Here is a 72,089-nt window from a genome sequence, read left to right on the forward strand (position 1 = left end):
GGTAACAGGTATCTGCTCACTTACCTTGACCGCGCACGTTGTCCTCTCACTTACCTGTAGAGTGATCATAGACGTCTTCAATGCGCCCGCGCAGCCATGCGCCACCACCGGCAACGTGGGACCCTGCACTATGACTTATGTCCCTTGATCACGAACTTGTTTATCTTTGTTGGATTTACCTATTTTCAAAAGACTTTATAATGTACGTTGTCAATTGAATTGCATTGTTTCTGCATGATACCCGATCATTGCTAATTCTAAAACGATAATAATTTTTCACGTTTCTTACATAATGTTTACCTTTTATGAAACAAAATATTTAATGAATTCTAAGCACTGTGTAAATTTATATAAATATATATTCACATATGTAGTTCTGAAAACAGATTGTATTTTATTGTATTTCAATTTTGATATGGGTTTGACGTGGATGTTATTTTTGACGTTTCATGATTTACTCATCTTTTAACGTTACTGAATCCTAAGCAAGGTCATGGCGCTGTTGGAAATTTTTCGTCTTCCAAACTGCGTGTTTGTATTTCGTAGGCAAACTCTAATTTAAATATATCTACTTTTTATGACCGTTGTGTTGTAACGTTAGTTTATTCAATTCATACTAATAGGTTGGTTCGGCGCTCTGTCATATGATTCATTGCCACTCAATCGCACTAGAGATTAAATGAATCGTCAATTATTGTCCTTCTTTCTGGATTTGTATGACTCGCGGGTCTTTCATATATATATTATCATTGGACATCAATATAATCCTTATTTTTGTACATTCGCGTATTAGATATCATCAAATTCATAAAAAAAATATATAGTAATCGGATTTTGAAGGGGTTCCGTGTTTTTGCTATTGTACGAGTATTTTTTGCTTTTTATTTTGTGGTACCGTAGGTAAATGGCTAAACTACAACGTACAAAGGTTCCGTTTGGTATTTTATCCTGCCCGTCTAGCCGACTGCTCGTATATTACAGCACAAGACGTCATAAATTTTCCAGATCTTGTAACTTTATAGGAGGATGTGGAATAAGGAACTGCGCAAACACAGGAAAACAGTTACCTCTTTTCTTATGGACATATAGAGTGCAGTGTACTATAGTAATATATATATACCATTACCTTTACAAATACTACAAATTGTTTTAAGTTACAGAAATAAATTAAGTTCTTAAAACATGCTATAGAAGCCCTTATCGGGTATCCTATTATGTAGTAACAATAAGTACATATTTTTATATTATATATATATATATTTTTATTTTAGTAGTACTAGTAATTATTCTTTACTTCTCGTATTCTATTGATGTAATGGATTTTCATTAATATTGCCATACTACATACATAATTTAAATTTGTTGGACATAAAAAGTGAAATGCTGTCTCTGTATCAGTTACTGTTGGTAGAATTGTCTATTGACGTTCGAGATAATTAGGTTACCAGCCTGCCCCATAAGTAGTTGACTCTCATCCTGTTATCACTGGAACGATAGCGTTGCACCGATAGCTCGCTCAACAAGTTTGTGTGTATCTCGGAATTCATTCGTCATTGTACTCTATTTGTTATCGGACGTGAAAAAATGGTCTGTTTGACCCGTTTCTAAATATTTTGTACTTACCGTGTAAGTTCTTGTAAGTTGTCTACTTACTCCCGTCTGCAACTAGTTGTGTTGAACGTCATAGTGCAGTGTGCGTCGTGGACGGCCGGTGTCTCTGGTCAGTGGCCTCACCTGGTGAGTTTCGCAAGTCCAGTTAACCGTATGAGTCGTTCACATTAATATTCTACTGTTGCTGTTATTTACGAACTCAGCGTATGTGTCCTCTATCTTTGTACCATTGGAATTTTGGTCTACGTTACGCTGTATGTATCAATTAACTTATCTGCACATTCTGTGGCGTCCTTACTCTACTTCACTAACTGTAACTTGCGATTTTGTGTATTGGGAGAGAAGATCGACCTCTGTACGAAATTGCTATATTCAAACATTTAAAAATATTCATCGCTGTTTACCGTTTTGTACTACGACAAATCCTTATAAGTAGAAGTTTATTCTATAAAATGATTTCTATTTATGTGTTTACTTAAGGTAAACATTATACTCGACCGGGACGTTGATAAAGTACGTAGGAACGATTCTATTCTCCTCTACCGGGTGTTAGGTTTTAGACACATCTGCACCCCAATCTGTACGCAGTAATGCACGTTATTAGAAAATATGGATAAAAATGAGCTTAAAAGCTTCCTGCGATAAACAAAGACATTCCGCTGTGTCGAGACGAGAGGGAATCTTTGGAGGGCGTGAGGGCGTCGCGCAGACGACTCTCGTCGTGTGTAAATGCGTGCCGCACAAAAAACGGACAGACGGCCAATAAAAACCCCGTGTGGGGAGAAGTCGAGGGGCGGGTGAAGCGGGTGCATCGCGCTGTGCCGGTAATTTCTCGTTGCAGTTTATCTTCGTGGCGCTGCATGTGCGCACGCAGCCTCCACACGAACCCCTTTGCAGGCTCGCCGGCCAGTGAACGACTCCATGCAAGAGTATGCGTACGAGTGTCCTCCTGCATACTGATATAGCTTTCTGTTTTCGTGATACATTACTATTTAAGTGGTTCCGTTATCCGGAAACGTTACAGTCATCAGCTTCGCGTGCGTATCCTTTCCGCTCGGGCGGCTGCAACTTGGACCGGGGGTTGTGAAGTAGATTACGATAGTTGCGGCTATAGATAATGACGTGAGTTGAGTAATAAAACCCAGAATTAGTAATATTGAAAATAATGTCATTATGTTTGTTTACATTATCGTTTTTCTATTGTCACAGGGCGAGTGTTGTCGCTACAGTCTCTGCGGGTGGGGAATTAGGCCCCGCGGGCCCTCCGGGCGAGGACACCGCCATGAAAGGCGTTGAGGCCACACCAGAAGAACAGGAACGACTAGCTACTGGCAATAACAATGGATCTCTTGACTGCAAGATTCCGGCAACACAGCCGGTCCGGCCTCGCTCTGTTTTCCACTCGACACGAGTTTTCATGCTCGTGTTTCTTTCCGGATGGGTGCTTCAGGGCATGTTTCTTACATATTTTGTAAGTGTGACTACAACTATTGAGAAGTTGTTTAAAGTGGAATCGAAGACTACTGGAGTGCTTTTAGCAGCAACAGAAATCGGTCAAATATGTACAGCGCTGTTTCTCACTTATCTGGCTGGGCGTGGACATCGACCGCGTTGGATTGCGTGCATGATGCTTGTGCTCGCGGTCGGCGTGATAGGTTGTGTGGTGCCACATATGTTGTATGGCACGAAATTGCTCGATGTGCATTTGGATGCTCATAGATCGGGTCCGGCGCCAGTCTGTTCGCACTATGGGAATGCCACTGACTGTGATGCTGCTCAGTATAAAAGTACAGAAACACGGTCCTCGATAACGGCTGTCGTGATTCCATGGCTCTTTATATGTTTATTGGTCGTCGGTGTGGGACAAACTGGAATCGCTACGCTCGGCATACCATACGTCGATGACAATGTTGGAAGCAGACAATCCCCGCTTTACATGGGTGAGTGAATATAAGAATTTATTACTTCGCATTTACGATTTTAATAGTTGTATTGTTCTAAATTGCGCAGCTCAATATCAGGGGGCGTAATTTCGAATCGAAACAAAAGCTCGATTACCTGTCCCGATTCATAAATTGTTATTTGTCGATTAAGATCGTTGGGTTCTGTTGTTATCGTTTCGCGAGCAATAAATTTGGCGCATAAAAGTGTATAAATCATACCCGCCGCCCACTGCGCCGCCTACGAGATATTCTGCCGGACGCCCTCTGATGAGTTGCGTAATTAACAATCGTCTTAAATGCGCTTTTGTTGCATACAATTTACATATATTTCTGTAATCGTTAATACAATTTATTATTTCGAATTAGTTGGAAGCTGATAATAATAGAATTCAGTGATTTATAAACATTTTGTGCTCACTAAGCCTAAACATGTATGAAGTGTTTTTAAAGAAATTGCTATTAGTGAAAATGCTTTTAAAGAAATTGCTATAAAAACTGAACAATGATTTATTTAGGCGGAAGTGAGGGTTAATGACATAATGTAATTGCTACGTGTTTATTATGTCTGCAAGCACTGCATATAAAACACCTTGTCTACTATGCTTTGGTGCTACAGATAGAGCAAGAAATAATTCCTGTAACACAGTATGAAATAGTTTACTAAGTAACTGATTTCGTAGGATAGTCGCAAATATTGTTTTATGTTCATTGCCAATTCCAAAAGCAATGCCGCAATTAAAAATATATGATAAATTACAATGAGATATGATTCTTTGTACAAGAGGATAATCCATACTATATCATATCATACATATACATCCATACTGCAACTACAGAACTAATTTTTAAATTCTTTTACTCAAAAAGACTTAATATGTTTGAATATATTTCTTATGAGATTAGTCGATAATATTATCACTCAGCGGTTTTCTAATTAATAATATTATTAAATATTACCACTTACTATTAATTACAATTTTCAAACATACTCCATTAGCATTGTAATGAGTAAGATGTTCAAGGTATTTCCTGTCTTTGATAAATGTTGCTATTGTTGCATTTACAACTGACAGAAAAGCCTTCATCATCGCAGCCTCGAAGACGTCCACTGTTGGACATAGGCCTCCCCCAAAGATCTCCACGACGATCGGTCATACGCTGCTCGCATCCAATGAATTCCGTGCGCTCTTGACCAGATCGTCGTTCCACCTGGAGGCCTTCAGAAAGTGGTGGCCACAGAAAAGCCTCACACCATATATAATATAGAATATTGAACTTAGGTTTGTTTATTCACCGCTATTGAGGTTTTGTTTTCTTTTTTAAGAAGCAACAGCCTATTGTTCAACTGGCCGTGGTAGTGATCGCGATTATTTTCGTATATTTATTTTCTTTAGTAAATGGGCGCTCTTTATATACTAATCAACAATCTTGAATCTTGGAAACCGATAATAATTTATATGATTTATAGGAGTATAGTAGAAGAATCTATAAACTACAGAGATTTTGTCTAGATTAAATTAAATTGAATGTTTCTCTCAAATATATGATTTAATAAGTATGTTAAGGACAATATGCATTAGCGCATGAAATCAACAATACTAGTATTGTGCTAACTTGTTTTCCAATTAGTATAATTTATAGTAACGATTATTGACCTATATTAGTCTATATCGTTGGCTGGGTACGTTTTACTGATTTGTCATTGCGGTGCGGACGTCCAACATAGTTTCGCAGCATACCTAATATTGTATGGTCCGTCTGCCTCTAAAATTATACCATTTGCACTGACGTCATGTTGGTAACATTTGCTCATTAAGGTATTCTCGAAGTTAGTAGTTCACTTGAAGAAATATTATAAGTTATAATCAATATCTAGACAGTTTGAATGGATATTCTGATAATAGTCCTGGGACTTACATAGACATGTTTCTTAAAGTTTCCGACCTTTTGCGAATTGCATTAAATTACTATGTTCGTGCACCTACTGGTATTGGATGTAAAATAAATTTTGAGGATAGGATAAAATAGACTTTGAGTCATTTTGTTTAGTTCACCTAAGTTGTTCACCTAATTGTAAGTATCTGATATAGATGGAGTATGACACCAAATGTGATTGATCAATATCGTCAGAGTAGCAAGTCTAATATAATAGGTTAGGATGCCGGAGATGGCGCCTTCAATTTGTTTCAAGTGCAATATGTGTAAATGTGGCACAAATTGTACTGCAAAGTTCAGTGCATTGGATGCAATTGCTATTTCAGTAGTTGTCGCATAAGTGTGCCAGTAGGGCAGTCTGTCTCTGCGACAATTTCAGCTCATTGATATTATCACGCAAACGGTCCTCTTATATTGCTCTAAATTCATCTTGCATCCACTGCATTGGCAAATTGAGAAGTTCATTTATGCAATTCTTTTAAGCTACTGTTATTTCTTCTTTACAATATTATTTCTTCGCAATTTTACGATGACCTGCGGTTTACCGAACAGCAATTGTATGTGCCTTTAGTCCTTCCGTAGGCACAATTGCGGTTTGTTTTTGAACTACATTTTAAAGAGACATGATGTGCTAATTTTCTAAAACAAACAAAACATTAAAAAAGCTAGTGAATTATTTAGATTAAGACGAATTATTAGATTAAGACGGTAAAAATTATTTGGAAACTTCATTGAAATTTGCAGTAAATATTTAAAAAAAAATTATACATGGATTTACGTATATGTAACATGATGTATGATTAACGTTTTAGTTCGTTATCACAATAACCATATTGTATTGGAAATTTTATAGATAACGCAGATGTTGTGATATTTTTGTGTGTTATGAAAACTCTAGAGGTTATAAACATTCATTCAAAAATGTTTAAATATGGCGTGTAATTATTATAGATTACCTGACTCACGCAACTTCGTCTGCATCACACATAATTGACAAATATCATTATATTTCGCCCAATTTACATAATATATTTTTAAATTATATCCTGTTTTATTCTGATGTATAAGCTACTCGTATATTAATAATTGTGATAATTAATAATGTAACTTTACATTAAAATACGTTTCGTAGTATTTGTGTGATAGACTAACATCATCACACATCCACCCTTTCATAGTCATAAATATCGCGTTTATAATATTAATAAGATTTCTATACTGAAACGACTAACCTCTTGCCGCTCTATTGAACTTTGTGCGTCTATTATTTATTTATACTTACAGTTCACGTAGTAACTAATCAATAGGTGATGCATTATCAAACGGAGTCTTACCCTCTGTTATACTCTTACTGGCTAGTTATTTTACGCTCCAGAATACATACTCTTTGGTTTCTTATAATACAAAGTTGCTGTGAGTCAAGCGTTAGCTGGATGTTATTTATCGTAAATCGGTCAGTGGGACGTATTTCTTAAATTGTAGCATGTTGCCACGTGGTTGTTGCGATATATCAATATTTTCCTTGTATAACTATTTCAACATATTAGTCGTCGTTGTCATTTTGATTATTTGTGATTACAACAATTTATATAATGTTACTAGCTGACCTGGCAAATGTGCCATATAAATTAATGTACTAGTATCGCTATAAAAATAATAGGGGTTGGTGATAGAACAGTGAAAATTTAAGAAGAAATGTGCTTTTAAATGATACATCTTAAAAGAATAAAAATTAAAAGTTGTGTCCAAAATATAAAAGAAAATTTTGGGGTTGCTCTCACTTATTATTTAGATGTATAAAAAATAGATAACAACCTATTCTTAGATCTACCGAGTGCATATATACTATTTCATGTAAATCGATTAATACATTTCGGAGAAGTATGGCAACTAACATTGTGACACGAGAATTTTATGTTGAAGATATACCTAAACTTAAAAACTTATTAAGTATAAAGAGTTAACTACATAAACAATTTTAAAAATCGTCTATAGAACGCTCATCATCATTAGCAAGTAATATGAGCCGCATTTTATTAAAAAAATGAACTTATAGATAAATATAAATCTAGATATATATCGCTGCTTCGCTTAGTATATTCATCGTTGACAGTTAAAGCTCAAACTTAGCTCGTGGTTAATATTGTCCCACACAGTGCTATATAATCCCAATCAAACTGCCATTTGTATCAAATGGCCACTTTGTGAATTAAATTTAATGTCTCCATTGAGGTTCGAATTTCATTTGCACCCACAGGATTTCATGTTGCGACCAAAGATTGAGTTTTTTTATAACAGATGATTTAATACGGCGCGAAATTAATTTTCCTATTTTTCAATTATTAAGATTGAGATTTTTTATTATGAGTATTAATGTACCTTGTGAAATATATATATATGTATATAGTATAATTAGCTATGGTTTTGAAACTGTCTCATAGTCGCTACCTCAGAATCATGCAGCCATTACTCCTTTGCTTTATAATCTCTCATTTAAAATGTATTAATACTGTTAATTAAATCAGTGAAGGTTATCTTAATTATAGTGAAATCTCGTTAATGAATAACAATTAAACAACTAGCAACAGTGTTCCATTTGTTTGTACCCGTCTTCTGTAGAGCGTATAGTTAAATAATGTAATGCATGATAGAGATAAAATGAATTGTCTTTACATTTCTGAGCATACAAAGATATTTATGATATGTGTTGTTTGTTAGCACTACTCTTCAATGTTATTATATTTGTATATAATTTATTATCGCAATCCACACTCTTATTCAAGTTATATAAGATATTATTGTTTAATAAATTCAATGATATACCTTTCATTTTAGTTGCACTATTTTCTCATATAATATAAAATCACGCATACCCTTAGATTGTGGAAGGGATCTACCTGTCGAGGTTTTTACGCGAGACTATAGTATGGGGTATTCATGAAGGGTCTTTTAAGATTTCTTAAGGGTCGACAAGGCGCACGTGATACCCCTGGTTTTACAGTATAGGTATAGGTTGTATAATATGGTAACCGTTTACCATCTGATAGGGCTAATTATTTTTACTTAAGAGGAGTATTCGTATTCGTTCAATCTCAATTTAATAAAAATAAGTTAATTTGCATTGTGTTTAACAACGGTTTTGTTCATTCAATCAGTTTCTGCATGATTGAGTATTTTATATCGAAACCTTTAAACTTCTTTATCAATTTTCACGTTCACCGTTAGTAGAATCTATAAACAAGTTTTATGAATTAGAATTCCTATAGGAAAAAAAATCTTTTGTATTTATTTTTTTGCTCGTGGAAATTAATCCAACAGAAAAGAATAGCACTATAAATGTCATAGATAGGGTACACTCAGACACACGGTATTATTATATATTGCTATTCGAGATAAATAAATTGAATGAAAATATTTTTCCTGTAACTCAGTCCGATACATATTATGTTAAGTCAAATGTATATGTATGCTTTGTAGATTGTATGCGCCAAATAAGTATAATAATATTACTCTTGGACAGTTCATACAACGCTATCTAGTCCCAAATAATAAGAGCTTGTGTTATGTAAATACATACATATATAATACACATAGATAACACACAGGCCAATACAAACAATCATACTCATGAATACGAATGTTTGTACCATATGAGGAACAGAAACTGCGACCATTGGAAGTAAAACAGCCAGACCAAAGAAGTCGTTAAATATATTTCTGTTTCTTCTTTCTTTCTTATGTCGAGTACTACTAAGCTACTGTAGATTTGAAAGAAAGAAAAATGCTTAATCCGGAAAGAATTGACAAAACTCCAAGATTTTTTATGGTTATAATAATACAGATTACTGTAATTTTACATAAATTGGTAATAATAAATTTAAAACATTTAAACTCATAGATATACGAGTATATTAATGTAAGGAAACCAGATGTTGTGTTCTCTATACTGTCTCGGTCTACATACCTCGTACCTATTGCACTTATGCAATATTTTTGCGAGCTATCAAATTACGTAGTAATCGCTCGCGGTTGACATAGGTCAGTTTCCAACACTATACGAGATTAGATTACGAATGCTAGATTAGATAAACAAGCATTGTATGCAATTTCTTTTACAATCGTATGATAGCATTCGAGGCTATAAAGCAACATATTACTTTCCAACTTTATTATTCAATATAATATACACCAATCAAAATCTTATAAATTCTATATGTAATCATATAAATTCTATATTAGTTTCTTTTGCCTTCCTTATATTCCGTACAGTACAGTTTTCTAATAGGCGTGGTTATAGCTATTCACAGGCCAGATATCGTAATGTCTAGTCCTATTAAATATAAAACACAATCACTTAAGTTTATTTGAAAACATGTAACCAAGTTATACGTGTTTGAACAGGTGTATATTTTTTATACATTTACATTTATTCGTAGAAGCAAGACTATCTGTTCATACTTCAAGACAAGGTGTTAGTCATCCTCTCAAAAACAATTCTACAATGAGTGCAATGACCATTGTGCTGAATTTATTTTCTTTTGTTTCTTCCAATATTATGGTTTTTAATAATTTGTTAGTTGTTGTACGAAGTATATGAAGCGACACTATGTTTGGTCTTGTCTTGTAATAATCTTATGCGTGTATCGTTATTGCCGTTTCACCAGAAATCCGCGTGTGGTCGTCCGTTAATTTTACTTGTAAAATTTTGGCTTGTTAATTTTTTAAAGGCATCCTTTCTTTATAAACTTCGCGTCGTACACAATGGTATGTACGGGTAATCGAGTGTAATAGTTTTTTTGCTTTATGAACGAATGCTGTACGGTGATTGGTAATTTACAATTATTTTTTATTCAACGAGGAGGACCGTTAGTTGCATCGGCAATGCAACGTATGATTGCTTGAAAATGTTTTATGTTTTATCATTATTTCTTGCGTACGGATTGCTAATTTCTTTCATTTCGAGTACTTCTGCTACATTTTCTTCTACTGGAATTGGGACAAATATACACTTAAAAAGATTTATGGCAGATTTTAGTATTTGTAATGTTTGTGCTTTGAATAGAGTAGAATTTTCTGTGTCAGGACATAAGCTGTTCTATTTTCCCAACAACAGCTAGTTCAGCCAGCCATCGGCCCAGTTTGCCAAACATTGGCACAAATATTCACGATTATAATATTAATAGGATTTCAATATTATAGAAATAGTGACTGTTTTGTTGGATGACCTTATTTATTGCGGCGGACGCAGCAAGGTTATCGCTTCCAGCCCTGATGCCTTTCATATCTATATGTTGGTATTTTAAAGTGTGTAATATGTATTTATAAATTATATCATCGATGTTTGTATTTTTCATTAATTTAAGTTTAAATACACCTATTTTATATTTCTATTGTAACTTAAAACGCATTTCGTGTATTTATTTTATGAATGCCTCATAACAAAACTATTTATATTTGTAGATCTTTAATAACGTGTATATGGGAAAAATTATACGAAAATGCACCAGTATACAAATCATAGATACCTGATTGTAGTAAAATGTCGTAACATATATTCCTTTTAAAAATATCTGTTACTACTTCCCGTTCAGCGATATGTCAGTTTAACTGCCAGTATCAGTTGCATAATAGTACTAGCTGAATGTTCTTGGCATAAAGTAATAACATTATGTATCTAGATTATAACACTTATTTGCTCGTCTTAGTCAGAAGCACCAAAAAATATACATAAAAGAGGAACATCTATAAGTATTATAAAAGTAGCAGTAGCTCAACTAGTTAAGTTACCAATAACACAATGACTAAGTGACGAAGATAGGATAAGAAGTACTGACGAATACAATGTTATCATTAATACGGTTGATTAAAAGCAGTAGTAATAGGTTGATCATAAATATAAATAAATTATTCTGGTAACATGTAACATGATATGTAATAATTAAGTAATTAATTGTAATGTAAATCGTGATACATTAAAATACTTAAAAGATTCAACTCATCCTCCTGTATCGAAGCGTACAATCTTGAAACGAGATCCGCATACCGAGAGAATTTAATGACGCAATTCCTCATTTTTTGACAATCATTGAGAGTTAATTCGTTGGAGCAGCACTTGAGAACAATGTTAATGATGCATCAGAACCAGTAAAGACGAGTGCGCCGGGACATTATAAAAACTTGTACTTACAGAGACGCGATCGATGCCTGTTTTCAAAAACGCAACACAGACGTGGTTATTATTTATTACAAAAGCGCATCATGATGATAATAGGAGCATGTATTTTATTTTCCTTTGTACACACGCAATCAGAACGCGCTGCTCGTTTTTTGGCAAGCGATGCGGTTGATTTCTGGGAAATATTACATTTGGGACCTAAGTACCCCGATTGTTTTTCGGTCACTAACCTTCACGAATTTATTTTATCAATACGTATACCTTCAATATTTGAAATAAAAAACATTTTTAGAATAAATATGTTTGAATTATCAACAGAAAACAAACCTTTAAAAGTTTTTTCAATTATAGACATAGATTAATAATTATGTCTATCTTTGTTTATAGTTGAAGCAAGATCATTTGCAGTTCGTGGAATTGTAATTTCTTGAGTAATTTCAAAACCTATTTCTATAATCGTGGTGTATTCCATTAGTTTTTTTGTTGAGTATTAAGCACGGGTCTAGTGGCGGTCGCAGTTTACAATCCCTTATAGGATAATTTGTCCTCTTTAGTTCAATGGCCCTCTATTAGCCTTTGAGCCCTATTCCTATTGAGATAAACGGCTGCGGTTCATTCAGCGTACGAGAGTCCATCTCAATTTGCATAATGACTATCTCCGCCTCTGTTATTACGTCCATTAATATTTACAAGATTAACCGTTCAAAAATTACACTGGTGTTTTCCTCTGATTTTTGATGGCATGAGATTTCGTGTAGGTACTTACATGTTGCATGCAACGTGCAATAGAACTACTAATTACAGTCACTTGCAGCTGATGGTTAGACAATTGGATATATGCGTGTGGTTGACGTACAATTTAATTGCCATATGAGCCTTACGTCAGAATAGCAACGGAGAAATTTGATGTTCATAAAAAGATTATGTTTATGGCAATACTATATGGCCGTTGTTGTTGTTTTCTCTTAGTTTCTTTTTAGTATTACACATGATTGTATTATAACAAATTGTCTTTTTAGTGAAGAAAATACGTTTAGGCCCCATGGACTCAGACCGATATAAGTGTAATTTCTCTCTGGCGACTACTCACAAAAACTTCATAAATTTAGAAAGGATGAGGTGAATAATAACGCTTTATCCTCAATTCATTTTACCGCTGGGTATTTTTTGTACATGTATAGACTTGCTACTATATTCATATTTGCTCTTCAGACTTTCACCAATAGAAATCTATGCATATTATCCTTGAGTAGACTACGAAACCATAAACTATATTTTATTTCTTAGTATAATATGTATCCTACGGAAACCGGTTTATACGTGCGAAGTCGCCGCAACAGGTAGCCGGTAATTTATACTACGATATTGTCAATCAAGCATATGGCCAATCTGATAGTAAACTGTTACCGTAGCTTATGATGCCTGAAACCAAGTGACACCAGGGGGTCACGTGCGTGCTGCCGATTCTTAAGAAACCTTAAAATACCCGTAAAACCTCATGCTGTTGCCTCTAGAGAATATCTTAGTAGGTAGTCCATTCCATAACTTAAGTGTACGCGGGGGGAAGCTCCCAGAAACCCGACTATTCGAGACCACTTTGGTTCTAGCGTTTCGGGATGAATTCCCTGGCTATGACGAGCGGTGCTGGTAAAGCGGTGCTGGTGATGGTAAAAACCATTATATTAATCAGGTCTAATGTCAATATGTTGTATTTTGATGTTATATGTTTCAATATGTTATAACCATTAAAATACCTAATAATTAAAATGTTTTCTTCTTCCACAGCGATTACCATCGGAATCAGAGTAATTGGTCCAGCTTTGGGATTTCTTCTCGGAGCGGTGTGCACAAGTGTGTATGTGAATCCACTATACGACCCTGGTTACGATTCCAATGATCCAAAATGGGTCGGCGCTTGGTGGCTGGGTAAGTGACTTAACTATTGCCAACTCCAAAATCAGATGTCAATCTGACAGTCTCATTTGTGTATGATTGAAAATCTTTGTTTTTAAAAGAACGTATTTGTACGATTATTTTTATAATTAGTTGATGCTATGTAACATACGAACTGATTTGTTGCCTGTTTATGTAACATTATAATATGTACTCCTACCTACTTATTATTTTTAACACTGATACTACTTCTTTTACGTGTGACTTCTACGCCACTTGCTATGTAACACGCTGGGACACATATTTGAATGTCTAATAAAGATTATTATATATTTATTAATACAGCTCATACAAATATGATTAGAGGTGTTATTGTATACTATTTAGTATAAATCAAATGTTAAATTAAAATCAAAAGTATGCTTCCATTGAAGTTGTAATTACTACAACATTATTTTTTATGGATACATCTGGAAGTAATTCATTCTATATTAATGGTAGAGTTTTTCATGACTCGCTTACGTCTGAGGTAGAGTTTTAGTGATTTGCTTACGTTTGAGTAAACAGTTTCATTTGATTTACATTGATCTGCACTGCGAAATTTGATCGTGCGATTTGTTAGCGCTTTTATTTACACGAATGATTACATATAGTAGCTGTATAAATGCTACAATAATTCAATAAAAAAGCTAACAAAAGTAAGCTATCACCATATATATAAGAAAAACTTCCAATACGACTAGGGTTAGAATATTTAGTATATTATACTTTATGTATTCATAATTTGTTTAACTATAGGCAGTTATTACTTTTCATCTTACAAACCGACAGTTTCTTTCATTGTTAGCCTCACCGAGTAGTATAAAAGTGCACATAAACTATAAGTCAATTGAAAACGTGGTGTTTTAACATCAATATACCCATTATCAAGGATAATAATCTGAAAAATACCATCTTAAAAGAAAATCCTATAATTTTGATAAAAGTCAATAACATTTGACCAAAGACTTGAGGATTTACAACAATCGACACAAAATTCTTTTTAACGTTTGTGAAATTCGAAAATATCGTTCAGTATTATTAAATGCAGTCGCAGGCCTGTACTAGTTTACCATTAAAAGCAATGAATACACAACTGGCTAGATATGATTTATACACCAAATAAACATTAATTTATTGATGTAACCACGCACATTATACGTTAGCAGTTGGCCTTATAGGAAATCTGTTATGCATATAAGTAGTCACTTGTTTGAGTCTTATTATTTAATTGTACCGTATTAGTGTAATTTATGCTAAGATCCTTTGTTGAAGCAAAATGTTATTTACTCTTTTGATTTCTTCATATTAATTTTAAAATGGGAGTCAGAGCGTCCAGACCTTACTGTTATTTTTAAACGGGTTTTTATTGTTGTTTATATTCACATCTTAGTCTTTTAATTGATTTCAACATTTTGCTCTTAATATCTTACAGTAAGGTTTATTATATTAAATCAAAGTTATGATATTGTTACGTTGAAAACCCTAAAACTTGGTCGAAGTAGTGTTTATTACTTTGAGGAGGGGCCACAGGCATCTCACGCAATCAATCAGTCATTTATGCCTATATGAATACGCTACACAAGTTCAGAATCTGTTACAGACGCTTGTGAATCATCATATGTTTTTATTCTCCCGTCTTTTTGGAAATCAATTACGGCGATGAAGAAGTCGCGCCTGTAATATTACTGTTCTTACTTTACTCTTAAAATTTTATAAAAAGCCCAAAGGATTGCTAAGACCATTAGGTATAGGAATATTATTTAATTACTTTCATAAACATTTTTATGTGGTTCCTACCTTAAATGAACTCTGCAATACTGATGTTAATCCAACATCCATGGTTGATTGAAATATTGAGTGTGGTTATAATTTCAATTGATGATTATTTATTAGTATCGCTGATTCATTAGTGGTAGTGTTATGTTCATCGTTTATTGCTTTAGTCGTCAAATTAAGTATTCAGTAGATACACTTTGACAGTATAGAGGAATCTACTAATACGACCTTTCATCATAATGTATTAGTCATATATATAAATAAATGACCATTAAGCGAATCCCGTCTAGATTTTAGAACTGAAGAACGTGGCATTCCATTGCGGAATCGACCTCTACCGTTATCGACGTGCTAGCGTAGATTTGCGTGCAAAATCCACGAAGAAAGCACGCGCGTGACCGAAGTACCAAACAATGCGTGCGTATTTACTCCGATGTAATACGACCTCACTGCAACTAATCACTTTTCACTAACACGTATTAAATAAAGGCCAAACTTCGCTAGCATTTAAAATACAAAGTCAAATGATATGTTGGTGCGCCGGTAGAAAACTGCTACAAACGTGTTTCGACTCATAATAAAGCGAATTCGCGAATCCTCTTTGAATGGTTTCTGCGTATTTCCTTATTGTTTGACTGCTGTAAGTTCATGAATGAAGTTCTGAATTTTAATAAGTTATTTAACGGATACCTCGCCAGTATTTGTATCTGTTATTACATTATTATCTCTTTTAAACGCTTAGTTTTGATTTGTTTTCTTCGTTTCCTTAATAGTTAATGTAAATTCTTCTAAAAATTATTTATAATTTTGATATTGAAAATAACAACTTAACTATTATTTATTACTTTTATTTTATTTATACATTTATCTGAATCGTCCGTAATTTTATTATGAAGTATAGTTTGTAATTCGTTTGTAATATGTATTGCATATTTTCTCTACTGTGCCAACCTAATTCAAATACTTCTGTGATTAAATTTAAATAATAGTGAATATTTATTCAGGCAGCCACCCAAGTGCATCTTGGAACATCGTTCATTTCTCTTCATTAGAAACAAAAATATTTAAGTTTCGGCTAAGTATTTTTTTACATAAAACATTTATTGAAGCTTTGAGTGCCACATAATTGTCTGCCAGCGGGACTTATTATTATTTAGCAAGTATAGGAAATTTAGATGCTTATCGTTATAGAATTCGAGAACGTTATCAAAGCGTAATATTTTTTTTCGATAACGTAAAGATTTTACTCTAATCTAAAGAATTGAAATAAAATCTAATTGCATTGATTATCTAAGTATAATTAAATTGGGCCATTTAGTAATTGATATCATTCATGTTTTTGATAAATCGTATACTACTTCACTTTAGTTTGATTACTAAAGATTTCAATAGACTTTAGTAGCAAAGCTTATATAGTAGTCTAATTAGGTTATATTAATAAACGAAAAAGATTGTAAACAGGAGATGATTTAAAATAAATAAATAGAAAATGCAGGAGTAACGTCTGTTTTGTGTAGAAATGACGAAGTAATTGTTATAAAGATTGCTTTACGTTATGTTGTACATGATTCAGTAATGGAAGATCTAATAAACTATCTTTCATTGATATCAACAGAATGAAAAATTTGGTTGTCTTTATTGTTATTTCATAATACGTTCGCTATTCGAGATGTTTACTATACATCAGCTGGTGTTTACAAGCACGCTTTTCTCTCGATCGTCATATGCTTGCGTTGCAATTTCCACTCTGCTTTCGCTTTTTTCTCGGCGTCACGCTGCGCCGGCGCACGCGCACATTACATAACACTTACATCACGGCGCGTCACCACAACTAAAATAAGCGCTCTATCGGCCGGTCACGGCCAAGGCTGCGCGCCTTGTTGTCGACAATTATGCCGTCGCTGTCAGTAATGAGGATTTAGTGGGTGGACACGCGACCGTGCCGTCTTGCTCACTTTTACTTTTAAACCGGTTCCCTGTTGACCTTGCGTATCTATGATACAAATGTCAAGCTCACCACCCGGGATAAGTTGCATAAAGGACTTGTTACGTCACGTGTTTCAATAGTAGATACCGTCAGTAGCCATCGTAAACAATTTTAAATCGCACTCAATACTGTCTAGTTGCAAACGCCCTTGACTGAACGCCGACCGGCCGACCTTGTTACTGCGCAAACGTTTCTGTTCTTGGGTCTAATGGAGTTAATATGTTATGACTTGCGCGCCATGATTCCGTATGTTTTCTATGTAGTTTGCGGCTACTGCCTCTGCTGTTGTGGAAACACAATAGACATTGTCAATGTGTATTGTAATAGATCAATATTTTGCACTGTCATCTGTTTGTATACTTATATCTATAAAAAAATATATCGTAAAAACGCACGTAGTGTTATCAGAAATGTTAAACATCTTATCTTGTGGTATGTAAGATATGTTAGTATATACATTAATAAAGTTTTAATATCATGGGTTAAAAAATGTAATAGCAACGGGTTATTATGCGATTAAGTAAACAAAAAGAAATTAAGTGCATGTAGGATATAAAGCGCAAACTATAAAGATATTTTTTCAGAATCGCCTTAGAGAGTCCTACTTGTATTTCTCTTGGAATAATCATCTTACCTTTTCTCCTCTACAACAGTTTCGGTATTACTATAAATTAAATATTTCACTGTCCAATTAAGACAGCTTATGAGTTTCATTAATCTAGAACCAGGCCTCATCTAGCTTGTATTTTGCTTTCAATTGTTGTAACAGGGTTTGTATAATTTATGGAATACCATAAGTTATGCCCGCGCAGTCAGAGGCGCGATAGCCATGTTTTAAGGTTTTGAATATAAAAGTGGATAATTCTAAAAGAGTGTGTACCAAAATGTGGGATAGACAACATGCACTAAAGTATTCTATGGGAAATAAATTTGCATGAAGCAGTGGAAAGGGATAACGGATACAATCCAGATACTAGTAAAGGTCTTTGCAATGACGATGAATAAGATATCTAGTGAAAACTGAACTTGTGCAAGTTTAAAGTAAAAACATGATGTGTTCACTCTACGTACTTGTTTAAATTATGTTTCGTGCAATTCGTCTCGGTTGGCGGCGCCACTCAGAGCGTGACGTTTCAGCTCTTACCCCGATGATAAGTTCAAACGGATTAGTATGCCTCTTGCCACGTTTCTTACTTGTGTCTGGATAATTTATATAATTAGAACATTTCATATATGCGATCGTGTTGATAGCTTGTACAAACAACACATCTCGTTCCTATGTTCGCTATTTGTTTGGCTTCATCGTTAGCAGTTTTTATGTTGCCCACGGATTTGCGGCTTTTTTGCCACTGTTTATGGGGATCATTGGTTTCCGATTTCGGTAAATCAAAATGGATTGTGTTTGTATTTTGTTTTATAGTTTCCATGATAATGGATGTAGAAATATTTGGCACATTATAACCGTTGTTGAGAATTGTTATAATATTCAAGGTACATAACGTCCGGTTGAACGATCAGCTTTTTGGGCAGGAAGTAGCTGAATAAATGTGGTAGTTGTTACGTGGTGTTGATGTTTAACATTCGTATCATTATTACATTATCATAAATGCCCCATGTTTGTGTGAGCGCAATTTTTATGGGAATTTTGCGAAGTATGTACATATTATTATTAGAACAGATAACGTCAAGGTTAGAATGTATTATAGCAGTAATATTTGTAATCTTATTAATATTATAAACGCGAAAGTTTGTGAATATGGATGGATAGATGGATGATGGACGAATGTTTATTATTCTTTTAGGCAAAACCTACTGAACGGATTTTGATGAAACTTTACAGCTAATAATATTTAATATCTTTAGCTTATACTGATGTATTATTCTGATGAATAATACATAGGTTATAAATTTAATTAATAGATAATAAGATAATATAGCATTGAGCTACATTTATAATAAATACATAGACCTTTAGTCGTTTGAAGTGTGACTTTTTAAAAGTGCCTAAAATTAGTGCTTTAATTTTAATTGGATAGAAATAAATCTTCTTGCACTACTAGTAAATTTTCTATATCAAGTTTTTAATTTCACTTGAGAAAACAATATCTTATTATAATGAAATAAATTTAATTAATGGTATTTAATTTCTAAAATATCTTTATGATAAAGATAGAGTAAAGAGTCGCACCTTCGTTTTATATTTTTAGTTCGGCATCCTAAAACAATAGACTGAGTAAATAGTTGATAAGCGGTATAGTATAGACTAATTATAAAATTATAAAAGTATTTTATCGTTTTCAGAATCTTGATTCGCCTAATTAGTTTAAAATGATTAGTTTTCTATGAACTATGATAATTTAATAATATATCAACAATATTGTGATATATATTGTGATTGATGATGACTTTGTGATGAACACAGAGACCGACATTGCTTGGGATTCTGGATAGCTAAATGTCAGATCTTTAGCTTTTTAGTTGAGTGTAGTTTGAGAGAAAAAAATGTAGAGGCACGATACGTCACTGTATTGTGTCAGAAAGATGTCAAATTAGGGAGTATTGTAATTTGTTTTTTTTTTATAAATTTTTACTTGCTACTTAACACTGATTGCTCTTTTTCTGGACGTTTCTTTTTTCATACATTTTAGGTCTTCCTCTACTTTTTTTTATGGAAATTCAGTTTTTAGAACATTATTTCTATGCTTCATGATATGTGTAACATTAATAAAGAATAATAATAAAAATCTACTAAATTTATATAAATAATGGAAAATTATTCGCGCTTCATATAGAAATCTATATGAATCCCGATTCTGAAGAAACCTTATATAGACTGCAGAAGTATATATCTCTTATTCATCTCAGATTATAAATGTCCAAAATATCCGAATTAGTCTGTCTGTCTGTTTGTCACCTTATAACCTTAGACTTCTGAACATATCCTATTTGATAGATTGTACCACGAGGTCACATAGAACAGAGGATCATATTAAACAGTACATGAATTCACGGTTTAACAGCTAGTTAATATCTACATGCAATAAAACGTTGTTTGTTGTTGCAGGTATGGTGTTCATCGCCAGCTTCATAGTGTTGCTATCATCATTCATGTTCTGCTTCCCGCGGCAGATCAAACAAGAACCACTGCCTCCACCGCCCAAGAAGAGCAAAGAGAAACGGGAACCATTCTTTAAAGGTGAATGTTCTACTAACGACGCATAATACTCTTTATTTTTTATGGATTTAGAATGGTAAAGAAGCTAACAGCCTGGGTGTTTCTATGTCTAATATCTATGTATTTGTGTTAATTGTTTAGTACCCATAACACAAGCTTTAGCTAGCTTAACTTGCGTCTAGATTGAGCTGTGTGAATTGTCCTGAGATTATTATTATTGTCTGATGTTAATCGGCAACCGTCGCCTATATATTTATTAATTTAATTAAGAATGTACATTGATGGAAATTAATACAATTTATAAAATAAAGTAGGTATGTAACTTAATATCACGATTTGAGAGCTTGTTCTCAAGTCACTATATAGTCTGCTGTAGCGTCTGCTGAGCTCCTGCTGCTCCTCCTAAATAATTATTATCAGCTCGTTTTATGCTTTCAGGGATTTTATTATTATTAAATTGATAGGTAGTAGGGTAGGGTAGTACCTGCTCTAAATATTTCTATGCATGAACATAGATATTTAGAGATATTTAGAGCAGGCAGCGTTATATCACATTATTTTGTGACACCCCTACGGACATCACGTTATCATAATATCAATGCACGGGGCATTGATATTATGCCCCTTATAATGTAATTTTAATACTAAGGAATCCATTACGCTTACATAATAATATTTATGTCTATATTTAAAGTACATTATTATAATCGGGAAATACTTTCCTCGTGATTACTTACCTTATATAATGCAGATGTGGATATTTTTACATCTCGTTAGTGTTGCAAACATATGGCCTGAAACTACTAAATAAACAACAAATTTTGAACGTAAATAAATTAAACCAAAATTTCAATATCGTACAAGATTTGTACGTAGTTTTTATTAAAAATATAAGGATATAATACTGAAATAAATCAGAAATTGTTTAGTCCAATTGTATAGGGATACGATGTTAATAAGCAAATCTGTTTTGTACAGAGGAAATCAATACAGCTACATTTAGTAAACATGTTTACTGTTCTACGTAGTAAAAACTTAAAATTTGTAATTTATAAAGTCTTTTTAAGACAACTAAAAATCCCCTAGCCAATACAAACAAATAAAACTCACCTAAGGGGTATCTACCAGTTATAGTGGTAAACCTACTATGGTGGCAACACTGTAATTATGTAAGAAATACCTGTGCGTAATTTAATATTTCAGTTGTGCAATCACGTCACACGTCAATCTCTGTTTTTATATATTTTTAGATAAGCAACAGTATTCATTAGTTATATTCGAAGATATTGATAATTAAAGCAAATTAACAAAATTAGTGTGAGTTCCTCTTGAAAGTAATATCTTTTGAATAATAAGATTTTGAATATATGCCAACATTTAGGATTTTTTAAATTCGGATTCGTATTTGTTGAGTTTTAAGATTAGTTCTGAAGAAAATAAAACGATCATTTTGAGATCTAGAACCTACAAAAACTTTATATTTATATAAAATGTTAATTCTGGACTTCTTTTAAATTTATCCTATATTTGATCTGGCTTATTCATGACGGAGAGAGAAAGCATAATAATACCACCTTAAAAACATTGAATAAATATTTACCCTAGTTGTACTTTAAAACAGTAAAGAAATAGAGAATCCTTATTTTTTCCCTAGAACCAAATTGTATTTTTCTGTTTGCCAATCTGCAAGCTAACGGTCTTTGCCTGGCTAAATGGAAAATGTGTCAAATTGATTGCAAAGATATATCGTACTATCAAGATTTATAAATGTTTAGAATGGATGATTTTAAGAATTGTTATCATTGTAAGGGCAAGGTCGAATACGTTGACTCTCGAAATATCAAACACGATGTCGATAAGATTATGTACGGCGCACGTGTCGGGCAAATGTGGACGGAATACTACGCAACTTCGTAACTTCTTATAGTACTTGGTACCATATTTAAAATAAGCCTAGGAAATAATAATAACAGTGCTGGACCTTACACACAACGCCATCTGGTCCCAAGCTAATCAGAGCTTGTGTTATAGGTACATAGACAACAACCCGGCTGATAAAAACAATCATACTCATAACAATAATCATACTCATGAATACAAATGATTGCACCGTTCGAAGAATCGAGCCCGTGACCATCGGAAATAAAGCGGTGCGCTAAACCACTAGTGGTCTAGTGGTTTATTTCTTGTACAACTTTGTATGGAGGCATGACATTTTAGTACTCTAGAATGGCAACGCATGAGTGGTAGCAGTCACATGATAACGTGATACAATAGTGATGTTCACGTATATAAAGGCGACATCCTTCTTTTGTGGCGACATCCTTTCGCCTTTTTTTTATTATCGTTTACCATTAGGTGAGCCGTCAACTTGTTTGTCATCAGTTATATAAAACACTGTTGTATTTAAATATGTATTATAATGACAGCCTGGCTGGCTTAGTAGTTATAACACGGCCTGTCCTCCGATGGTCGTGGGTTCAAGTCTTCGCAGGGCAAGCTTGATTGTTTGTTTGTATTGGTCTCCCACTCCGCTCCCCGCTAGCGTAAACCGTTAGAGCAGGCGGGTGCATTATTCCATTATCATCCATAAAAAAATATTCTGGAAGACTCTTGGTTCTGCTCATGTATATAGACGACGTTGAGACTTTTCCGTTAAATGTGCCATTTTTTAACACAACATATTTCTTCTTTTGAGTGCAGATTTCTTCGCAACAATCAAACGGCAACTGACCAACGACATCCTGATGTGGCGGACGGCGAGTTCCGTGCTGCATCTAATGCCCATCAGCGGCGTGTACAGCTTCCTCCCCAAGTACCTGGAGAAGCAGTTCCGGCTGCCCACACACGACGCCAACCTTGTCTCGGGTGAGGTACTACGATGAACATTACTTGTACAGTTGCGGAAGTCACGGTTTGGGTAATGTCATCTATATGTGTTAAAGCGTCTCGGATACAATTTTCAAAAAAAAAAAAAAGATTTTCTGAAAAATTCAAATGTCATATAAAGCATTTTCTTTGTAAAAAAGTTTTCTATAAAATTGAAGAGTTTATAAATGATAATGTTTTTGTAGAAAAATCAAACTTAAAACTCATAGCGCTGACAGTGTTATCTGATTGAACGAAGATTGAGTGCGTAGTGGTTACCATTTTGATTGTCACATGCCTAATCCTTGTTAATGTATATTTACTTAGAACAACATTTCTTTAACTGAGCAACACACAAATTTCTTATTCATTCTTCATGTGATGAGTCTGCGTTTTGAATGAGTGATAGAATAAAAAAATATCTGACTGTTTAAAAGTGCATATATTAAGTACATTTTTAAGTTTGAAGCGGTCATTATTTATAAGTATAATTATTTTTATTGAGTTCCCGATATTAAGTTAATTTGAACAAAGATTATTTATAGCTCTATTTCTGAACGTAATAAAAGTCTTTTTTAGAGATACACTTTTGGTCCTTAGTTCCTGATCGTAATGGAAGGTATTACCGCAATTGTAGATCCGATATCATAGGTGCTTGCTCCACCTTATTTTTTTTAAGAACCCCGTACCAGTCCCTGTTGATTTGTAATTTCATAAAATAATACCAATATTTGCTCGGACAGTGACGGCACTGCTCTTAGTAGTTCATAGAGTTTATCCCAGTCGCGTGTAACCAACTTCAGACTCAAATTATTATTTTCTTGTTGAAAAGAAAAAGATAACAAATATGATCTCAAACATTATTTATAAGATATTTTGAAATAATCTATTTCTTGCTTTGTCATAGTAGTTGATGTGAGCATGTTATATGTAGTCAATTTATATGGGATAGTAAGATGCTGCAATCAGCTGTGTTTAAGGCCTAGTCTGTAAGAAATCCTTGGCGTGTGTGGACGTGGCCTTTGAAACCGCGATATTTTTCTATCACTTGTAAGAGTACTTTCTTCTCTGGTACTGTACTGTACTGCCAATTAAAGTGGTACATCTTAATCTTGATAATATTATAAACCCGAAAGTATTTTTGTGGATGTTTGTTACTCTTTCCTGCAAAAACTACTGAACGTATTTTAATGAAACTTTACAGTAATATAGCTTATACATCAAAATAACATATGAACTATAAATTTCACGCGGGTGAAACCGTGGGCACAACTAGTATACATATGTTTTCAACAATACTTATTTATGGAAATAATTTTCTTTAAAATAATATAACTATCTCCTATTAATGATTGTCAATGCGTTCCAGGTTTGGGTGGTATTCTTGTGATGGGCGTGGGCATCATAACATCCGGGGTGGTAATCCTCAAGTTGGTACCGACTGCTCGTCAGGTCGCTGCGTGGACGGCGGCCACTGCGGCTATTTACAGTGCTGGTATGCTTTTTTTTATTTATATCATAAACATATTACATTTTAGTAATAATACTTTGGACAATTCACACAACGTCATGTAGTCCCAAGGTAAGCCCAAGCTTGTGTAATGGATAGCTGCAAAGGTAGACAACTAGAAAATATGATATTTTTTGTAAATACATATATAAAACACCCAGAATAATACAATCATATTTATTAATACAAACGAACGTACAGGTACGAAACAACGTAATACACTCTCATTGGATTACTTCTACCATTAGCATACCTTGTTACCGTATCTTTAGTTAGCCATTCGAAAGCAGAAGATTGGCATACGAAGACTCAATTATCTCAGTTGACATTCCTGAACTAAGAAGAGAGCTTATTTGTTCCAGGTATGGTGCTACTGATGTTTGTCAGCTGTCCCGAGGAGAATTTTCGTTATTTGGGCAACGGAGATGCGAACGGCAACCTCAGCTGCAGCGTCGACTGCCACTGCGAGAATGTCTCCTTCAGTCCGGTTTGTGGGCAGGTATGTAAATAAATATAATTTTAAACCGAGTTCACATATCCACACAGTCCAGAAACGGAGATAAAAATAAAAAAAATATACCTTTTTAACATAAGCGTACCATTTTTTTTCTTTATCAATAACTTGCGGTCGGTTCATCAAGCTGTGTGTATTTTCCAGGACGCATTTACGTACCTGTCGCCGTGCCAAGCGGGATGTCTCAACAGTCATCAACTGGACAATAGCACGTGGTTGTACTCAAATTGTTCGTGTATAGACGCCGCCGGAAATGGGGAGAAAGCTACGAAAACGTTAGTAAATTAAATACTTTTTTTTAATCATTGTGGAATCACGTTCCAACAAGCTATTTCCGAACCGACAAAATTGAAACTTTCAAAAGACCTCATTCCTTCATAAAGGTAGGCAATGCATTTGTAATTAACTTTTTTTTGCTATTGGGTGCCATTCTCGTATAATCGTGGGGAGAACCATTGGATGGCTGATAATTCATAGAAACTACTATGATCCACCACGTATTATATATATCACATTATTTTTCTATTCAAATTCAAAAGTCGAAATAATTTAGTGCAGTCTAAATATTTTAGTGTACGACATCTTTGTCAATAAAGTAAAGTCAAATTTTTGTATCAATATCCCTGTCGTCCTGTTCGTAAAGTTACTACTTGACTAGTGCACTGGACAGACTTGAAAAGACTTGAAAGAAAGTCAACTGATACATTTTTTAATCCGTATTTTATTTACTGCATGCTGTGCCCGCGGATTTATAGCCTATGTTATTATGAAATATAAGCTATACATATATTTATTAACATCCAGTCAGTAGGTTTTGCGTGAAAGACTAATAAACATCCATCCATCTACACTCATAAATTTCCATTTTTATAATATTAATATAATTATAGTTAAAGTAAATATTTATAAATCTAGATTGAAACAATTCGATGCGTGGAACAAATCGGAGCTGTGGAACTTGCCCGTCGAGCGGTCGGTCGACTGGTCGCGCGATCGGTTGGACGAGCGGTCGGGCGGGTGGGCGGTGAGCGGTGAATGTGCGGGTCCGTGCGATAAGATCTACGTGTTCATAGCGATCTTCGCTGCGCTTATGTTCGTTCACGCCAGCGGTGAAGTCGGTGCTGTACTCATCATTATACGCTGCACGGATAAATTCGGTAAGACACAGCTTTTGGATTAAATTTTATTTAATTCTCGTAACAAATAGTACATAATTTTAATTACCTTGCTTCGGACTTCCGTTGGTCGCGGGTCCGATTCCTCGCACTATACAGATATTTGTATTCATCAGTATGATAGTTTGTATCGGTTTGGGTGTTCTCCATATATTTTATGTATGTATTTAAAAAAAATCTAAGTTCTTGTATCAGTTGTCTAGTACCCATAATACAAACTGCTTACGTTGGGGCTACGTGACGTTGTGTGAATTGTCAAGGGATTTTATTATTATTGACTCTATTGCTACAAAAGTTTATATAGTCAAGGAATCGAATCCTCGACCATAAACTAAGGCGGTGTGCTTAACCGATAAACTACCGGGGCCGTCAAATATTTAATATGTGTTATTGTAATTGTTATTCTCTATCCATAGACAAAGCGATGGCGATGGGCGTGATACAGTTCGCGATCGGCGTGTTCGGTAACGTGCCGTGTCCGATCGTGTTCGGAGCCGCCGTGGACGCGGCCTGCCGCCTGCGGGACGCCGCCTGCGGCCTCGTCGGGGCCTGCGCCTCCTACGACAACGACAGCCTCAGACACTTCTACCTAGGTCAGCTCACTACTGTCACTATATAGACGCGGCCTGCCGCCTGACTCGTCGGGGCCTGCGCCTCCTACGACAACGACAGCCTCAGACACTTCTACCTAGGTCAGCTCACTACCGTCACTATACAGACGCGGCCTGCCGCCTGCCTCGTCGGGGCCTGCGCCTCCTACGACAACGACAGCCTCAGACACTTCTACCTAGGTCAGCTCACTACCGTCACTATACAGACGCGGCCTGCCGCCTGCGGCCTCGTCGGGGCCTGCGCCTCCTACGACAACGACAGCCTCAGACACTTCTACCTAGGTCAGCTCACTACCGTCACTATACAGACGCGGCCTGCCGCCTGCGGCCTCGTCGGGGCCTGCGCCTCCTACGACAACGACAGCCTCAGACACTTCTACCTAGGTCAGCTCACTACCGTCACTATACAGACGCGGCCTGCCGCCTGCGGCCTCGTCGGGGCCTGCGCCTCCTACGACAACGACAGCCTCAGACACTTCTACCTAGGTCAGCTCACTACCGTCACTATACAGACGCGGCCTGCCGCCTGCGGCCTCGTCGGGGCCTGCGCCTCCTACGACAACGACAGCCTCAGACACTTCTACCTAGGTCAGCTCACTACCGTCACTATACAGACGCGGTGCCGCCTGCGGCCTCGTCGGGGCCTGCGCCTCCTACGACAACGACAGCCTCAGACACTTCTACCTAGGTCAGCTCACTACCGTCACTATACAGACGCGGCCTGCCGCCTCGGCCTCGTCGGGGCCTGCGCCTCCTACGACAACGACAGCCTCAGACACTTCTACCTAGGTCGCTCACTACCGTCACTATACAGACGCGGTGCCGTTCGTCGGGGCCTGCGCCTCCTACGACAACGACAGCCTCAGACACGCTAGGTTAGCTCACTACCGTCACTATACAGACGCGGCCGCCGCCTGCGGCCTCGTCGGGGCCTGCGCCTCCTACGACAACGACAGCCTCAGACACTTCTACCTAGGTCAGCTCACTACCGTCACTATACAGACGCGGCCTGCCGCCTGCGGCCTCGTCGGGGCCTGCGCCTCCTACGACAACGACAGCCTCAGACACTTCTACCTAGGTTAGCTCACTACCGTCACTATACAGACGCGGCCTGCCGCCTGCGGCCTCGTCGGGGCCTGCGCCTCCTACGACAACGACAGCCTCAGACACTTCTACCTAGGTCAGCTCACTACCGTCACTATACAGACGCGGCCTGCCGCCTGCGGCCTCGTCGGGGCCTGCGCCTCCTACGACAACGACAGCCTCAGACACTTCTACCTAGGTTAGCTCACTACCGTCACTATACAGACGCGGCCTGCCGCCTGCGGCCTCGTCGGGGCCTGCGCCTCCTAGCCTCAGTCTACCTAGGTTAGCGTCACTATACAGACGCGGCCCGCCGCCTGCGGCCTCGTCGGGGCCTGCGCCTCCTACGACAACGACAGCCTCAGACACTTCTACCTAGGTCAGCTCACTACTGTCACTATATAGTTCGCGATCACTGTATTCGGCAATGTGCTGTGTCTGATCGTGTACGACGGGTTTTCATCTATGTCAGCTTACTATCTTCACTATACACCCAACGTCTCTGTAGTTATCTCTAACCGCTACACTATGGGCTCTTCAATCCTCACTATACACCCTAACATCTCTGTAGTTATCCCAGAATAAATGGGATTGTATAAAAATGTCGTTAGATCTCGGAGACTTTGACATTACCTATGTTGCTAATTTTTTGAGGCGACATTTATCACTTTGTCAATTTGTTTACCAGTCCACTTATGTTAAAAAGGAAACTAATAGTCTTGCCATTATTATGAGCATGACATGAAGGTAGGAGAGAGAGAGAGGTAAGGTACCTTTGTTTACCGTAAAATTATTCCAGTTATAACCCATTTAACTATATTAATACTGTGTACCAAACGCGAAAGTTTATAAATAAGTAACAGAAATCGTCAATATCTGCTTCGTTTTAGCCAATACTTACGTTAAGCTAGATATTGAAATTAGAACCTTCTTAACAGTCCGTGTTTTGGTTGACAGGTCTATCGGCGGGCCTGATGTTCCTCGCCTTCATAATGGACATGTTGGTGTGGAGTAAAGCGGGCCGCATCGACATGAACCCGGGGGAGACCCCGAGTTGCCCGCAGGCCGCGCTGGCCGCCCCCCCGTCGCTCGCACCCGACGCCGCCCCTCTGCGTCCAGACACACAGCTGTGAATTAGTGAAAGAAATCATTCGGAGCCTAAACGAAGCATGGATGGAGTTTCTCCAGCTTCCCCAGCTTCCCCCACCCGCACATTGACGAAGGTATAAGGTATAACACAATAATACGTAAAAAATCAGGTTAAATTAAATTTATTTTACGTGCGAGGTTTTTTCGAATAAGATGACTGTTAAAGTATAAATTCATAAACGAAACTATTTTCCGATCTAATCCAATGACTTTAATATATGGATTGACATTTTAAAACTTGCATATATTCCATACAGAACTAGTATATCGAGAAATTCAATTGTTATTGAGGTATATAGTGGGCCGGCAGCTAAATATGTTATAATATTGAGTATATGCATGAGCTCGGTGCGATTTTGACGTAATTTTGAGGTTCCTATAAACTCCACAATATGTATTTACATTTCGTATAGAAACAATTATAATTAATGTAGTATGTGCTTTATAACTGAGTGATATGAAGTTTGACCAATAAAAGCTCATAATATTACTGTGGAGATGGCTTGTCTGTGCACGCATATCTTGGGAAATAATTTGATAAGTCTCATAGACGTATAAAGCATCACTATTTGGGATTATTTTTTACCATAGCATGTGATAGGCCCTATAGCGCTAAGCACAGAAGTTAACAAAATATTGTACAGTATTGTACACTTATATCACAATTATTGTGTATTTTTTACACTATTTTAATGTAATTTTAAAACCCCCTATTAGACTATTATCTATTAACAATTTCTTATAAATATTTAAAATTTACCACTGTTTAGTATTATAGTGTAAGAATGTACTTCCAACATGGAATAAACTAGTAATATTTCGTAATAGAAAACATAGAAACTATTTTTGTTTACAATATCACTAAATCAATATTTATCTATACCGGACTTTTGATTAATCTGTGATCTTATACTGTTCGTTGTACATTTTTGACACTATTACTATTTACATAGATAATTTAGAACAAAATGACTGAACAATGAAATAAACAACTGTTTGCATTTTCTACTATATTTATGCATTTTATACACTAGTTATACTTAAGTGTAAGTATACCTGCTCAACAACAAAAGTAATAATAACGAAGTATGATATCCTTTCAACTGTTAATTGTCAAAATGACATTAACGCCCCATCTGTGAGACCAATGACAGGACTTCTCTCACGGATGGGGCTATAGTGTCCGAGTCCAATAATTGGCTCCTTCGCAGATGAGAGGATAAAATAAATGTGTGCATAATGAAGAAACTCGAAATATATAGTCTGCTGTTATAGTAGAATAGTGCAAAATAATATATTAATTTTAGCTATTGAATAATGATAACTATGATATATAAAATAATATGTACAGTAATGAATTTATTAGCTGATTGTTTCGGAATTGCATAGTAACTGTCCAATTTGGATGTTACAGTCATAATAATATTATACATTGTAATATATATTTTTACATTATTATTATTATCAGGGACTGAGTTTTATATTTAGGTTGAGTACCACTTTTTTTTGCAATAATATCTCGTCCATATAGCTAATTTTAAAACGCCTTATGTACATATTTGTTATTTTAAATAATCATTGTTTGGTTTTGAAGAACATTTAAAAACAGAGAACATTATTATTTTACATTGTTCTTAAGTTCTTTTATACAAAACTGCGTTTAGATCGTAAATCCATTGTTGGATTGCATGAACTAATTGTAAAGCTATGTTTTAGTGATAAATTTTATTGTTACAATTAATATATATATTTACATGCATTTTTATATTGTATTATATATATATTATTTTAGTATTGGTATTTAAATACATTTGACTGTATTTACAAGATATTGACACGCCTGTTCGAGGTGTTATTGCAACACAATGTACGCAGCTTTATGTTTTTTTCGATATAATAATGCGAAGCACATGGCTAGTGATTAGATTTTTATATTAGATTAGTACATTTTTTTTACAAATTATTGCATACAACCTGTAAATATACGATTAAATCAATGTTTTAAGTATATAATCACAATATATTAGGCGTAGATATAATTTTTAATGATATTACATTTTGTTATATTGCAACTTGTAATACTTTTTTTTTTAATTTTAATATTGCAATAATTATATTGTAAAATTTGTATTACCTTTTCTTATACGGTAAATAGTCTTGACATGTCTTTTTTACGGAATTAGAAATTTAAAATTATTTTAAACATATATACTCTGCAATCAAAATTTGTCTTCGGTATTAGAAATCATGTTTTACCAACAAATATATTATAAACAAATAGAAGTATGATAAAACTATTAATTATTTATCAATAAAAAGACGTGTCTACATTTATTAAAGTAAAATTTACAATACATTTTTATATAAGTTTTTATTATTTCATATGTGAGCTATAGTTGGCGTAATGTTTTAACTATATGTTCGTATTAACGGACATAAAACTTTTTTGACTTTATTAAATTATTTTATCTGGCAACAATTTATGACATGAAATAATATATTTATTATATGTTGTATGACATGCTATATCTACTGTTTGTGACATATGAAGACTATAAACAAACTGTCTTTATATGTCTGTCTTTCTATCGTGTATTATGAATTAGATTTCAAAGATTACCATTCTCAAAATAAAATAAATAATTATATATTAAATTATTCATATTATTTAGGTGACAACTATAGCTCACGAGGAATTGTTATTATAATGTTATTGAATTAAAGGCTGGGTCGTGTGTAAACCTTTTAGTAGTTAAATTACATTAGGAGACAAATTGTTTAGAAGTTAGGCTTTCATTGGGTTATTGGTGGGACGATTAGCGATACGACGTGAGTAGTTATCTGTAGAACTGTGGATTCCCTGAGGTTTCCATCTCTATCTTTAAATATGGATAAAAAAGAACCAATAGATTAAAAACAAGAGTGGATATACAACGCCGATTCTCGGCATGAAGTGATTACCATAAATTTATTAGTGTTGTTACCCGATCTTCTTGGTTCCATTTTTAAACTTCCGCGTTTACTTAGTCTATATAATATAGAACAATTAGACGCGGAAGTTTAAAAATAGAACAAAGAAGAGATTCGTTGTGTTATCTGTTATATATGTTTACGACAGATCCTTACTGACAGGAACAATTAATTACGTAATATTTTAATATATTACAGTGTAATGTTGTCAAGTGTTGCCATCATTAATTTTTGAAACAGAAATATTTCTACAATCTTTACATAGTATAAAATGAAGTTACTTCCGCTGTCTGTTCGTTTAGATCTTTTAAACTACGCAACAGATTTTAACGCAGTTTTTAACAATAGATTGATTCAAGAGGAATGTTTATATGTATAACACATACCCGTGCGAAACCGGGGCGGGTAGCTAGTACTAGATAAATGTCTTATATAGTAAATTATAATAACGAATTTTCTGCTTGCGTCGCGCATTCGTCCCGCCCAGTTGACAATATGGCGGAACCTTTAGCAGTTATATCTTTAGCGTTACAGAATGCCCGAAAATATTTATTGAATGCTCGGACTACATGAAAAGTAGACGATTTAACGTACAAGTTTGCATTTTGATGGCTTTTATTTCCTATCGGTGCTGTACGTACTCAGGTTATATGACTCTCCCTTAATCGTTTAATTTTATCTCAATGTAATTATTATTTACACATTCACATGAAACATCACATGTTTGTTTACATTTCTAGAATTTATTTTAATATACACTTGGCATTTTCGTTACCATACTAATTAGTGATACAGTACGACGCGTAGCTAAGTAAATTGCGGTGGTAGTGCCGTAGTTTATGGGTTACAATTTCGGTATCTCTAGCATATTAGTATATAATACGCCAGTGCGTTCAATTTGGTTTTAAATAAAAATAGCAATACAAAGGGTTTATAACAGGCTTCGGGAGAGTATGTTCTATAATTAGTAGGTACAGCTTTAAAATAAGCCATTGAAGTGTGATAAATGATAAAACTCGAGAATATAATATTTACTCGAAAAATGATATATTTGAAAGATATTGTACGCGTAGAACGAGCACAACATTTTTCTAAGTAAATTTGTTTTGAATTTACGCATCTGTGATGATTGTGTTATTGATGTTTATTGTATTTCTAGACGTATGTTTCGATAAAATTATTCAAGTATATATATATTTCATTATACAAGGTTAGACGGAAAGGGTATAGATGGATCCCCCGTTCAATTCAAAGGAGTTTCGAATAGCCCTCAGACTAAACTCGTATCTGTCAACCTGGAGTTGGCCTTCAGCCGCTCCATAAGTCCTTCCGCGGGTTTGGACTGCCATCTGCACTCGCCCTATCGTCCGGTGAAGCTGTAAAGGCTAGCTACGGCAAACAGCATTGGAGTAGTCCGAAAAAAAAACACTTTTTACTTACCATTCCCCTAATTCTCGACCATTCTCACAACACCATCTAGTCTTAAGCTAAGCAGAGCTTGTGTTAAGTGTACTAGACAACTAATATAAATATAAAGATTTTTTTTTATTTTTAAATGCATTATATATACTATTACAAAAAATATACATACAGACCCAGACCGATACAAACAATCAAGAATGTCGACTGTTTTTGATATAACAAAGAATAGGGTTGCCGTTTCTTTGTAAAAAATATTTATTAAAAAAAACATAAAAAAATCGCTTTCAGAAATAATATCACGCGGGATTATTATAATATGTATTATTGTTAAATTGAAATGTGTGTGTATAAATTGTGACGTAAAATTACCACGTAGGAATGTTTCTAAACTCTAATGCGCCGCTTACTGATTTCTCAGTTTGGCTTACAGTTGACCGGAAGAGCCCTTAGGTGTTAAGTTCGCCATGTGTACATTTATATATTGCATTAAAGATTAAATAAATAAATATACCCTCTCCGACTAACCCTGTATTTGTATAGATTTAAATTAGCTATGATTTTGAACGTGCAATACATATGTAAGTCGTAATTAGATGATCTAATGTTTGCCAGCGAAATACATAATAATTTTGTCAATTAAAAATTATACATCGATATGTTTATAATTATTTGAGATATTACTAGTAATTGAGTATGATTCTTTTTACCATCTAGTTAATAACATCACGTTACTATTGTAAATATTATATAGATAAATATTAATTAAAGTAAAATATAGTAAAATACAGCTCATTAGAATTTAACGTAATTTGCATGTGTACAAAACATTCGGTTTTTTTATTAAGTAAGTATAATTTTCATTTGAAGTTGTAGGAATTTTAATTTGTTTCTAAATGGGAAGGGAAAGGAACAAAGCCATACAGCCTAATTATCTGTATTAATGTTGTGTTTTCAGAATTAGAAATTACATTTGGCTTTGAAATAGATAACTATATTTAAACAAAGACTTAGGGTAAGTTTCTATACTGCAATATTACACAAAGTTAAATATTATTTATTCTAAAAATGTGTGAATAAAACTAATGCCATATATGTTTGTTCGGTGTTAATTTTATTCTCTGGAAAAGGTCAGTAATTCATTAAATATATGCCTGTTTTCTTTCTACAACGTTGTTATTTGTATACACGTTTTAAATTAATAAATAATAATGTCAGAAAATTGATTTTTAAGAAAATAAAATATGAAATCTGTATAATTTTTTACTTTTTGCATAATTTACAACATATATATTTGACTACTAATTTTAGTAAATCGTGCATTATATTCACATTTGTGCAATCTTAAAAATATATATATATGTATAATAATTATATGCGTAAGTATTATTGCGCGTTGTACCACTTTAAAAGCCATAGCCAATTATTGTCTATTGCAATTTTGTCTATATGTAGTTAAATGGCCATTGTCTGTACTACGTTTTACATGGTAAGGTTAGGACTAGCTGGAATAATGTCTCAGTGGTAGCTATTAGCAGAATTTTGTTGTTTGTTGCTGTATATTTACTAAGCAAATTTATTTAAGATTTAAAATAATTTTTTTTTGTAATAGTGAACAGAATTTTACTAGTCTATGATTTAGTTTTAGAAAATAATACCTCTGGATTTTATAGATTTAAAATATATGTGACCATTACAATTGTTGATATTGCCCGTTTATGATCAGCCTGCTTTTATATAAGTACATAAGTTTTAATTTTTATATAGTGTACAATATATAAAATGCGTTATAAAAATCAAACGCATTTTTAGGTGTTAAATATTTTTGGTCGATACTTGTAGATCAATTAACGAATAAATAATTACTTACATTTAGAAATATACACGTATTATTTTAATCTGTGTGTGGTTATTCCTATATCATCACCAGTTATTAGAGAAAGAATAAATAAAAACATTTAGAAAAAAAATGAAATTTAAATATCGAAGATCGGTTGGTTACTGGTCGGGTAATGTTCGTCATTATTTTAATGGTACTAAAATTGTATCTTTTCTAAGTCCGTTAATGATCCTAATGTACTTTACATTGTGATGCTGTAGGATTATTTTTAAGGATCCTGAAACAGTTCAATGATATTCTAAGTCTACAAAACATTAAAGGCTTTTCGAGTTCTATGATCAAACCATAAATCAGTAGTCCGTAAAATCAGCTTAATGGCTGAAGATTTTTCATGATCTATGGTTTTTCTAAATCCATAGTAAATAAAGATGCATAATGATTAATCATAATAAATAAAAAATAGTAAAGTTAAACAGAAGTTAATGGTAAGTACCCATACAGATAGGTACTACGGTTATATATTATTATAAATTGCATAAGTTTGTTACAGTGACATTGGTCACATATTTTTTAATAATTTGTAAATAAAAATTATCAAGAGAAAAGTGTTTTTTATTTTCCTGATCACTGTTATAATATATTTTCGTAACATTTCCGGGTACATGTCTCCTCATAAGAAGAAAATGACCAACCACATTGATCTGGCATGTAGTCTCATTCGAACAGAAGAGTTTAATTCTAACGAAAATAGTATAGATGCAGTAATAGGTATTGATTTACTTACAGCGAACATTTAAAACAAAACTGTATTAAGAAAAACATACATTTTATTTTTAAAATTAAACATATCAATACGAATTTGTTACACTATGTAATATTATTTTATCTATGGTATTACACACCACTTAAATACTACGAAATGGTATATCTTCCGAAATAAAAATTTACAAATATAAATTGATGACTGGCGGAATTGATCCACACCGTGACGCAAACCTAAATGAGGGTTGTGGGATTCACCGCCAGAGTTTTTGACCTACTCGATGATGGTGTTCAAGGAGCGGAACGGAGCCGTAACTAAATTACCATTATATCATACAAAATACCAAAACTTAGCAAAAAATGTGTCACAAAAAATAATTTGGATTCTAATAGGTATTTGTAACATAGTAGGTATATATATATATATATATATATATATATATGGTAGGTATAACGATTGAGGTACACTTTGAACAAAGTTATGTGTGAGGATATCTCGGTCTCATTTATCTCTGGCGCCAAATAGCTCGCTCTGTACACTATGGTTCGATTGAAGTGTGAGATTAGATAATTAGAGATTAGGATACATAATACTATAGACCCCAGTATGGTATGGCACGGCATGGCATATGGCACCAAAGTATTGACGTTAAGATGTAAATATATAAATCGATCCCCTATCCCCGATAGAGTTGTTTTATGTGAAACAATTCAAGACTAGTTATCTTTACATAGTAGGTATAAAACAAGGACGCCGCCGCGCCGCTGCCTGTTAATTTTATGCCTATTTAACGCCAGTAAATATTTCAAAAATTTATTACAGAAAGATATACATAATAGGGGCTTAAAAATATCCAAATCAATGGAACACTAGTGCACTATAGGTTTAAAAGGAAATTTTAAGACGGTGCATGTTCTAAGGTATAGATTCACTGTGGCTATTAACAGCGTAGATAAAATGACTTTCCAATTGCATTGTCAGTTGATGATAAGCAACTACCTGCCGATACTAGTATAGTAACTTGCGAGAGTGTTGATTTGTATAATCAGATCTGATCTGATCAGATCTAATCTAGCATGTAGGACATTTTAGCCGCTTATGAACTTCAGGTTTTTTGTATTAATATTTTTCCCTACCGTTTCCTTTCATTATACTGAACTAAACAGTATACTGATTCAATTGAGAAGAACTGGCAGGAAACTCAACTAAATTTCTTTTTTTTTAGAAGTAAGTTTATTTACATTATTTACTTATATAGGTGTTTATGTCTAACAATATCAAATACATTAAAAATATTCATAGTTTGGTGTTCAATTAACATGACCTGTCGATACTAAGATCACACTGTTTTGCTACAAAACTGAGTAAAACATTGGATTTTGATGGTTTTTGGACGTACCTTTCCTACTATTGTTGTGTTGGAGCGTATCTATAAAAACATAAATCCATTATATATTTCAGCGTGTCGGTCACCGCGAGCGGAACTAATATTAGGGTTCCGTACTTCTGTAATTATTTATAAATATACATATATATCTACATCTATAATGTTGGGGCACTTGATACGACACGACGAACTAATTAACAACATTATAGAAGGAAAAATAGATGGAAAGAGAGGAAGGGAAAGACCAAGACACAGTTATGTCAAGCAAGTTAAAGAAAAAGTTGGAGTCGTGTCGTATCAACAGCTAAAGGGACTGAAAGAAGATCGTGGAAGATGGCGGGAGCTCCACCGACAAGAGCACAGCTCTTAAATTATGAATGAATGAATATCTATAAAGGCATTATGGTGAATGAAACATTTAACATCCACATTTCGCTAGGTAACTATGTTTGAATCCACCATGGCATGGGGTAATATTATCGCTTTCTCTATAGGATTATTCTTTATTTATATGTTTTTATATCTTAATATTGATTATTAAATTGCACCGCCTTGTTATCTCTGATCAATGCTGGTGATTGGTAGAGAATGCTATCAGGCATTAAGTCCGGCATGTATACATTTTTGTGTGCAATTAATAAATATATTATTTTGGTTTAAGAAAATTATAAGATTTTTATCCTTACAGTTTCCTAAAAATGACAAATATATGAAATCTTTAAGGCCAAGAGCGTTTACGTGGATATCTCATTCCTACCTATTTCAGCTGCCAAGCAGCTTGCTTTGTAAGATGTGTTTCCGGGCTGAGATTATAATAATATTAATCATTTATTCAACTTACACAGCATAGTATAATACAATATGGAAAGTGTAAAATCTTTACACAGAATAAAATAAAGACGCCATTGCTGTCTGTTCGCTTATATTTTTTAAACTACGCAAAGGATTTTAATGTGGTTTTCAGTAATAGATAGAGTTATTGAAGAGGAAAATTTACATACATACATATATAATATATGCATACTATAGTAGAGAACAAGCGGAGAGATTAAACAATTTGTAATGAATCCGTGCGAAGCCAGGACGAGCCACTAGTAACTTATGTTAATGTTGCGCTATAAGCTGAAAAGGCTTCCATTGCGCTGGTGCTGTATGTTCACTGCAGCGTTGATTTTCAGTTTCATTTAGATTAGACAGTACTGAAATATACTGAATAAGAGACTTCTTAGTACTCTGGAATAATAAAACATGTATGGTATTACGATCGTAACATGATAGCGTGATATCCGTAGTGCTGTTCATGAATATAGTCGACGGTTGCCACTTACTATCAGGTGGGCAGTCAGCTTCTTTGTCAATGTATGTACATAGAAAAAAAGGGCCTTAACGCTCTCAAGATTTTTTTTAAGTTATACCCATATTGTACATAGACTGAAGGTTTATTTTTTGCTTTTTGTTTATTTATATATTGGTTTTTTTCCTTGATTTGCTTGTTCCGCGAAAATATGTGTCCTTACAGTTTATTAATTAATTAGTTAGGTTTTATAACGGTCTCAAGTTAGTAACAAATGTTTTTCTTTCTATATTCTTATTAGTTACGGTGAATCAGATGCACTCAGTTCTATCTGCTTACCATGTAAAGAAAGTAGTGATAAAATATTATTTTGTTATTGGTAATTTTATAACAGCAATTATACTAAGCACGTACCTTCACGTCAAATAGGAATAGCTAGTATTTTTTTTTGTATTTCCTCAAAAACTTTACCATTGAATGAGCATCACGTCGCCCATTTTGTCACCAGCGTACCACGTGATCTGCGAAAAAAATGCATGACTATGAATTTATCGATTTGGCGCAAACAACTCGGGATGATTGGACACTTTGTTAGATGGGATGGGTGTCGTATATAACCGCCGCTACCACTGGACAGGACAACAGTCGAGTACGACAATTACAACATGGCAAGGTACGTCGTCCCGTTGGTCCTGACTGCGTTGGTTGCCACCTGCCTTGCTGCACCAGGTAATTAAGCATTTCTTTTTATTTTATGTTACTGGAGTAGCTGTCTGGTAAATAAGGGCCCACCTGATGGTAAGTGGTAATCATCGCCTACTTACCAGCATCTATCACGGATATGCCCTTTTGAAGGAATAAGATGCCTCTATACTCTGTAATTTCACTGCCATATTTCCTCAATATACTTCAACCGAAACACACCTTATACAAGAAAGCTGCTTAGTTGCTGAAATAGGTGAGATATCAGAGACTACTAAACCGTTATAATTAATATTTGAATTTTAAAGTTGAATGAATCATTTGTTCTTAATTGTCTTTAACTTAGATAAAATTTCATTTGGCAATGGTCAAATTTTGTTTATTCTACTTTCTCTTCAAGGCATATATATACAAAGATTATTTATCGGATCATTAAGTATCGGACAACACATCTACAAATTTAGACATTACATAATATTTAGATCTATTTCTATAATGTAGGTACATTATAGAAATAGGTACATTACTTTCTAATAATATATTATTAATAGAAAAATATCATATTAACTAGCTCATTTCTGTCATCAATAATAACAATTTTCGGACATTGAAAGTTTTTAATTTCCATTGATTTTATATTAATAAAAGATAATATTAAATTGATTCCTACTGCGTTCTCTATTGTTGTACCGACTCTTTAGCCTTTAAAAAATATACTTATTGTTTTCTTTCAATGTTCTTATTCCTATTACTAACTATCCCCGCAGTTTTTCGTGCTTGAAATTTATAGACTATATATAGTAATATAACTTATACATCAGATGTTATCTGATGTATAAGTTATATTACTGTAAAATTTCATCAAAATCCTTTCAGTAGTTTTTGACTGAAAGAGTAACAAACATCTATCCATACTCAGAAACTTTTGCATTTATAATATTAATACGATATTAGTAACATTTTTTCCTCAAGGTGTTGTTCTTATTCCTATGATATGTATATAGGTGAGCGAATGAGACGGCACTATGACGGAGGCTTGGGCGCTTACGGCGGTGGCGGCGGGGGCGGTGGCGGAGGCTTCGGGGGCGCCGGCTACGGCCCGGGACAGGGCGGACAGCTCGGCGGTCTCAGCTACCCCCTCGGCACCTCGCAGTCCTTCTCAAAGTCTTCAGCTAGCGCCAGTTCGGGGTCGGTCGGTGGTGTCGGCTTAGGTTAGAATGGGTAAGTTCATTTGCGACTAGCTGTACCCGACTTCGTCCGCGTGGAATTTAACTTTATTTTTCTAAAATAAAAGTAGCCTAAGTTACTTCTTATTACATCAGCTACCTGCCCAAAAAAGTCCCGTCAAAATCGGTCCAGCCATTTCAGAGATTAGCCGGAATAAACAGACAGACAGACAAAAATTATAAAAAATCTTATTTTGGTGTATGTACTGTATTTATATTCACAGACACTCAAAATAGATATCGTCTATTTCTTCCACACGGTTTACTGTAAACTTTATTTATAACATACAGTAAAGAAAAGACATCATTACATATGTAGTATAAAACAAAGTCGCTGTCGCTATCTGTTCGTCCCTATCTATGCTTAAATCTTTATAACTATGCAACGGATTTTGAAGCGGTATTTTTTTAGATTGTTTATATATATAATATAATATATAGTAAACAATATATTAAACTAGTTCTGTTTGAGAGTAAAAAGTTCTCTTAATATTATATATTATTAAGAGTATATGTGAAGTATACTGTACGTATGTAGATTAAGTGCAATACATACCGTAACGACTGTTAGCGTCGATGGGGTAGTCAGACGCATTGTCTTATCGACTTCATGGTGAACCATGTTGCGTTCTCGCCTTGCGCTCGGTATTTGTGTTTGCCAACCCTAATTTTACCAATCTCGAGATTTAACACATCGCAAAAGTGTAGGTAGCGAAGCTGCTATTGTTTTTAAATTCTTTTTTAGTTTTGTTATCGATATTTATTCACCGGGGAAATAATAAAAAATTACAAAGGAAGTTTTTGTAATATAGTAATAAAATATTATTTTTTGTTTCAGATATGGCGTAACATTACTATTTATTTTAGTTTTAAAAGAATGACTTGTACTTGTGAAGGGTCCGCAATCCAATGTATTATATTGTGATAGATATTTTGTAGAAACATGTTAGCGTATTATAAAATTATTACATAAATAAACGGTCCACAATCCACATGTGTAATGTTTATATTACCTTTTTGAAGCCTTTCCACTTTGACAGGTTTAAAATACCGTCTTACTTTCGATGGTCGCGTGTTTGATTCTTTGCACGGCACGAACATTTGTTTTCATGAGAATGATTATTTGTGTCTATCTGGGTGTTTTCTATGTACCTATAATATGTATGTATTTAGGAAAATAAATCTATGTATTTGTATCAGTTATCTAGCACCCAAAACACAAATTTTATCTAGCTTAACTTGGGAATAGATGACGCTGTGTGAACTGTGATTGTTATTATTATTATTTTCATCTGTATTTAAAGTCGAAAATTGAATTAGATTACATATTGCATAATTATGTCACCTTAACCAATATGATTGCGTAGGAAATAAATTTATGAATTTAAACAATAAAAGTGGTTACTTCAGTCGCGCATATTTTAGCTCCGTTAACCAGATTGCTTTATACATATATACATAACATAATTTAATTGTACAACTAAGAACCTAAAATTAACAACATTGTTGGTAACAACATCAACATCTAACAAGATGAGTTTAGACAGACATATTATTCCATACCAGAGAATGGCAGCTTGAGTAGTATTACGGGATAACTTGATTTTCATTGTACTAGACGTTCATGTATATAGGTGATAGTGATTCATGACCATTCAACAGCAGGCGGGCCGTGAGCTTATTGGCCATTCTAGTTAGGCGAAAGTTGAAACATATGTAATATCTTGAAAAATAACAAAGGGCTCGGTGGTCTAGCGGTTTTGCACACCGTCTTACTTCCAATGGTAGTGGGTTGAATTCCTTGTATGGTACAAATATTTGTATTTGTAAGTATGATTGTTTATGTCGGTCTGGCTGTATGTATATTATGTATGTATTTATAAAAATGTAACCATATATTTATAACACTTTTCTAGTACCCATAATACAAGCGTTGCTTAGTCTGGGATGAGAATATGCTGTGTGAATTGTCCGGAAACATTATTGTTATAAATATTATTGAATTATATGGAAGTATCCGTAATTTATAAAATAATTAGACTTATTACGTAATTTCAAGATTCTAGTCCGCTAAGCTAAGTTTTTATTATGTAAATATCAGGTTATGATGATTACAACCATCGATAAGATAATATTACATAGTTACAACCACTCCATAGATCAAAGAATTCAATAATTAAACAACATGCATTCTTTCCATACGACAATCAAACACCTGCACGGAATAACAGAATTGTCTACCAATAACTTCCTGCAACACCCGTTTTATTTACTTTTCTTAGCTCGGTCCGTTCCTTTATAAATAAGTAAATAGTAAATTGTCAAAATTTTGCTCTCAACAAGTTTACTTGCAAGAAATTTGTCTGCGACTGGTTACAAAACCTCCATTACGATGAAACAGAGAGCTGTAACATAATCTACTGTAATCCAAAGTAAAATAACTACAAAAACTGTAAATTTTATACTGTCTAGTGGTATTTTACCTATAGTTGCCAACCGTCCTGTTTTCCCAGGACATGTCCTAGTTTTTGAAGTGTCTTGGGAAATCCTGAAAAGTCATTAGGCAGCGTCCTGGGTTTTTAAAATATACGCGCCTCTTAATTACTGATTTTCAACAGTATAATTTTATCAAATAATTTTTTATTTGAAAACCTGATTATATTGTATTACCTGAATTTTACTACAGATTAATATAACTATTGCAACACTATTACTGCGTTCTGTTTTTAAACTGGATAGTCCTGGTTTAAAAAAAAAACTTTCAATCCTGGTTTTTTAAATTTGTGTTTGCCAACCCTAATTTTACCAACCTCGAGTTTTATCACATCGCACAGGTTTCTTTCTCTTTTAGATACTTTTGTATTTTTAACATATTTCAACCACAGCTTTAGCAATTATTGTTTTTACTATATAATTTTATGTCGGTTTTTTTATATATAGTAGCCGTATTCCGTATTTTCAAATCTTTGAATGGAAGATATAGTGGGGGGACCTGGTAATCCGCGTCACAGGTTTTTTTGGATACAGTAAAGGCACCAGTTTTTCTTAAAATTGTATTTTTGTATTAAATTTTACATGGCTCTATTACTATTTTTATGTAGAAAATAAACATATTAATATTATTATAACATTAGATTAGCACGTTGTCGAAGTATTCTCATTTCGTCAAAAAAATATATTTCAAGTTTGTCCTTAAGTTTTTGTTTTCCTTCATTTGCTAGAGGATATTCAGTGGGAGAGCGATATAGAAAGTAGGTATGCTAATATCAATATAGTTTATTGTAGTTGAGCAGTGCTAAACACATGTCACAAAAACTACTCGTACAACTTAGGAAGCGATACGAATTAATAATTATACTTATATTAGTAGAATAATTAACACAGGTCTTTGTTGTTTTGAAGTAGACAGAGATCATAGAACACTATTTATTTATTTGAACATTTCTGCCACAATTTCTATTTATTAATTTTGAATCCAATATTCAGAAATATTAAAGGTCGGTATAATAAATCATTTAAAAACTAAATTAACAAACACAAATTGTAAAGAATTAAGATTAAAAACTACATAATCTTTGTACTGAAGCTATGATACATTCTTAGTCTTGAGGTTTTGGCTAAAGGAGCTAGCGACAGCGGAAGCGGACGCTTTAGCGAACGACCGCGTCCCTCGAGCATTATCGTTGGATTGTCGTCCATCTCTGTTGTACGCCAGTTCACGGCTGCCGCTGTAACTAAACAATAAACAATACATATAATGCATGAAATTCGTAACAAAATACACTTGTTACGAATTGTATAATGAATGTAATTTATACATAACTGAATTATCGCCGGCTTAGAAACATTTCATAAAACTGATGGTAAAACAAAAATTTACAAGTTTTACAAATGCTACAATAACAGTTGTCAATTCTTTAATTCTATTTCTTCTATTCTTTCCACATTAAATATAAATAAGCTAGTTTTGTTGAGAAACTCTTTTAATATATTTAAAGTTATAGTTTATTTTTTAATCAAAAAATATAAAACAATATTCTAAATATGTCTTTATTACCTTTACCATTTATCCTATTATAAATTGTTTTATGACATATTTTCACAACAACTTTAAAAATTATTTAGAATTCATAAGAATATATAGTAAATTGGCTATTCTAGTATGTATCAATTACATTATAATATGTATCATTTACGTACTTTCTGGTATTCTCACTGCTGCATCCATTGCCGCTTTCGTTGCTAGTACTAGCGTCGCGCTCATCGCTCCCGCGTGTGTATCCGCCACCATATCCGCTGTTATTGTAACCGCGTCTTAGCCGCCTGCCTAGAAATTATAGTGCAGAAAGTTATTAATCCTATTATTACTATTAATTATATAATTATAGTAATAATGTCAATTATATTTTTTATTGTTTTTATGTCATATTCCTTTTGTTCTGAATTTTATAGCAGTGTTTTCCCAATTATCTGATTAAATACTTTTGTAATTGTAGGAATGTTATATTTAATAGGTACGAATTGCCGATTAAGGGGAAATTTGGAGTCGGCGCAGTATGTTATCTTCATCCAATAATGCTTATCTGCGGTCATAACTGAGCTTACTCACCTTTTATGCATATCATCCCTTACACAAACTATCTAACTTCTTGGTCGTCCTCTCTCTGTTCATCTATCATGTTCATATTATGATATTTATATCAACATAATGTATATTTACAGATGTTTGTTCAGTTCTGTTATTCTCGTTAAAGACGACTTTAGATTGCTTATTAAAAGTAATATATAATTTGATGATTGATTTAATATTTTATTTTAGCACAGTTTCTATATATCATTGTATAGAACCTGCATTAAGCAAAGAGAACTCAGTGTTATAGACTGCTTCCTACACCCTCACAAATATGGATGCGTCGAGAGTACCTACATATTACAACGTATGTACTCTTGACGCATCCATTAATCAACACACATTCTATCTGTTTGTTCGAGTTATTTCAATACATGCTACTCCCGGTATCTGAATGTCCTCCTGGGGTACTACGCATTACTTTAATTTGTTTCATCTACTGTACAGATAGAAAACATCATCAAAATTGGTTCAATATTGACCAAGGTATAGATAAAAAATGTAGACTAATTGAGGGTATTTTTTTTAAAATAGATTATCGAACCAGCGTAAACATTTTCATACCTTTCATCTTGACCTACTGCTAAATTAAGTAGCTATAGCAACTTACCAGGAATAGCTGATATAACCACAGATAAAAACACTACCAGTGCCAAAACCAACGCCATTTTCGCCATGGTGATACCCCAACTATGATTTGTTTCGATTCGGTGTACATTATATATGGTCACAGCAGACAGGATGGACACGGTGCATCACCATGATATGATGGTGCGTCACGGTCAACCACTGTCATGTTTTGACGACACCGTGATGGATATACAAAGGGACGGTAGACGAAATAATTCGGTAATTCGATTTGATTTAGTCGCCCTTGACTTTGGCGAGAATCAAGATAATGGTGTGACCATCAAGTACATATAATGTGATTAGATTGTGAGTTCTTGATTGATATATGGTCACAAGTCTATGGAGAGTAGAGTTTACTATTTATACAGGATCACAAGTCTATGAGTATATTTTACTAATGACCTATAATTATGTATTAAAAGATAACGAAAGCTACTTCTAGAAGCTCAGTTACGAACAAATTAACATCTATGATATTATTATTGAGCTAGCTGTACCCGCGGTTTTACCCGCCTGAAATTGTATGTGGTATTGGTAGCCTAGTAATATAATGTACTGTAAAGTTTATTAAATTCGTTGAGTAGTTTTTGTGTAAAAGAGTAACAAATATGCATCCAACCATTGTCACAAACATTAATAATAATAGTAACATTGGAAGGTTATCACATATAGTAACTAACAATTTATATTTGTTTTTCTTATATTTATATTATATATAGTAACTAACAATTTATATTTGTTTTTCTTAATAATGTGCAGTATTTAAATTACTTGTAATTCAAATACATTATTAAAATACAAACATTTGGTACTTGTATTTCAATTACTTCATAAAAATGTGATTAGTAAATTATGTTTATTAATAATTATGACTTTAAATACATCTTACTAATATTATAAATGCGAAAGTTTGTGAGTATGGATGAATGGAGGGATGAATTTGTTACTCTTTCACGTAAAAAGTACTGATAGGATTTTGATGATATTTTACAATAACATTGTTTATAAATGAGTATAACACAAAGGATGTAATTTAAAAAAGATATGTATTCTGGGCGAAATATAAAGATAAATGTAAAGTAAGTGTGATGCAGACGAAGTTGCGCGGGTCAATTAGTTTTATCATAAATAATTTTTTTTTAGACTTTATTTAGTGACTTTATAAATTGGTATTTTCTGCAGAATCCACAGGATATACCATTTTATTCTAATAATACCCAAAAATATTGCGGAGTGATACCAAAATGTATACCTTCCTACACGTTACTATTCTCTCTGACCTTGTCTGTCTGTCGGTCATTAGACCCACTTGTTCCTTTTTCAATACGATACATTTTTTGCAGTAAAAACAACAATACCTATAGATCTAAACTGATTGATTAGCTCACGAATCTAATAAACAGTAAACACTTTTAAGCAAATCTATTTAGGCATCGAGGTTTTAATTTTTTTGTTCTTCTACCTACCTTACAGTACAATGCAGGCTGAATACAAACCAAGTACATTATTATTGCTCGTACGATTTGATACAATACATAATATATTATGTATGTTGTGGTACCAGAATAACAATTTATATTTTACAAATACTAATGAATTTTGTAATAATATATTTCTATATTTCGCTTAGGATGTATATTAAATACTTACGTACTATCCTTTTGTTATAAAGGAAATAAAATAAATATTTTACAGTATGGTGAAGGATTTTTATTTTCCCTCCAATGATTCAGTTCAGAATGACATATTTAAAATTCGAGACTTCTATGTTCTTTTTTTAAAAAGTAATAAAATATAATGTACCAAAGAGGTTGCATATACTTGTAAACAACAATATTTAACGTCTTAGACAACTTACATACGTACTATACTTACGTACGTACGCGGAAGTTTGTGAGTGTGGATGGATGTTTGTTATTGTTTCACACAATAACCACTGAACGGATTTTGATAAATCTTTACAGTATTATAGCTTATACATCAGAATAAGCCATAGGCTATTAATTTCACGGGCACACCTAGTGCTGAATAAATTATAACAGTATATTTTAGTGGATGTGCTTGACTTAGACCTCTTGTTTATATTTACATTTTTAAAAGTGGAATATTTATATTAAATAAAACAATACAATCAGTAAATCTTCCAGTAGAATTCCATATATTACAACACTTTATGTATAATAAGTTTAAAGAATTATTTTCAACCAATAAAATAAATATAATCATAATAAATAGTATTATTATCGGTAATAGTATAATTATTATAGTTTAATTACATTATTTTTTTATTATTATTACCACAATTACCAATATTTTTTATGAGAACCTCGTTTGCCGCCACCGCCTTTTTCATCGCTATTTGAGTCACTGTCACTGTCACTACTCTCATTTCCACCATCTTTTTTATCGCCCCCTTTCCCGCCATTTTTACCACCGTTGCCGCCGCCGCCGCCGCCGCTACCGCTCTCTTTTTTACCGCCATCCTCTTGTCCACCATTGTCTTTGCTTCCATTATTTTTTCCACCACCCTTGCCCTTCCAGCCACCTATTAGTAAGAAAAAAAATAGAGAGTCTTTGATGTTTATTTGTTGGCAGATATTTGAAATGGGAATCTGTTCTATATTCAATTCTACTTCAATAATCAACAAGAAGACTATTCTGAAGACTGTTCTGATGACTGATTTACTTGGTTAATAATGAAATTGTTTATTTACTTTTATGATTAATTAATTTTTCTATTTGGAAGTTTGTATCTTCACAGATTATTAAAAATATTGAACAACATTTATATAAAACAGCAACACGCAAGTAGTTGCTGGTCATTTTTGTTAGCTTCAATGTATAGAGAACGTAATTAATTGCTTACATTTTAAATTTAAAACCATAGAGTAAGAATATTATTGTGATGTTGGTGGCGTCACTGAAAAGCCACCACCAACATTGAAAAAAGGGAACGGAACGGCCATTCTTGTTTGAAGGCAGCGTATTAGAGATAACAGAGATATTATATTTTTTTTGGTATAAACAATTAATATAAGTGAGTCGTGCAATTCATGTAATTGGAGAACTAAATAAAACAAGTACATCTGCTTCGAACTATTATTTGAAATCTTCCCAATATTTTTGTAATGAGGCTGCTTTTCGAAAGAATATTAGAATAAAAATAAAATATGTGTATTCATAAATTTATTTAAATGACTATTCTCTATCAATTTGCTAGAATATAATCTTCTGCGTTGTTCGGAATACAGAGCACAGACCATCACACCTTCGGACACATCACACACCGGAGCATCACACCTCCGTTCGTTCCTCCGTCGAATTCAAACGCGGATCGAAATTACAACGGCCTGAGCCGAGGGTCGAAACCCTAGCGGTGCCCTCAGACTAAAGTCGTTCCCGTTAAATAGGAGTTGGCTTACAGCCGCTCCATAAGTTCTTTCGCAGGATTGGAATGCCATCTGCACTCGTGCCCTATCGTTCGGTGAAGCTGTAAAGGCCAGCTCAGTACTCAAGAATAGCAACTTGATGATGCATGAGGTGTAGGTATCGCGGGTATTGTAATATATGTTGTGATACAGATGATGTCTGTAAACAACGGTTAGAATTTTCCTTCAGGTGGACATCCTACTTGTTTGGCATTTCAGAAACGAAACAATATCTTACAATTAGTTACTTTATAAAGGCGAAAGTTTGTGAGTATGGGTGGATTGATGTTTGTTACTCTTTTGCGCAAAATCTACTGAACTGATTTTGATGAAACTACAGTGTTATATAACTTATACAAAAGAATAACAAATAGGTTAGAATTTAAAAATATAGTATGCAAATTGGGCGAAATATAATGATCAAAATCAAGTAAGCATTGCAGTATTGCAGACCAAGTTGCACGGGTCACCTAGTAATCTTAGTTATATAGTAATCTAAATCTAACGGATCTTAATGTAATTTAACCTGAAAATATATTGTATCACAAACTTTTTATCTCAAAAACCGATAGATTAATTATATGCCTAGCGGTATCCCGCCTTCCTGCCAGAGGCTATAGAGCCTACGTTACTGGTTTAGAAAATATTTTTTAGATAAGAACTTTTAAATAAAAATGAAAAAAATCAAGGCTTTTATCTTTATAATAAGAGTAGATATAGATAGACATACCTGGATGCGTAGATACGCAGACCGCAAGGACTAACAATCCCAAAGCAACTAGAGTGATACGCTTCATCTTGTACCTTTCTATGTTCTATTCAAATGTCAAGTACGAAATCTCTTTAAATAGTAGTAAATTGCTGCCAGATTTACAGTTTCCAGCTATATTTAGTAACTACATTCGTTTCTCAAGGAAATTTGAATGCATAAAAAACTTAACGTGACAGAGTGCATCTTATTTAGGGTACAGTGTTCATAGCTGTATATGGTAATGCATTTGGTTTTACTTTTTTTATGTAATGGAAATGGCAAACAAGCTGACGGTCCATCTAATTTAAAAGTAAAAGTAGCAACCGTTATGAACAGCACCACAGAAATCATTAGAAGCAATAGTAAATTATTGCGTTATCATTTTGGAGGACCGAGATGTCATGCTTTCGTGCCTATAAGAATCTTACACTCGTAAGAATAAAACAGGAACACGTTTTACAAAGCTGCTTGGTGGCTTCCTATACTAGTATTATAAATGCGAAAGTAACTCTTTCTGTGTCGCTTTCACGTCAAAACTGCTGAACCGATTTAAATGAAATTTGGTAAACAGATAGTCTAGCCCCTGTAAAAGGATATAGGGTACTTTTTAATGCGAAAAAAGGGTTATATGAAAGGTTACACGATGTTAACGTAACGTTGGACGAAGTCGGGGTCACAGCTAGTATAGAATATTTTAAACAAAGTTTCGGTCTAAAAAATGACAAATTGTTCCGCGTATTAACTTAAATATATTATGCTTCGACTATCTATCCTAAAAAAATATGAGATTAACGCGGGTGTGAATTGATTGCAAAAAGGAACATTGAAACGTTTGGTTTTTGCGATGATGTAACATACACAAAAACAATACCGCGGTGTTGGGAACCTATCAATTTGGGCAGCATTAAAACAGTTTGACAACATAATGACGATTGATCTTTAAAGCCTTTGTAACGTAATAGCATAGATACTATAATATTTAATTTTTTTATGTAATTCAGGCTAAATGGCCCATATTATAAATATCTTATAGATATACATAAAAAATAATATAAAATATAAATTCAAATTGTCTCTATGGTCATGGCAGTGATGACGGCAAACCGCCACGGTAGCGCTGATACACCCCTTTCGGCCAGTGGTCTTCAGTGTTTTTTTTTATGGACGATCAAGGAATGGTGCACCCGACTGATATAAATTTAATTTAAATTTTTTGAAGCGCAGAAGTAGAAAGACAGTTCCTTTATCATCCAATAAACATCTCTCCTTCCTTAGTTATTTATTTATAAAAAAAATAAAGAAAATTTAAGTGTAAGCCTGTAATTTCAAATTTCATTAATTCTATAAACAAAACGTGGTAAACATATCGCGGGATCAGGGTTCCTTAAAATGCACCATTTCGTGTAGTCCATTCCTAGTCTACGCAAACTAAATACATAAAAGATAACTTAAATAAGTATATGGTTCGTACTTTATTTCCTTTTTTTAGTATAAACGTCAGTTGCAACCTTGATCAGTTATTTATAATAAACTGTAAAGAGAGTTCACTGAAATCAACACAAATGAATTTATCTCTTATTGTTATTACAGGAATCTATTATTTTGTAAATTTATACTAACGCATCTTTATTACTTTTATTGCTTTAACTGGAATTAAGACTTAGATCTTAGACAGACCTCTGTATTTTGAATAAACATTTATTATAATTATTTAGTTTTACTACAAATATTGTAATTTATTATATATCGTATTTATGTTGGAGTAAACCTTGCTGGAGACCTAATAAATTAAAATAAATACAAATACGACAGTAGGAGAATGACAAAAAATCCATTAAATTTTAAACAAAATATAATATATTATTGTTAGATATATACATACATGTATACAATATATATTATGTACAAATGCTATAGCGACATATATCACTACTTTAGGTATCACATTGAGCTTTTTGAATGTACTATATTAATCACTGGCACTCGATCCGTTGCGATTATTAGCTTCTGAAACAAGAAACATTAAAAAAATAAGATTATTAATTAGCCAAGTTTATAAATATAAGTATTAGAGTGACTAAAAGATCAAAGATATACGTTAATAATTATATGTATATACACAGAATTGTTATCTAGTGTAAATGGCGGATATTGCAATAGAGAATTCTTATTTGATAATACAATTATTGATTAAATATTAAAATTAAGGGTAGCTTAATTCATAATTACATGATCTTTGAATAAACTATTATTTTGAAATATCATTATACAATAAAAATCATTTAATTACTAAGTGTATAATTAACTAAATTATATCACCAGTATTGCATTGCACTTTCCACTGCAATTTCCACCATTTAAACTAGAAAACAAATTGTGCAACTATTAAGTTTTGTAGAATAAATTTACTTTCCCATCTTAAAGAAGGTGTTAGTAAATAACAATTCGATTGTTTGCTGTAACTCCCATCTTAAGGTCCCTTTGCTTTAGAAAATAATATAACAAGTATAAAATTTATGTTTCGTTGTATAACTTACCAAAGAAGTTAACCGTGGTAGCCGCCGTATCCTCCAGAGCTTGATTTCGCACTGGCACTGGCGCTGGCTTTAGCACTTGATCCTCCGTATCCGCCGCCTCCGAGACCGCCGCCATGTCCGCCGAGACCACCGCCATGTCCGCCGAGACCACCTGCACTGCCATGTCCACCGAGGCCGCCGCCGCCAAGACTGCCACCGCCATGGCCGCCACCAAGTCCGCCGCCACCGCCGTGACCGCCGCCAAGTCCGCCGCCACCGCCATGACCGCCACCGAGACCGCCGCCGCCGCCATTGCCTCCACCGAGACCGCCGCCATGTCCGCCACCGCCACCGAGTCCACCGCCGCCTCCATGACCTCCACCGAGGCCGCCGCCGCCGCCTAGACCGTCGCCGCCCCCGTGTCCACCGCCCAGGCCACCGCCGCCCCCATGACCGCCGCCCAGACCGCCTCCGCCTCCTTGACCACCGCCTAGACCACCGCCTTTTCCGCCACCACCACCAAATCCGCCTCCTCCTCCAAATCCGCCACCTCCGCCGCCACCATATCCACCGCCTCCACCGCTGCTACTGAGGCCACCGCCTCCGTATCCGCGCCGGACACGATTGTGCTCTGCAAAATATAATAATTAGACATAAATTCCTTACCAATCTTTGTAATTATATCAATTAAATTATTATTGCTTTAATCCATATAATCCATAAGTTTAATAACTTATGGAAAGTGTTTACAATTGCAAGTCTTCATAACATTTGATAAATAATAATATTATTAGATGTGTAACATACTGACAACACTTATTGACTCTTTATTTTTAACCTGTGATGTGATTGCATTTCACACATTTAATTAGCAATGAGTTGTACGTATGGACTGTACTATACTATATGTAGAAACGCAACCTTGAAATATTAATCTGAGATATAACGCTTCAGTTTTTTTCTGGAGCCCTAGACTTTCAGCTATTCGTTTCCAGGAGAGGCAAATCGTTTTTATCCTTATGTACCGTCTGGTGCTCGTGATTCACAGAGTATTATGTCCTAGTATAGTGTGTGGTATACGCAGATTATCCATCATATGAGCAGAGCCACCTCCGATCGAACCCTCGTCCTCCCTCCGATCGATTCCCCGTCCTGTTCAAACAGGGATCGATATTACGACGGCCTTGAGCTGAGGTTCGAACCCCTTGCGGTGCCCTCAGACTAAAGTCATATCAGGCAGGAGTTGGTCTTCAGCCGCTCCATAGTTTTTCCGCTAGTTTAAAGTGCCATCTGCACTCGCCCCCTATCGTCCGGTGAAGCTGTAAAATCCAGCTGCAGCCAACAGCATTAGAGTAATACGATAAAAAACGAGCAGAGAGCTAACAGCTTCCAGTTATGGAAACTGTATATAATCAAGGAATACTGGGAATCATCGAGGCAGACCTTCAAGATGCAAGTCCACAGTCGTCAAAAGGCATCTTTTGAATTACCAATTCCTGATACGAAGCATATTGTTTTGTAAGTTGTGTTAAGATTTGGGAGATGAGATGTGTCAGTGGAATACAGTTTAGTGTTCAGAAATGAAATATATGATGAGGGTTACAAAACGTGATAACGTGATGTCCATATTCCCAACGACTATCACTTTTCCTCAGGTGGGGGCTGTCTGTATATTTGTTATTGCATTTAAATAAATAATATAAAAAATAATAATATAAAAATGATTGCAAGAAATATATAATAAAATGTTTTAGTACCTGGTGCTGCATGAATGCAAACTAGGCCTAAGGCCAACGCGGCAACAACTAGCCGCGCCATCTTGAACTGTGCTTCTCATCTGGCCGGCCTAGCTTTTATATACCACAGCCTATGTCCTGAGACAACGTCCGTACCTACATTTTGATAGCCTCTTCAGTTTTTATGGTTCGCAGTAGTTTTTGTTTCAATTTTTATTAGCATTTCGATTAGACAGTCTATACTAAATTGATAATTATCTGTGCACAGTGTTTTATTTATTATTGGGAAGTCCCTGGTACGTGGAAAAATTTGTTATATTTGAAATTATGTAGATACATAAATTTGCAATGATATTTCCAAGAAAGAATAAATAGTTATTTCAAAGAATGGAATTATTAAAACCGTCACTAGACTTTACTCTACTATATGTAGGTATGTCCTATTAATTGTCGATAACGATGATGCAACAATTGACTTACACACTTACGTGATAGACCTAGCCTGCCGCTATTTGAATGCTGCTATGTGATGAATGTTTGGTTTGTCATCGGTGTTTACTTTACCGGAGAGAAAATATATTAATACACAAAGTTTTTTATTTTTTGGTGTAGCCCAGATTTGATTTTTGTACCTATTATTCACCGCAAATGCTTACAATGTTTTGATTATAATTATAATTTGAACGATCTAGCTATGTGAACCAACAAACAAATTTACTTTCACACACAATATTAGCAACGATAACAAGAGATTTAATTTGCGATCAAAAAAACCTTTGATCTATTTTGTAAAGGACTTTTTATCTTCACCTCTATATAATACGTTTTAATATTTAACTCAATGATAGGAGCGCCTTTTTTTGTATATCTGTAAAACAATTTCAATTTAAGATTTTTTGTTTGTTAGTCAATCAGAGACGGGTAAAAAACTTAAATAGGTAACTACGTATAATATATTGTATCTGTTACAAATGTGATACCTACCTCGTAGGCCTGAAGAAGTAGCAGAAATTATAATAATAACTGATAAATATAAATACTGCATTTAATTTAAAAACCGGGACCTTGAATTTGGATTCGTTCCATCGAGAAATTATATAGTTAATCTATAATTATATTATAAATATGAAAGCGTGCCTGTCAATCTGTATGTTTGTTCAGTGAATGAATGAAATTTAGCGAGAAGTTAGCTTGTGTCACGAAGATGGACATATGTAGGTTTTAAGTTAGACTAGCTGGTAAGCGCTATCATTACAGCTCGGTTCTAAGTCATAGTCATAGTAATGTTACATAGCCTATGGAAGAATATGGAAGCCTATATGTTACATAGGCTTCCTTGAAAACAGGTCTATCCAACACTAAAAGAATTTTCATAATCGGATCAGTAGTAGCGGAGATTATTAAGAACACACAAACTTTACCTCTTTTATACTATATATATATTAGCACAGACATTTTGCTTGCAGTTGTAAATTAACTTTGTATTACCACAGATAATATAATATTACATAGTATTACTATAATATTACATAGTATTACTAATCGTTGTATACTTATCATTAACCAAGATCAATGTGAAGGATATTTTTTAGTGTATATTCTCATCAACTTGAGTGTGAAGTGTGTGTTTTTTAAAAGAATATATTATTTAGCATTTATATTTACTAATTTAGTTTTTAACTTAGTTATACTGGGCACTCATTTATGTGCCTCAGTTTTATTATTGAGGTCCATACTATCTAATCTTTTTTCGTATATAGCATAACTTTTAACAGTTTGTGAAATTCATAAATATCATTCGTGTAAATTTAACAAATAGACAGTTGCACTTTAGCAGTTTTGATATATCCTATCTGCAATTTTACTTCACCTACTACCATCCCCTATTTCATCCCTTTCCATTACTTTTTAGGACAAACGATAGCTTGTAGCTTGCATTTTAGAATGAGCTCGTCCTCATCTTTATGTCAAATTTAGTAAGATGCGTTATTAGTATGTGTTTAATTTGGCACACAACACATATACAACAACAACACAACACATTTGGTATACAACACTTTTTGGTAGTTTCTTTAAAATGTTATTATTGTATTTTGACGTTGTATTTAAATTATTTTTGTAGCTGTGGTTTTCTATTTCCTACATGTTTTCTTTGTCTTCTGGAAAGGGAAGGAAAGGAAAGAGAGAAATATAAGTAGCGTAAAAAAACGTGTTTCATTTTAACCAGTCTATACAGTCATGTTTTACATAAGTATTAACTAATTTACTAATATAAAACAAAATAAGCTATAGACAAAATTAAAACAAATCTTCCATTCAAAATAAATCTTTAATGTCTGTGTGGTTTTCCAGTTGACATCTCGTGCAACTTAATTGTTTTCCTTTTAAAAGATTAAGTGGATGCAACAATTTTTAGGGTACCCTGAAAATCCCATTATAATAATAGTTAATATATGTTTTTAGTCAATTGTAATTCCAATAATTGCAAAATTGTAAGAGGAGGGAATTGGTGCCTAAAATGCAGGTTTCTACTTAGTTTAGATATCAGGGAAAACTGTAAAATGTATATATTGGATGAAATAAAAAATATATATTATTATTATTAATAATAATATAGTTAATCCTGGCAGGGTTGCCATGTAACAAGATGGACGTTGGGAGTACAAAATGACGACTCCAGAGTTCAGTTATAGACTTCCTTTATTACTATCGATTATGGCCTATGTATGTGGCTAGTGCTCTATATATAACATTATTTTCAGAGAAATTATTCCCAAAATACATGTCACCAGTATATATGCTGTTAACCCCTATGATTTTAACGTTAATATAAATAAGAGAATAGGAAGTTAAAATATGCTATATTCTCGTAAGACCTAAGCTATTATAACTTATTTGTTTCTTTATTCAAAGTTTAATTCACAAATATACAAATAAACGTGCATATGATGGCCTTACTACTTTGAGACAAATATTGCAATGTGCAACATCTTCTTACATACACGGCCCATGACGGTCAGGCGATTTTTTATTGTGACGATCTCAACTGTAATATTTTATATAATTTATTTTTTATTTACTTCATTTTACCAAAAAAGTGTACGCTAGTTATTCTTTGGTAATTTTATTAATCTATACAAAAAATACAATAAAGTAATAAGTTTTTTAAATGTAATTTAAGTTATATAGATAAAATTATTTTAAAACAAGCCTATATGCATATATATAGTACATAGATAAGAAACAGCCCTATTAATCAGTCAAGTATAATTGACGTCACTACATGAATAATGTCTAACATATAAGTTAATTTCCGCTAACAACAATTTATAAGTCAAGATTTATGATTCGATATTAATGTAAATAATAATATATGTTTGTAATAATAGGAAATGTAAATAGATAATGTAAAAACAGTCCACATCAGCTGTTTTTGTCCGGTAAAGCACTAGACCATGAATTCGTGTGCGACTTTTCCTTATATTTGTTATATTAATTTTTCAGAGAACAGATGGTAAACAAATGATTTACGAGTAGGTACTCAAGGTTTCTCTGTCATGTGTAGCGTAAATAATGAAATATTACATATATTACAAATAATCATTGAAATTTTATTTACCTGTGTTAGTACTTATTCCGTACAAATTTTGAAAGAAAGATTAATTTTTTTTTAATATAGCAATATATTCTATGTTTACTTAATCTCAGTTCAATTATTACCTATGTATTTAAAGATGGCGAGTGAGGTGCTTGTTGATAGGGTTAGTATAAGTATAAGTACTTGTATTTTTTTGTAATTTGTAGAGCTTTATCAAGATATGGAATGGAAAAAAGTAATAGGTCTTTTTGTACATACGGGGACATACCAGATTTTGTGTAATTTTCGCTAATAATCAGTTTAAACTAATGTACTATGTTAAGTCACGCGCATACAAAGGAAATAATTTTCACCCAAACTGGAGACTATTTTAATTTCGTGGTGCAGGAAAAACATCAAATTGATTTATTGACTGTAAAAACCTTGGTGGTCTAGTGGTTTAACACGCCGCTGTACTTTTGATGATCACGGGCTCGATTCCTCGCAGGATGCAAACTTATATACATGAGTATTATTATTAGTTAGAGTGATTTCTATGTATATATTAATAAAAAAAATGTATTTAAGCATGTCTATCAGTTGTCTAGTACCCATAACACAAGCACTGCTTGATACTAGATGGCGTTGTGTTTTTTGGTTTAGGGTTATTATACTAAAAAAATATATGGAACGGAAGTATATTGTCTTAGCACTTCGGAATAGCAATGTATTATATTAGAGGCATCACATGAAGACGTGACCTTTGTGTTTCCTGTTTAGCCGTGAGCTGGTTTGCCATTTCAGTAATACAAATAATCTACAAATTAAAAAAAAAGTTAGTTCTTTTACTTAGCAGCTAGTTGTTTTCTAGTTGTGAAGTGTTTAAATGCCAATCGTAGATTTATATATATCTCTCTATAAGTCAAGTATAACTCAGACGGCGAATATGTTACGTCATCATATAGGTTTAGACTTAGGTTTCTTATTTTATCTTATTTATGATGAATTTTGTGAAGGTCAAGGATTCAATGATTTGGGTTTTTAAAACATTTATTTGTTCAGCGTGCTATGTTTATAATTTGATATTGTATATGTAAGTACTTCGTGATTTTTTTGTAAATTATGAGTGCTTGTCTTTGAGTGTTTACTTTAATGTAGGTACATACATCTAAACATCAAAATTTTAATCATACCTACTGACACACTACCAGATATTTAAAATAAAATACATAGTACAATATTATATCTATATAAATTATTATATAGATGCAATATTCTACTACATGTACATATAGTGTATATTCACGACCGCAGTCGCACATGGGGTAGTGAAAGGGATTTCGCTAAGGAGGTACCAATTTTTGTTATGGACGGCAATGGAAAGGTGCTTCCTTTAATAGTAAACGCAAGGAATTAAACAGAACGATTTCTACGGGAGACTGCGTGGAGATTACTTAGACCCATACTGGTTTGCTAGCAATAGGGTCAATAATCCCCATTACTAACAATCCCTTTCTCTCCGAGTAATCCAGTGAGGCCGAGGGCGAACCTAATGTGGTCTCTCGGATTAATTTGGTTTGGGTTATTACCCAACAGACAAATGTTTGAATCTGCCTAGGCGGAAGCATTGATAACGTTAGAGTAAATTAACCTTAGAACTGTCAAGTTTTTTTCATGTTTTAGGTACTTAGTGACTATGTACGTTACCTGCTTGTTATGGAAACAAATATACATATATGCAATAAACTGGTTTTACCAACCAGTTATAATTGGTTTTTAACTTAATATCTGCTTAGTTACATCTATTTTTGTAATAATTATTTAAGAATATAAGGGGTATATAAAAATAAAATTAAGTTTGATATTTCAGTACATAATTTATACTTATATTATACCATACAATTAACTAAGATGGCCAAATGTAAACATTTCATAACCTATATTATTTGGGAATGCTTATCGTTGAAATATTAGTATGTAACGACGATGATTAATTATCCGTAACTACCAGAGCCTGCTGATGCTGAGGCTTTAGCAGCTGCTGCAGCGTACGCTCCTGATGCACCGTATCCTCCATGACTCCCATAGCCTCCGGATCCTCCACAACCCGAACTGCAGCCGCTAGAGCCACCATGATCCCCAGATCCGCCACCAAGACCACCGCCTGCTCCTCCGCCGTACCCTCCAGCGCCTCCATGACTTGCACCATGTCCTCCGGAACCGGAACCTCCTAATCCACCTGATCCTCCGCCAATACCACCGCCGGAGCCAAGGCCTGCACCGGATCCACCTCCATATCCACCGCCAGCGCCACCTCCATGACCTCCAGAACCTCCGTTGCTTCCGCCAATGCTACCTCCATAGCCACCACCGCCGCTGTGACCTCCACCAAGTCCACTGCCTCCTCCGTGTCCACCGCCAAGGCCACTGCCACCTCCGTGACCATCGCCTAGGCCACTGCTTCCTCCAAGTCCTCCGCCACTTCCAAATCCATCAGAACCCCCATGACCACCACCGCTGCCTAATCCACCCCCAGCGCCACCGCCATAACCGCCGCTTGATCCGCTTCCACTGCTACCGCCAACGTCAGAACCACCGTGTCCTCCATATCCGCCGCCTCCTTTGCCGCCACCTGCTCCGCCGCCAAAACCACCGCCTCCTCCATAACCTCCAGCACTGCCCAATCCACCATTTCCTGAATGTCCTCCATGGCCTCCACCTAATCCATTTCCAGCGCCACTTCCGAATCCACTTCCGCCACCTCCGCCTAATCCACTGCCGCTGTATCCTCCACCACCGCCGTATCCTCCTTTACCACCATCGAGTGTGCCATGAAAAGCGAAGCCGCCAGATTTTCCATCGTCAGATTGGGAGAAAATGACCTTTTCATTTTCTCCACCAAGGCCTCCACTGCCGAGACCTGCTCCTCCTCCACTCAAACCTCCTTTTGCCAGACGGTGAAATCCAGATTGTAATTTGCTTAATATATGGCCAACACCGGCTCCTATACTTTCAAAACTACTTTCGCCACTGTCGTCGTCGCCAAATTCAAATCCGCCACCGCCTCCGCCTCCGCCTCCGCCATATCCGAATCCGCCACCTCCGCCACCTCCACCGCCATCACCACCGTGGGCGCCGTAACCACGTCGAACTCTCACTGTAAAAGAAAAAGGAACTAGAATATCTCTTTCTTAAAACAGAATATACGTGTAGTTTTAGTCTAATTGAAAAACGAAAACATTTGATTTCATGTCTGCAAGGAAACGTTCAAATATTATTGTATTAATTCGACATATGGGCTATATTATATTCTTTAAGTACCTTGAGTGTTTGTTTTGATTTATATCCATTTAGTGTATGAGGACATCCTCATGTCCTCAGCGTCCTATATGAGTAAATGATTTTGTCTTTGATATTAATCAGAGATCGTCACAGTAATTACACCCGTGCTAAGTTAGAGCTGATCGAAACTTAGAAATAAACAAATCTTTACAAACATCAACTTCATCTACGTTACGTCATCAAGTCTACTAAACTTAAATCCTGTACAAAAACAAAAACCAATTAGAATAATTAATTACCTGAAGCATCGCCAAAGCCTATGATGAGACAAAAGGCCACTCCTAAGATGGTCTGCTTCATATCTATTTTGCGACTTAACTAACAAAGATGGAACAGTTATGGATCCTTTTATATCATTATTTTAATAGGTAGACGTGTGTTTCGTGCGAATACAAAACCAGTGTAGGTACACATGGGGAAAACAATTAGTTTTTGTGCGCTTTTATGTTTCTCATATATTTTGAATCGGAACTAAGAGTACCATGGGTTTTTGTTGATTTCAGATTAGCCAAAAGTAATATTGGTGTCAATCACTGCGCTGTAGGTGGCATTTGGCCTTGATATAGCCGTCGATATTATATAAGTATGAGCTTTATCCTGACTAGCTGGGCTTACAACCTTCGTTTTTTAAAAACTTGTATTTTTAGAATATTCTATAAGTGTGTTTCTTGTTCGCACTAAATGTATATCCTATGTCTATTTAGGCTCCAGTTTTAGACCTATATCCTTATTTAGGTCCTAAGCTAATGGAAGAATATTAAAATCATTCATGCATGACAAAATGTAATGCATTAAATTTATAATATAATATTTGCAGTGCTTTAGGTATTGGCAGCTCTTAATCAGGAGTTGCCTCGATAGAGTTTAGTGCAAATATGCTTGCTTTTCAGTTCTCATGAAAAAATATATTAACTTTTGATTAAGATTATACGCTTTCATTCACAGAAAAGTGTTGGCTGACTATAAATCTGGATAAAATTCAAAGGGATATAGTATAATCTATAAGGTCTAATTGTAGATCTAATTACAGTAAGCCATACAACATTGTTATAAAAATAAATAGAGATGGTAACACATGTTGTTATTGATGGACCGACACTAATCTTGTTTTATAATGTCGTCACTAAAGATAGCAAGTTCCGAGTATTAACCATTATGTAGTTTTTTTAGTTTTGTGGTCGACGATCGAGTTTTAAAATTATAATGTGGAATTTACGTGCGCATTTTTATATTAGCTCAGATCATACCATGTAATATTAACTTATCTGTTATTATACTAAGTTTAACTTGATTATAGTTCTCTAATTCCTGGTTGGGTGCAGATAAATTCTCATTTTACTAAGAAAATTTTACTCCTAAGAATATCCTTCAATTCCTTCCCTTACGCGTCTAGGTAGCGAACTTTGAAAAAGGGCGAGCATAATAGACTTAACCCAAAACCCTAATACTATACAACGCATTTTGCAGCTGCAGAATCATCATCGTAATATTAACATGTGAAGCAAAAACTTTGTACACTTTTTACGAAATATGCGCTGACGGGGATGTAAGAAATTTCCCACACTTGTAGTTTATATAGAGAAAGAAATTTATCTAATAATGCAAGTTTTTGACCTTAAACTTGCATAAACCTTAATAGTATTCAAACTTATAATTTAAATGAATATAAATTTCGACCACTGGACGACTAGAGTAAAGTAGAATAATATCTATATTATTCTTATTTCTAAGTAATATAGAATTATAGATATGCTCTTCCGAAACATACGAAACATGCGCCATCTACTTTTTTATGTAAAAGGTGGGAAGTGGCAACAGTTACTGTCACAATATGTGACGTGTGTTGGCATGGAGAACTGATATGTTGTGCCTCCGTACCAGGGATAGATTGGATAGGCATTGAAATATGGCAGTAAAATTAACTGTAATTTCACTAATACATCGCATTCTCTAACCGAGTCAGGTTCTATATTTTCAGAATAATAATAAAACCAAATGTTGTATTATAAAAAGTGTTCTTTAGCAAAAGTCATAATAAGTCATCACTTATATGTACGAATATCAACATTATTCATTACTCATACTTGAATGGCTAAGTTATGTTACTATATAATGATTGTAACGTTTTTGTCATCAACTACCGCAGTGTAATGGATTTCTTGAACCCGAAATTGTCTTATAATGACAATTTGTTATTGTCTGATTTTTTTCTAATAAAGAATAATTCTCATTTTAAATATAATGAAAATCGTATTAATTAATTTAAAGAACTACAGATTGATACTCACGCAGAGACAGATTGTTCCTACTAAATAAAGGTGAGAGAATAAGTTTTTTGTTTTTTATAGACGCTTTTATCCATTCAAATTAATAAGGTATTGTTAATTTAGTGTAACTTTTACTCCTTATTCCTTATAAAATTAGCTATCTGCGAGTGAAATTTCCGTCTAAATTAGGTCACCCATTTCAGAGATTAGCAAGAACAAACAGACATACAGACAATTTTTTTTTAAATAATTTTTTATTCATATGCATTGCTGTTATCGTTAGTGAGCTGTTAATTTGTAATTATAAACAAATACTTCTATTTTATTTATTGGTATAGATTAATAATTCTAGTTCTAACAGCAAATTTACTGCAATTATTTATATGGTTTCTGTTTATGGAAATTACTGTGTTTCTATAAAGAACTAACTGGCTCGGGTGCTGGTCACGACGTAAGATGCACTAGTAGGTACTTAATGCAAAAAACATCACATCCGGGTCTTTATTATAGCAATTTTATATGGGCTTTCCGTACATACATATAAACAAGTAGGTGTCTTTCTTGGTACGTAAACCAAACTACAATTATATATAAACACTAGCTGTCCCAGCAAACGTTGTTTTGCCATATACCTAAATCACAGATAACATAATGTTACATACCTAAATTAATATTTCTTTTTTTTAATTAAAAAATAGGGGTTGATGATAGCAGAGTGAATAATTGGGGTTTTATGTATTTTTATTGTCACATTATAATAAAATAAATCTATTTTTTTTTCCAAAAAAAAAACAGACCTCATCATTTAGGCGTATGAAAAATAGATCGTAGCCGATTCTCAGACCTACTGAATATGGATATAAAACTTCATAAAAATCGGTCAAGCCAAAGCAAGCGGAGGAGTATGGTAACTAACATTGTAACACGAGAATTTTGTATATAAGATTAATACTCCTGGATAATTTACAAAACATCACTTCGTCCCAAGGTAAGAGAAAGTGTTATAGGTACTAAATAACTGATATAAATACTTAGATATTTTTTTAAATAAACTATGTATGTAATAATTACTAATAATAAATGAGTACATAAAAAACAAACAGACCCTTACAACACTTATAATCATGAATACAAATGATTGTACCGTGCGTGGAATTGATCGAAAGGTATAAAAATTTACAATAAGATACTAAATAATGTACTGGAATTACCCTTAAACACACTAACATAATCATAACGTAATATTACATACCTTAAATAAATTCAAAACTTCTGTTAAATCATATTTACTGAGCAAAGCCTATTAGTCACTAAACGATTACTTGAATGACGAGGGTGCATGGCAATAGTTGTTCATGCACGGGATTTTCATTTAATGTTATACATAGACACCTATATAAATATACATTGTAAATAAACTGGCTTTTAAAAAATATTTTTTTTAAAAGCCAGTTTAACCTAATTGAATTGAGTTTATTAACTGAACGGTAGGGAAAAATATATATTATAAAAAATTTGACGTTCTTAAGCGGCTAAAATGTCCTATATGATTTAAATGATTTTTGAATTTGAACCTGCGACAATCGGAACTAGAGCGGTGTGCTAAACAGCTAGACCAGTGTAGAAACTCTAACTTGGTATAAAAAGAAATTAGAATACTATCTCATTAAATATTTATTATCAAAACAACAAATATAACCAAACTATAAACAAAATGAGTATTTGCAGTATGCCATTTTAAAACAAAATATAGTATATATTTTTCATAAGAAGCGCCACCTTTTATTAGACAGTTGAATTACATTATAATTATCTATAAACCTATAAACGAATCGTACTTTTGCAAGTTTACTATTCGCGACTATATCATATCATAACATTGTCAATAGATGGCCCTGAAACTAAATACATACTTAAAACCTTCATAAAGTATGGCAACATTACGTATTGTAAAATGGAATGACAATGGGAAGAATTCTTAAATGGAATTACCTATATTAATTATAAATTTTAAAAAATATTGCAAATTTTTTATTACATTTAATTTTTTTTTTGTATTTTTTAATACTTTGTTCTTGCTTTGAAATGTTATTCATAAACTTTATTTGGTAATGTAAAAATTCTGAAACCTAGGCAGTTTTAGCGAATTTTAATTCAGAATTAAGCCCAATGTCATAGACAGGTTACACTCAAAGCGAACCTAAGGATTCGATTAAAATTATATGTAGAGAACAGGTAATTAATTATATCTAAGGTTGTAATTTTTGATCTGGCCTTGTTGGGATTCCATACGCTGTAGCGTGACTGGTAGCAACTCCACCACGACCAGTGCTGTAAGCGTTTGCGATAGCTGTGGCCCCTCCTGGCGCTCCACCGGAAGATCTTCCACCATAGCCAAAGAACATTGGGAATAATGCTGAAGCAGGCAACCTCGGTGCATAATCATCTTCGTCATCATCGTCAATAGGTTTCTTTACTTCTTTTTTCTTTGACACTCTTTTCCTAGTCTTTTTAACTGGCTCTTCGACCTCTTCTATTTCGGGCTCAGTAAATTCGGGCGTGGCTGTTGCTCTGGATGTAGTTGGAAAGATTTCCGTTCTTTCAGTTGGATCAGCAATATCTGTAGCCTCAGTTACAGTAGGTTTTTCTGGTGATTGCGGAAAAGAATACACTTCGTTCTGTTGAGGTGGAGCGTAGTTTATTTCTGGTTGAGTTTGACGACGCCTATCAGGATAATAGTATTGGCTAGAAGGCGCTTGTTGGAATTTCCCTTCAGGTTGTCTGAACATAAATGCGGCCATACCACCACCGACTGCACGAGGGTTGTAGTATGGGTTGTAGTAACGACTTAGTACCATTCCGCCGCGAGTGTTGTCGCTCGAACCGAATGAAACTGAAATAAAATTGAACAATATATTTATAATTACTTATTATGACGCTATTAGATGTTTGTCTCTAAAATGTGTAAGAATTTGAATAAGTGCTACCTGCAGTAGGAAATATAGAAAAAAAGAAATAAAAATACTTACAGTAGTAATCAAATTCTAATTGAAACTATCTATTTTTATAGAAGCATTGAATTTTGCTGTACTATAGTGCTATGTATAATTGATTATAAGTTGTGGAAAACGTATTCTTATAATAAATAAAGGCGTACTCACGGGAATCCATATCAGATCCATAATACGGATAATAACCAGGAAACGCCATCGTCTGCCACATCACGCACGTCAACATCACCAATGAGATGATTGTCTTCATGTTTCTGTCTTACGTTGATACACTTGGACCCTTCCACCAAAGGGTGTTGTGCGGTATAAAGCTATTAGAATTGTGTTGGCTACAGTCAAACTTCGCATTATATACTCCAGACTATCTGGATTAATTGAAATTCAAACCACGGCAGTTCGCTTGCGCCTTGCACGTTTACATCGTCATTTTACACTATTCGACAGTGCTCTCCAACCGTTATGGGAAACTGGACATCCTAGTGAAGATCTGGTGAATGCTCGACACGTATCTCTACCATTAGGTAAACCGTTGAACTTTTTGTTTTGAACTTTTGCGATTTGTTTAACTTGACTTGACTCAGTTGATGCAGTACGGCTAAGTTGTGAATTTTAACTGCAAATTAAGTTTTATTTCACTTTTATATCGTTTTTACGGCATATGAATATTGTTTACTTATTAGCTTCGGTTTTGGCTTACACAAAACCGATCTATTCTTAGAAAATTAATTTATTTTAAAAATAGAGACGATAGTATAGCCTCTATCTTTTTTTACGTGTGGAAAAAATTTCCAAAGTGCTTCTCCCCGGCGTAGGGATGGCGAAGTGGTCTGAGGGATTTCTAGCCACTAAAAATCAGACGGTGTACCTGCCGGAGTCGGAGGCTCTTTTTCGAAGTGTAGGCTATACCTACCGTCATTTGAAACCTGTTTGCACATATTACAGTGGCCACCTAGCTAGCTAGATGGATTTGTATAATGTGTTTGAATTAAGGTTAAGAAGCATGGCATCTTAATCCTAAGGAAGGGCTGGTGGTGCTATTAATCTGTATAGGCGATAGTTGCTATTTACTGTCAGATGGACCGTTAGCTAGTTTACCATTCTAGTTATATAAAAAATAAGAACCAACAAAATAATGGTACACAGAGGACGAAATTGGTTATTTGATATTTAATACAGATCAAGAAAAATATTTATTGACAACAATTACATGATCAGAACTATTATTACTGAAAAAATTCGGCATTTCGGTCAATTAGACTGTAGTATATTCAACCTTGGCCCAAATGGTCATCCCACTGCTGGGCATGATTTAGCCTACTATTACCATGCATAGCAGACTCGGCATATGTTTATTTCTAGTTTTCCTTATTATCCTAGTCGCCTTTTACGATATTCTGAGAATGAAAAGGCGTACTGACACAATGTATTACTACTATAGTAAATGTCCAGAGGCACTTTGTCTGTCCATTAAATATTATTTAACTAGCTCTGCTCGAGGTTTCACCCGCCTCAAATATATAGCCTATGTCTTATTCTGATGTAAAAGCTATATTATTATTAACAAATATCCATCCATCCATCGACACTCACAAACTTCCGAGTTTATAACATTAGTAATATAATTTCAATGTTGTTGTGAGTTATATAATTTTCTATTATATTTATGTGTTATTGAGTAAGTATCAGTGTACGATTTGCTGGAATACTCACTAATCAAAATTGAATGGAAAATTAATGAATATTATTTAAAGACAAAGAGAGAATCAAATGGGAGAATACATATATAATAATCGTATATCATCAAGTTAATTCATAACTCCAAAAGTAGAATATTAGTCAAAGTCATCTATTGTCAAGTGACGTGATACATATAAGAATCAAATCAAAACATCTTTATTCATGTAAGTTTATTACAGACTCTTATGATATGTCAAATCTACTGTCAGTTCGTACTAAGAAGAACTGTCAAGAAACCAGCTCTTACTCTTAAATAGGCTTGTATATCGTTATCTGCTTCTTCCTTATCCCATTTATTTGGGGTCGGCGTAATTAAATGAGCTTGTACTCATACTTACAAAAATACAGATTAATTTTTAAATTCTGTAGAGAATATATTATGTAGGGTCACTACATATATTCTCTGCATATGCTATTACACTTTTTGTAAAAATAAATAATCTAATCAGTGCCTGTGACCTGAACAGTTCGACAGAATAGTTCTTTACATGTAATAAAATTACAATTTGGCTGAATTGTAGCATTATAAATTCTAATAATCCACGTTTAAAGTCGCGGGGACGGATAGTAAGTGTATATAAATGCAATTGTCTAACGAATGTATCTATATTAATGTATTCCGAAGACGACACCTCTGTGATGTTTAAAGACACCGTGCTATAAATAAAAGTCTGGGAGAGTGCATATTGACGCTTAGTCCACCCTCCAGTGCACTATAGTATAGGAGATCTCACGCAGAATGACAAGTAGTCTCATTCATAAAGATTTATAACATACTATGCAATGTTTACATGTCTTTAAACTCATACTTGGAATTACGATAATACAGAAAATAATGAAATCCAGAATCAGAATGAGTGATAGAATAAAAAATATATGAATATTCAAAAGTGCTTATATTGTTTACTAACTGTTTGGCTCGCGACTTTGGCTGTTATTGGCTTCAGAAATGCAGAAAAAGTCGCGGGAACAGCACTGACATATGTTTTTGGTCAACTTTGATAGTTACTTTGTTATAGCACAGATAACATAATATTACATAGTTATAGTATTAGGGTTCATAATAGGATCCATATGGAATACTATAGTAATATATTATTTTATCTGTATCACGGATAATATAATATTACTTATCTGTACTAAGGCTCATATTTAAATCTTACTAGTGCTCGCCCAGTGGTTGAAATTCGACCATAATTAATCTAACATTGAGTAAGACTATAAACAAATAATATTAAAGGCAAACAATATTCTATTCTCAATTTGAGCACAGACTTTAATAATAAACAAAAGAGTATATACGTGTGTATGTCAAATACATGGTAGTGTGTCTAATGTGTTTTATTGATTTAATGTATTTTTTATAAATAATTTAACATTCTGCACTCCTTCACTACAAGTGTGTGATATTTCATACTCCTCCATCCGCACAAGTTTCGTAAAAAGGGGTGCAAAGTTTTTGCTTTATGTGTGAATATATAGACACTTAAGGCGGCTTTCTGTTGTAGAAATATGTAGTAAAACACTTTATAAGGGATAAATATTTTAATGGTAGTTGTGGAGACAGTGAAGTGACATATATACTCTACATAGAATTGTCTTTATTATATCTATATAGTTTTTATTTATTTATTAATTTAATTCGGATATCCATCCATATTATGTTAGTTGTTGCGGGTAAATGATACGATGTTGTTAGTCGAGACGATGTATATTATAGATGATAATAGACTGACTATATGTACATAATAATATTGATGAGAAAAATATATACTAAATGACAATAGGAAAATGTTAGGTGGGGTGACACAGTTTAAACACGGCAGTGCTGAGTAGACGATATTGGATTTGTCTTACTAGACATTATAAAATGCAATTATTATTTCTAGGTGACTGTGTCCCATATTATTAAACAACTTATAAACTATGTTATTAAATTACTATCCTTTCAATTCAAGTAGCTACGTCTATGTCCACGTCCAGAAGTACTGGGTCCGCAGCAGTGCAGTATCTCCAGAGAGCACAATCCGACATATTTGCTATGGTGTTTAGGAAGCCGTTTGCACTCTTCCTAACTCTACACAGCAGTGATGCGTTTCTATTGCATATCTTCAAATCTGCTGCAAACATCTCCAATGCGCCAGAACCGAAGAAGTCAAAACAACATCGTTTTTGTCAGACAATAAAAAACTTTAAATATATTAATACAAAAAGAGTTTCTCAACACTTTCAGGTGCTGTAGCACTTTCAAAAGATTATCGTTTAAACTTTATTGAGGGTACTAAGATCGGTGATGCCACTCACGTGGTACATTTGAGGACGTTAGTGCCTTCATAGATGTTATCTGACGGTCGAGATATAATCTCCCTCACGAAGGACACGCGGCTAAGTGGTCTCAGCCGTCAAATTTGCGAGTTTGCACGTTTACAGATACATAATTGTGAATTTATGCCGGAAACATGCCGTATCGGTCATTAGTATGGCCAGTGGGACGGACTGATTCACGCTTCACCAGACTACCAAGTACATTTTGAACACCTGTATTTTTGTCATGTGCCCCTGGTATTTAGTAGTCCAGATCAGCATACGTGAGCATATATGTATGATTATATTTATTTAAAGTTTAATATCTAGTTACTTTAAATAAACGTATGGAACATAAAGTGAATGACTGCTTATTTTTTATAATTATCATTTAGTAGATAGAGTACAGATAACTAGCTATATCCCGCGGCGTTACTTGCTTGGAATATAACTATGGACTAAATCACTCGTTAATAATGTAGCCTATCTATTTATTTGAAAGTATTTTTAAAGTCAGTCAAGATAGTATTTTCTATTTTATCCATATTAAAATCAATTATTTATTTTTATGTTACAATCACTCAAAGTCTAAATGTTACAATAAAAACGTTAAGTACGATTCGTTCGTTAGATATGAGTCAATGAAAATTTTGTAATTTTGATTATATTAATTGAAGTAAAATTTCTAACGGATGACAGAAAGTTTCTAGTTAAATAAATAAATGGCGAAGTGGTCATGTTTCCTATATGATGGACTCGTTGGTCTAGTGGATTAGCACACCGTCTTACTTCGAATGGTCGCGGGTTCGATTCCTCACCAAGTTACAAACATTTGTACTGATGAGTATGATTGTCTGTATCAGTCTGGATGCTATCTATGTATATTATGTATGTATTTACAAGAAAAATGGACGTATGTATTTATATCATTTGTCTAGTACCCATACGCTCTGCTTGCTTGCTTGGGACTAGATGGCGCTGTGTGAATTGTCCTGATACATATTAAGTCATACATCAGTCGTCTAGTACCCACAGTATCTCTACTTAGTTTGAGATGGTGCTGTGTGAAATGTACATTGTTATATATTCATACTTACAAAGAGTTCCGCGAA

At 34.1% G+C, this 72,089-nt stretch overlaps 6 protein-coding genes across 6 annotated transcripts; 2 read left to right on the forward strand and 4 right to left on the reverse strand.

Moving 5' to 3' along the window:
- The first annotated feature begins 2,495 nt into the window (after nucleotides 1–2,495).
- LOC131851835 (solute carrier organic anion transporter family member 74D-like) lies at nucleotides 2,496–30,637 on the forward strand. The gene is made up of 11 exons (XM_059202398.1): nucleotides 2,496–2,733; nucleotides 2,821–3,551; nucleotides 13,450–13,590; nucleotides 20,427–20,558; nucleotides 23,241–23,405; nucleotides 24,775–24,900; nucleotides 25,278–25,414; nucleotides 25,574–25,704; nucleotides 26,345–26,586; nucleotides 27,021–27,197; nucleotides 29,256–30,637. The coding sequence occupies exons 1-11, from the start codon at nucleotides 2,729–2,731 to the stop codon at nucleotides 29,429–29,431; spliced, it is 2,163 nt and encodes a 720-aa protein (XP_059058381.1). The 5' UTR covers nucleotides 2,496–2,728; the 3' UTR covers nucleotides 29,432–30,637.
- A 9,058-nt stretch (nucleotides 30,638–39,695) lies between these two features.
- Nucleotides 39,696–41,994, forward strand: LOC131851795 (ctenidin-3-like). The gene is given in 3 exon segments (XM_059202346.1): nucleotides 39,696–39,849; nucleotides 40,827–41,043; nucleotides 41,887–41,994. Coding segments are annotated over 2 exon segments (366 nt in total). The 3' UTR covers nucleotides 41,039–41,043; nucleotides 41,887–41,994.
- Nucleotides 41,995–44,609: 2,615 nt separating this feature from the next.
- Nucleotides 44,610–50,541, reverse strand: LOC131851870 (uncharacterized). The gene is made up of 4 exons (XM_059202433.1): nucleotides 50,467–50,541; nucleotides 48,616–48,853; nucleotides 45,249–45,375; nucleotides 44,610–44,782 (listed from the first exon to the last, which is right to left on the reverse strand). The coding sequence occupies exons 2-4, from the start codon at nucleotides 48,818–48,820 to the stop codon at nucleotides 44,635–44,637; spliced, it is 480 nt and encodes a 159-aa protein (XP_059058416.1). The 5' UTR covers nucleotides 48,821–48,853; nucleotides 50,467–50,541; the 3' UTR covers nucleotides 44,610–44,634.
- Nucleotides 50,542–53,032: 2,491 nt separating this feature from the next.
- Nucleotides 53,033–54,821, reverse strand: LOC131851820 (acanthoscurrin-2-like). The gene is made up of 3 exons (XM_059202384.1): nucleotides 54,761–54,821; nucleotides 53,488–53,634; nucleotides 53,033–53,379 (listed from the first exon to the last, which is right to left on the reverse strand). Exons 1-3 carry the CDS (start codon nucleotides 54,819–54,821, stop codon nucleotides 53,033–53,035), a joined length of 555 nt encoding a protein of 184 aa, XP_059058367.1.
- A 5,396-nt stretch (nucleotides 54,822–60,217) lies between these two features.
- LOC131851840 (uncharacterized) lies at nucleotides 60,218–61,985 on the reverse strand. Its single transcript, XM_059202404.1, has 2 exons — nucleotides 61,898–61,985; nucleotides 60,218–61,473 (listed from the first exon to the last, which is right to left on the reverse strand). The coding sequence occupies exons 1-2, from the start codon at nucleotides 61,956–61,958 to the stop codon at nucleotides 60,311–60,313; spliced, it is 1,224 nt and encodes a 407-aa protein (XP_059058387.1). The 5' UTR covers nucleotides 61,959–61,985; the 3' UTR covers nucleotides 60,218–60,310.
- A 4,124-nt stretch (nucleotides 61,986–66,109) lies between these two features.
- Nucleotides 66,110–67,246, reverse strand: LOC131851868 (uncharacterized). Its single transcript, XM_059202431.1, has 2 exons — nucleotides 67,087–67,246; nucleotides 66,110–66,818 (listed from the first exon to the last, which is right to left on the reverse strand). Exons 1-2 carry the CDS (start codon nucleotides 67,184–67,186, stop codon nucleotides 66,175–66,177), a joined length of 744 nt encoding a protein of 247 aa, XP_059058414.1. The 5' UTR covers nucleotides 67,187–67,246; the 3' UTR covers nucleotides 66,110–66,174.
- Nucleotides 67,247–72,089: the final 4,843 nt, after the last annotated feature.

This window comes from Achroia grisella, unplaced genomic scaffold, assembly GCF_030625045.1.
Source record: "Achroia grisella isolate CSIRO2021 unplaced genomic scaffold, CSIRO_AGI_Agris_v1 utg808, whole genome shotgun sequence".
NCBI lineage: Eukaryota > Metazoa > Arthropoda > Insecta > Lepidoptera > Pyralidae > Achroia > Achroia grisella.

What these genes read in the sequence shown, in the direction of transcription:
- LOC131851840 (XM_059202404.1), bottom strand. Translation starts at nt 61,958, where the DNA reads ATGAAGCAGACCATCTTAGGAGTGGCCTTTTGTCTCATCATAGGCTTT. An exon ending in AGGCTTTGGCGATGCTTCAG is followed by an intron (nt 61,474 to 61,897) that starts GTAATTAATTAT and finishes TTTCTTTTACAG; the next exon opens with TGAGAGTTCGACGTGGTTAC.
- LOC131851868 (XM_059202431.1), bottom strand. Translation starts at nt 67,186, where the DNA reads ATGAAGACAATCATCTCATTGGTGATGTTGACGTGCGTGATGTGGCAG. An exon ending in TGGATCTGATATGGATTCCC is followed by an intron (nt 66,819 to 67,086) that starts GTGAGTACGCCT and finishes ATTTTATTTCAG; the next exon opens with TTTCATTCGGTTCGAGCGAC.
- LOC131851835 (XM_059202398.1), top strand. An exon ending in ACAATCCCCGCTTTACATGG is followed by an intron (nt 3,552 to 13,449) that starts GTGAGTGAATAT and finishes CTTCTTCCACAG; the next exon opens with CGATTACCATCGGAATCAGA. An exon ending in TGCGGCTATTTACAGTGCTG is followed by an intron (nt 24,901 to 25,277) that starts GTATGCTTTTTT and finishes TATTTGTTCCAG; the next exon opens with GTATGGTGCTACTGATGTTT.
- LOC131851820 (XM_059202384.1), bottom strand. Translation starts at nt 54,821, where the DNA reads ATGGCGCGGCTAGTTGTTGCCGCGTTGGCCTTAGGCCTAGTTTGCATT. An exon ending in TTGCATTCATGCAGCACCAG is followed by an intron (nt 53,635 to 54,760) that starts GTACTAAAACAT and finishes TATATTTTGCAG; the next exon opens with AGCACAATCGTGTCCGGCGC. An exon ending in AGGCGGTGGTCTAGGCGGTG is followed by an intron (nt 53,380 to 53,487) that starts GTCAAGGAGGCG and finishes GCCTCGGTGGAG; the next exon opens with GTCATGGAGGCGGCGGTGGA.
- LOC131851870 (XM_059202433.1), bottom strand. Translation starts at nt 48,820, where the DNA reads ATGGAAGCAAAGACAATGGTGGACAAGAGGATGGCGGTAAAAAAGAGA. An exon ending in GGTTCTCATAAAAAATATTG is followed by an intron (nt 45,376 to 48,615) that starts GTAATTGTGGTA and finishes TATAATTTCTAG; the next exon opens with GCAGGCGGCTAAGACGCGGT. An exon ending in AGCAGTGAGAATACCAGAAA is followed by an intron (nt 44,783 to 45,248) that starts GTACGTAAATGA and finishes TTTATTGTTTAG; the next exon opens with TTACAGCGGCAGCCGTGAAC.